The sequence below is a fragment of the Homo sapiens genome, chromosome 15 (genome assembly GCF_000001405.40).
Source record: "Homo sapiens chromosome 15, GRCh38.p14 Primary Assembly".
In the NCBI taxonomy this organism is placed as follows: Eukaryota; Metazoa; Chordata; class Mammalia; order Primates; family Hominidae; genus Homo; species Homo sapiens.
Window position 1 is genome coordinate 23,156,629 of NC_000015.10, and position 70,246 is coordinate 23,226,874.

Below are 70,246 nucleotides of genomic sequence, written 5' to 3' on the forward strand. Positions count from 1 at the left end.
GTAGAGATGTGGTTTCACCTTTTTAGTCAGGATGGTCTCAATCTCCTGACCTCATGATCCACCAGCCTCAGGCTCCTAAAGTGCTGGAATTATACGCATAAGCCACTGCACCCGGCCCAAAAGCTTTGTGTTTTTACAAATATTACACATGTTTCTTGTTTAAGAAAAAAAGTCTTCACAATAACGTAGGAGAATAAGAGAAACATTTTTCCAAAAAAGAGAAGTCATTGTGATTATTTTATCTTATTGGAATGTTGGATAATACAGTCTGCTTCAGTAATCATCAAGCATGCTATGGATTTTCCATTTTCATAGGATCTGTATCTCGGTTAAGGTAATACTGGTAATTTTTGTACTCTATGAAAAATATAGGCCAAAATCATAGACCTTGCATAGAAGCTGGATCATGAAGACAGCTCTGGAGGAACACACAGGTACACACACACAGACACACATATATATAAAGTATACACATATATATTTTTTAAAAGCTTTTAAAGCAAAAGCCGGCCCTGCCCCTCTCCCAGAGTTGGCGGCCTCTCCCCTCTCTTAGAGTGGGTGGGGACAGTGGTTGCATGGGCAGCTTTCCTTGTGAGCCAAAGGTCCCTCTGGACACATGATGCCTGGCCACGCCCCCTTTCCCTTTCATCTTTCTCATTAACCAATGGGCTTGGAGCATTAAGGCCACGCCCCTATTCTGCCTTCTACTGCATCCCTGGTTACGCCTCCTCTGGCTCAGTCGCACAGCTACCTGGTAGGTGACTGGAGGTGTTGATCAGTGCTTGGTGGGATTTTGCTGATGTGGCCCCAAGCCCGCCTCCCTCCCCACCCTGCAATGGCAGAAGAAACTCGACAAAGTAAATTGGCAGCAGCCAAGAGAAAGGTAAAAACACACCAGGTCACGGACCCCCAACCCAGCCATAGATCCTCTCCAACGACAAGACTGCTGCCAGAGTCCATACCAATCCCGAGGTTCACCGGACTGGGACCCCCACACCGGTGCCTCTGGGCTACCCCCACCAAAGTTTTGCCAGTCAGCCCCACCCCTTCAGCAAGCAGCCCAGTCTCTGCCCTCACCAATCACCCCAGGGTGACTTTGGGCAGGTGAATCCTGGGGCTCCCCGCTCCTTTACTGGGCCCTCATCTCCTGCCACCCCAAGCTTGACCTCCCAGGGCTTTTTGGGCTCACATCTCCAAGGACCTGGGTCCCACAGCCCCAGACCCCACCCTCACCAGTCATCCCTGGGTGACTTTAGGCTGGTGAATCCTGGGGCTCCCTGCTGCTGACTCTTCCCTTCCCTCCTGCTGCCTCAAGGTGGACCTCCCTAGGCTGTGTGCACTGGCGTCTCCAAGGACCTGGGTCCCAGCTCTGTTTTTCCCTCCCCTATCATGGAGCGGTGACTCGGACATCATGCTGATGTGGTCCCTCCCCCTCACCAGGAAGAGTGGAATGTAGTGATGTCATGGTCCATCCAGTAACTGTCATTACTGCGAGACTGGCCTTTGATCTTATGACCCAGTCCCCTAAGCATTGCCACCCCATTTCTGGTTCCTCTTGTCACAGCACAAATTTCCAGCTGGAAGGGGAATGGAGATTGGGACCTAGGAGCAAGAGGTTTCAGGCTGCCTCACTCCCTTAACACAAACATTGACAGCGGGAAAAGCCTACACTTCCCCTGTGAGCTCAAAACATTGACAGTACCTCTGGATGGCAACTGGAGAATGGGTTTGACTTGGTTTGGTTTTCTCCCAGGCTTCTACTTTCCAGAGAGATTTTAACAAATTTTTTGTGAGTTCTCCACCTCACATTCTAATTCTCCATGGTTCTGGGACCAGACTGCCCTTCAGTCAGTGGTCTGTGAAGTGAGATTTGCTCATCTTCTGTGGAATAGATCTTGGGAAACTGAACTTGACAGCTTGAATCTTCCTCATATTATGTAAACCTGGGGTACTTTGAGTGCCACAGGATACATATGGGACATCTTTCTGAAGCATCAGTTTCCATTGATTCTCTTGAGATCAAGAGAAAAAACATTAATGTACTTAGGGATGACAGTCACATAGGTTTCTAAGAGTATACCAGACCTCTCTCTGAAATGAGGCTTGGGTTGTCCTCTTTCTGATAAATTCCCAGATTTAACAGAAAGGCTGCCTTCTGCCATGAGGATACATTGATATAAGAGTTTGAGAGGTACTGGTGCACTTCTTCACACTAACAGACGTGTGAGGATGTATGACTCTAAACCACATGGCATACAGTTCCTGCCTACTTAATGTTTACTTTTCTACCTCTGCCTCTGGTTTTGGTCCCTGGCAGCTGCTGATTCTTGGTAATACCCCAGAGTTTGGAGTCAGAAGACTGAGTTTCAAAGTTCGTCTGTCGCCTTTTTCTTTTCTTCTTTTTTTTTCTAGCCATGATATCAATCTCTTTGAGTCACTAAATGATTGTGACAACACCTTGTACAGTTGTTGGTGTCATTAAATCAGATGGTGTATAAGAGTATTTTATAAAAACTGTAAAGGAGGATGTGGCTGCAGGGGCTGATAGTTCTCATGAGTATTACTGCTCTTGTTTCTGACAGTTAAAAGAATATTGGCAGAGAAACAGCCCTGGTGTTCCAGCAGGAGCCAAGAGGAACAGGAAAACAAATGGCAGCATCCATGAGACAGCCACTTCTGGTGGTTGCCACTCACCTGGAGATGTGAGTCTTGGCTGACTAGGTTCCTGGGGACAGGGGACCCAAGGGGCACTAGAGGGTAATTGTTAAGATTGTGGATGGACTGTTGGGTACCTGTGAAGAATTCTGGGTTTGAATCCTGCCTCTTTGTCTGCTAGGGATATGAATTAGGGCAAGTTGCTTGACCTCATCGGGCCTCTCTTTTCACATCTGTATAATAGAGGTGGTATTGTTTCACTTCCATTTGTGAAGTTTAAATGAGATTTGTTATTGTTGTTTTTATGTTAATCCCTAGTACATGGCCTGCTGTAAACACCCAGAACACCCAGGATATGGTCATTGCTGTTCGATTTTCCTCATCCCCAGTCTCAAGGGGAAGCCAGGACAATGAGAACAGTCACTTGGCACAGGAGTCACTGAAAGGGCCGCAGGGTGCTGTGGTGGGGAGATAAGAACCATGAGAGAAGTTGGCACAAAGGAGTTATGGGACAAAGGGTCCAAGATAGGCAGAAAAGAAAATTGTGCCAGTTGATGGGGAAGAAAAGAAGTCAGAGGGCTTAGATACTGAGTGGGACAGAACATCTTCATGTGCACTCTCATCTCTTGTAGTCAGCAACAGGTATCCACGGGGAGAGCCCTACATCATCTGCTACCCTGAAGGATCTGGAGGTAAGAGGCTCTGGGCAGAGGTGCAGTGACCCTGCAGGGCAGCCCTCCAACCTCCTCCTCCAGGTGGGACGGGGTGCCCCTCTGCCAGCTGAGACAGTCCACACACACCCCAGCCCTAATGATTGCTCTCTCTACCTCTCCCCCCACTCCTCCTCCACCTCCTCCTCTCTGCATGCGCCTCAGAGCCCGTGCCAAGAACTAGCAGTAGTCCCAGACTCGAGGTCCGTAAAAGTCAGTCAACTGAAGAACACCATCAAATCTTTGGTAAGAGTCCACTGGGGTCCCCTGATTCCACGCTGCCAATCCTGGGCTCTAGTTTCCCCTTGGGGCCCTGAAGAAAGGGGACGGCGGCCCCTGGTGCCAAGGGCGAATAGGGAGCTGGGGCGCCCAGGCCTCACCTGGAGGGACCCCGGAGCATGCAGCATGGCTCTTTTTTTGCTGCCCTGTTTGCTGACTCTCCCCTCTCCAGACGTCCCTGCTCGAGTCCTTGCTACACACGCCCTGGGATTGTTGCCTCTTGGGGAAGTGCTAGCCTGACTGGTTGTCAGGGGCCCTGTATTTCTGCCATGACTCAGTCCCTAATTTGCTCTTTGATTCTGGACAAGCCACCTCTCCTTTTTGGGCTCGTGTTTCCAGAGGAAGTAGTGAGTATCATAGGTCTCTGTTAGCTCTGAGAGTCTGAGATTTAAAGGCCTCCTAGAATGGAAACCTCAGGGCCAAAGGCTCCTGTCTGTCCTTTTCCGCCCTAAATCTGCTGTGAAGAACCGTACTTGGCCCGTACGTGCTCAGTAAATGTTTATTGAATGAATGCACTTTTCTAAATCACAAGCTGGCAGAAGGGGGGGCCTTTCTCAAACTCCATCTCTAGAGGTTTATGTTACTGTCCTGTCAAGAGATTCCAGATTCAGACCTTGAGTTCTGTGGCTGTGGACAAAAGCCAACAAAGACCCAAATCCTCTGTCCTTGGGAGCTTGAGGAGAGTTTACCAGTTCGTGTTCCCACTGGGTCTGAGAACTTTGCCTTTAAAATCCATTCCTGGTCCCTGCCTACCACTTCCTGCTCTGGGGAATAGAGTTGAGGGGGCCACCCTCCATCACCTTAATGTGACTCTCCCCACAGAAACAACAGAAGAAACAAGTGGAACATCAGCTGGAAGAAGTAACATGATTTCTTTGTTTGCTCGCGACATGACTGCTCGGTTTGGGGGACACTCAGATGTAGAGGCCCCGAGTCTCGTCTCACCCACTCCCAGCCTGGGGAAGAAGGCTCACCCCCCAGAGTCCACCCCATCCCCCACAGGGTCCCTGATAACCCGGTCCCATGGGTGGGCCTGTCCCGGGGCAGGGGCAGTGGTGGCATTCTGGGGACATGTCTCTTGCAGTACCATCTCTGCCTCCGCCTGGTTAGATCTCTGTCTTCCACTTCCTACAGGAAAAGAAAGCAAACAACGAGAAACAGAAAGCCGAAAGGGAGCTAGAGGTGAGTGGACGGTGTGCAGTTTTCTCCTGTCCTCCGGAGAATGTTTCTTTCCTTCTCTTTCAGCACTTGCTTGGCTTTTCTCCCAAAGGTTCAAATCCAGAGATTGAACATACAGAAAGGGAAACTAAATACGGACCTGTACCACACGAAACATTCTCTCAGATACTTTGAAGGTGGGAATCTGGGTACCCTGTCATCCTTCAACCTGGGACTTTGACAGGTCTTCAGGGGGAGTCCTTTGGGCCCCATCTCAACTCTCTCATTACAGAAGAGTCCAAGGATCTGGCCGTCCGTCTGCAACATTCATTGCAGCGTAAAGGAGAGTTAGAGCGGGCTCTCTCTGCTGTCACCGCCACACAGAAGAAGAAGGCGGAGAGGGTGAGTCCAACCACCTGCCCCGTCCCCTGGTAGCCTGGCTTCACAGACAGAGGAGTGAGCCTAAAGGTCCCTTCTGCAGGATGGAGTGTCCTGCCCAGAAGGCAGCATGGCCATTTCTCACTGCTTTTTTGTATGGTTGTTAGCGGCAGCTTGGGACTGAGTCAGCTGCTGTGGGTGAGTTGGGGGGCACTCTGGGGAGAGAACACAGGACGTAGAGCTTGGAGGCCAAGTGCCTGCCATGCCTTTACCTGGCTGTGGTCTTGGCCAAGTCCTAAGTGGGGTATTGGCTACTTGTACTGTGAAGGTACAGAAGAGTACCTTTAGTATGTTACCATTTCTGTAGAGAGAGGAAACGTGTGTGTGTGTGTACATATTATGATAATATACATAAAATATGTTTGCAAGTGTTCATAAAAACTCAGGAGAGAGCAACAGGGTGGCTGGGAGATACTTCCCTTCTGTACCTTCTGAGTCTGGGACTATGTGAATGTATTATCCTTTCAAAAAGTGAACAAAAGATTAATTTTCCCCTTCCTAGCTGTGCCCCCACCCCCAGCAAGAAAAATGGGCTTAGAGAATTGGATAGATCTGGGTGTTTAAATCCCAGCTCTGCCTAAGTGATCTTAGGCAAGCACTTAACCTCAAATACTCCATGTTTTTTCATCTACACAATAGAGGTCATCATAGTAACTGTCTCCCATGGTGGTTGCGAGGATTAAATGGGATTGCTAGCATGGTATCTGGTGAAGCACTCCATAAAAGTTCAAACAGTGGTAATAATAACAGTAATAACAATAGCAATATTATCTGATCTCTCTGGGCCTCTGTTAGCCAGCTATAAATTCGATCTCTTTCCCTGTCCCTTCCAACTTTACTGAGTTCTTTAAAAACCAAACCACGGGCTTGGAAATGCCTTGATCTTTACTGACCGAGTTGTATATTGGGCCTAGCCCTGGCCCTTTTAAGGGGCACTGTGTGGAATGGCCCGGCCTCCCCAGATTGAAACTTCTCACTCTTCAGCAGTTCTCCAGCCGCAGTAAAGCACGTATGGAGTGGAAGTTAGAGCAGTCCATGCGGGAGCAGGCACTGCTGAAAGCGCAGCTGACACAGGTGAGGTGTTCAGAGGGAGGGATGTGGAAGGAAGATGACCCCAGGTAACCAGGAGCAGGTGAGGACCAGTGACAGCCCTTCCTAATTTCTGTGCCCATTCTTGCAGTTGAAGGAGTCACTTAAAGAAGTCCAGCTAGAGAGGGATGAATATGCTGAACATCTAAAAGGAGAGAGGGCCCGGTGGCAGCAGAGGATGAGAAAAATGTCGCAGGAGGTGAGATCTGACCCTTCAGCCCCCCCCACATTAGATAGGTCACTGGATCTTTCTGGGCACCTGTAAAATGGGAATAGTACAGCCAGAGGTGGTCATGGGTCTGGGCTTTGTGGAGGTGGGGGCAGAGAGAGAGATGGTAGCATGTCCAGCCTCCAGCCCCTCTCTCCAGGGCCCTTTCCCCCTGTGCTTTGGGCAGGTTTGCTCGTTGAAGAAGGAGAAGAAGCATGATAAATATCGGGTAGAGAAGCTGGAGAGGAGCTTGTCCAAACTCAAAAACCAGATGGGTAAGATGGGGCTGGCGTGACCTGGCAGCAGGACTGGCATCAGAGGGCTGTGAGGGTGTCTTGGAGTGCCCCAGCGAGGTGGGTGGATGGAAGGGCTTTGAGGCAGAGGGAAAGAGGTCTGTGCCAGGAGACGGCAAGTCTTGTCATCTCAATGAGCCTCAGTGTCCCCATCAGCAAAGAGGGCCCGTTGTCAGCCACCCGCAGTGCTCTTTCTCTGAAAGTGCTTTGGAAGACTGGCTACCCATCTGGGTGCGAGGAATCATTAGCAGTGAGGCTAAGTTTGAGGAGCCGGAGAGGAGCTGTGCGCCAAGAGGAGGGTTTTTTCTTTTCTTTTCTTTTCTTTTTTTTTTGGAATCCAGAGGCTCTTATTATCTGCTTCCTTTCTCAGCTGAACCTCTGCCCCCGGAGCCCCCAGCAGTGCCCTCTGAGGTGGAGCTGCAGCACCTGAGGAAGGAACTAGAGAGAGTGGCAGGAGCGCTCCAGGCCCAGGTGGAGTACAATCAGCGCATAAGTCTCCTGAATGAGGGGCAAAAGGAGAGGCTTCGGGAGCAGGAGGAGAGGCTTCAGGAGCAGCAGGAGAGGCTTCCAGAGCAGGAGGAGAGGCTTCGGCAGCTGGCCGAGCCACAGAACAGCTTCAAGGAGCTGGTGCGTTGCCCCAGCTGGGGAGCCTGCCCTCCTCCCTAGCCCTCCAGGCCTTTGTTTCCCCACCTATAAAATGGGGCAGTGTAGCCCTCAAGTGAAATGTTACTCCTAAAGGCACCTGTGAGCCAGAGCCCTGCTCTGGTGGCTGTGGGAGACAGGGGATGATTTTTCTAACCTGCCTCCACCCTTCCCGGTGCCATGGGAGGCAGTCACCAAGTTCTGGGGTCTCCAGCTGCAGTGGGTGGCTGCTGATTGCTTCTCTCTGTCCAGAACAATGAGAACAAGAGCGTACTACAGTTGGAGCAGCAAGTAAAGGAGCTGCAGGAGAAGCTAGGCAAGGTGAAGGAGACGGTAACCTCCACCCCATCCAAGAAGGTCTGGGAGGTGGGCACCAGCCTCTGGGGAGGGGAGGTGCCAGGCCAGAGGCAGCTCCAGCCCGGGGGCAGGTGACCCCAGCACCCTCCAGGGCAGTCCTGTGGCTGTTTCTTGCTTCCTGCCCTCTGATTTTAGAGGTGGGTAGCCCTGGGCTCCTCCCAGGTCTGGACATCATCATTCCAGCTAGAGACATGGAGCACCCCCAATCACAGGGGAAGAGACAGAGTGGTATAACAGTCTTCTTATGCCAGACGCGGTGGCTTACGCCTATAGTGCCAACACTTTGGGAGGCTGAGGCAGGAGAATCACTTGAGGTTTGGAGTTTGAGATCAGCCTGGCCAACATGGTAAAACCTCATCTCTACTAAAATTACAAAAACAAAAAACAAAAAAAGAAAGAAAAATTAGTGGGGCATGGTGGTGGCGCATGCCTGTAATCCCACCTACTCAGGAGGCTGAGGCACGAGAATTGCTTGAGCCCAGGAGGTGGAGGTTGCAGTGAGCTGAGATTGCACCACTGCACTCCGGCCTGGGCCACAGAGTGACACTCTGTCTCAAAACAAAACAAAAAGACTCCTTAGATTAAAACTGGATTCCAGCCTCAGTTCCACTGGTCACCATTCAAGTACTTCACATCTCTAAGTCTCTGTTTCTTTAACTTCAAAAGGAAGTTAGCATTTTCCTTACAGAGGTGCTGAGGATTAAATGAGATAATACATGGGAAGCATTAGGCCTGTAGCACATTTAGCAGATGGTGGTTGGCTCCCACTACTTTTCTACCATTCTGTGGCCTACAGTTGAAATGGTGGGAAGAGGACATGAGATTTGAGGCTGGGGAAGGAGGCATGGGGTTCTAGGAAAGGGAGGCAGTCACTTAGGCCTGGAGTAAGGGGCCAGGGGCCTGGGCAGGCGACAGAGCCCCACAGTGCCCTCGCTACCCTATTAATGGGCCCAGAATCTGGAAACCAGCCACCACGTGCCCTCACACCCAGGGTCTTCCTGCAGGTGGAGCTGAAGAGCCAAGAGGCTCAGAGTCTGCAGCAGCAGCCAGACCATTACCTGGGTCACCTGCAGCAGTACGTGGCCACCTATCAGCAGCAGGTGGCCGCCTATCAGCAGCTGACCTGTGAGAAGGAGGCGCTGTACAGGCAGTGACTGCAGCAGACCCAGCTAATGAACCAGCTGCAGCAGCAGGAAGCTTGGGGCAAAGCGGTGGCCGAGATGGCCTGCCAAAAGTTGCAGGAGGCCCAGGGGAGGGAGCTGCCGAGGATGGGGCCGTGAGGGGGACGACCTGGCAAACTCTGTGCCTTCTCACTCTTTCCTGGCCCCTTAGGAGCGTCTGGAAGCTGCCAGCCAGCAGAAACAGCAGCTAACGGCCCAGTTGAGCCTCATGGCTCTCCCTGGGGAAGGTACGGGAGACCGCTCAGAGGAAGAGGAGAGAGCCCCAGGAGGAAGGGGGGACTGCTAGCAGCATAGGATTGAGGAGTTGGAAGAGACCTTTAGAACAGCTGGTCATTATACTAACCGGGTGCCTGCACTAAGTTCAGCATCAATATGGTGACCTCCTGTGAGCGGGGGGCCACCAAGTTGCCTAAGGATGGCTGAACTGGCCGAGGTCAGAAAGGGAGCAGGTCAGAACTCCCGCACCGACCAGTAGTGGGAATGTGCCTGGGCAGTATAGCAAGATCTTGGTTCTTCAAAGTAAAAATAAATAACAGCAGCTCATTCCTCTCTGGGGAGGGCCTGGCTCAGGGTTACACAATGAGGGTGGAGGCAGAGGTGGGCCCACAATACTTCCCTTGTTGAGTTGTCTGAAGACCCCTCTGGCCACCCCCCACAGGACACGGAGGAGAACATCTGGACAGTGAGGGGGAGGAGGCACCTCGGCCCATGCCGAGTGTCCCAGAGGACCTGGAGAGCAGGGAGGCCATGGTGAGCCTGACTCCCCCTGCACCCATTTTGCCACCTTTCTCTGTGGTCCCTCCAAGACCCCTTTATGCTCTTCGTTTCCCTGCCTTCTGATTTCTCTGGACCCTCACCCCTTCCGAGAGCCAGTGGTCAGACACCATTTCACCTGTGACCAACATGTGCAGTCTCTGGGGCCCCAAGGGAAGGGGCTGCGCTCCACCTCTCTGCCCCATTTCTTCTGTGTATGCCCCTAGAAGAATGCTCACATCTTGCCCTCAGGTGGCATTTTTCAAGTCCGCTGGAGCTAGTGCCCAGGAGAAGCAGGCACAGTTACAAGAGCAGGTGAAAGAGCAGAGGGTGTGCTGCCAGCGCCTGGCTCACCCGGTGGCCTCGGCCCAGAAGGAGCCAGAGGCAGCGGTCCCAGCCCCAGGGCCTGGGGGCGAGTCTGTGAGTGGGGAGACCCACCGGGCCCTGCAGGAAGTCATGGAGAAGCTGGCCCATGCCGGAACTCACCTCCGCCTTCTCCATGACTTGAAAATGCCACCTGAGGGCAGGTCGCTGGCGAGATGTGACCCCATTATTTTGGCTCCAGAGCGGCTTTATGGACCACCTGGAGGAGAAGGCAGACCTGAGTGAGCTGGTGGAGAAAGAAGAACTTGGATTCTTCCAGTACTACAGAGAGGGATGCCATCAGTGAGTGGGAGGCCAGGGCATGGCAGGGGGAGCTGCAGGGCTGTTGGAGGGGCCCCAGCGTCTGAGCCCTGTCCTCCCGCAGGAAAGTTTATCACCCTATAACAAAGCCAGGGGGCAGTGCCAAAGATGCAGCACCGGGAGGAGGACACCATCAGGCTGGCCCTGGACAGGGAGGAGATGAAGGTAGAGTGTGCAACATCTCTGCGGGGGTGGGGGTGGCTGTGACGGTGAGCGCTGGCAGCAGCGTGACAGCTGAGCACCCCTCCCTCCAGGTGAAGCTGCTGGAGCTGCAGGAGATGGTGTTGCAGCTGGTGGCGACTACAAGGGACACAGCAAATTCTTGGTGACTGCCCAGAACCCTGCTCATGAGCCCAGTCCAGGAGCCCCAGCCCCCCAGGAGCTTGGGGCTGCCCACAAGCATGGTGGTGAGTAGAGCCCTCAGGCGGGGTGGGCAGGCAGGAGCAGGGGGGCTCTCACTGAGCTCAGATCCCCGCCTCCCTCTCTCCAAAGATCTTTGTGAGGTGAGCCTCACTGACAGCGTGGAGCCTGTGCAAGGAGAGGCCAGGGAGGGTTCTCCCCACGACAACCCTACTGCACAGCCGATCGTGCAGGACCACCAGGAGCACCCAGGCTTGGGCAGCAACTGCTGTGTGCCATTCTTTTGCTGGGCTTGGCTGCCAAGAAGAAGGAGATAAACATGACCATCGTCAAAGAGCTGCTCAAGAAATTTTTAAAAAAGAAACAAAGTTATGGGGTTAATCTCCTACACAATTCATTTACTTCGTTTGAATGTTATAGCCACTTATGATTATTTGTGTTTCTAATTTATAGTTTAAGTTTATTTGTAAATAGTTAAAAGAGAGTGGGTCTCTGTGGCTTTCACTGATGTTCACTCTGGCATACTTTCGCAATTTTCTTTTTCAATTTCATGATTGTAGGTCATTAGCATGCATATTGAGTTTGCCCTTACGTGGTGGGAGTTCAAACACACAAAGACCCACTATTTGCACAAAACTATTCTTGCTGGTTTGGAATAGGCTGCCATGTGTTTTTAATGTTATTGAAGCATGTATATTCATTACAGAATTCAGATAAAATTTGCCTATGTTCTGCTATTGTTTGATCTAATCTTAATCACAGTGAGCTCTTCATTAGCACAATATGTGGTTTGCCCCAAGTTTGCACTATTTAATACTTTGTAATATGCCACCAAGAGTACTGACATTTAGAGTTGTTTAAAGGCCGAGAACTGGAAACAGCCTTTCCCTCATTTTCTGTGTATTGGTGATGGGAGTAATAACATTTTGGGGGAGCTTTTTAAATTTCACAGAAGAGGAAAGTTGCCTGCTCTGGCAGGTATGTGCAAGATAGAGTGTGTTTCATTTGTTCTGTTGCCAAGAATTAGTGCTGTACTATTGTAGTTCCTTTAGGATTTGTATGTGCTCTGGGCTCATGAAGATATTGCATCATGAGCTGCAGCAGTTGTACTCTTTTTTGATGACCTAAAAAGGGCTTATTTCTGAGGAATGAAAGGTTCCCATCATTGACTATGGATGTGGAAAACCTTTCCTAGCTTAGAGCATTTGTATCTATATTTTAAAGTCAGAGTTCATGTTACCTGTTTTAATCACATGACTGCATGTCCCAGTACACAAAAGGGCACTGGTTGGCATTCTTCTTAATGTATTTAGTAAAGATCAGAAGAAATCCTTTAAGAGTTTAAATGTCCCTGGAACACGCATACAGGCTCTAGTCAAGAATGAATTAGAGTGAAGGAAAGCTGTGTGACACCTGGCATTCCTCTGTTCATGGAGCTTCTTTGAGGCTTGAAGATTGATTTTACCATCTAGACCACTCTGCCTATTCTTCAACCACCTTGGTTACTTTGACATAGGAATTGACTTCTTTTCCTTGAATGGAAAACACTTTGAAATAATAATAAACATTGTTATAAACTAATATATGTGAGAGTGCTTAGTTGAAACAAAAAGGAGTTTTAGTAGACAGTATTATACTATCTTTGAAAATCAAGGAGAAGTTTATGCAACTTAAAATGTGTACAAACTGCAGTGCAATCTACTGTTGGTGAATGTCAGTGTATTATCAGGAAACATGTCTATACAATCACAGAGTTATATTTCCTCACAAACTTCTTTGTGAAGAGTGAAATGTGTTTCTGTACCTCTGGGTTTCACTTACGGGCATATTTTGTGCAGTATTTATGTGATTGTGCCTATGCATGATGAATGAATGAATTTCAGTTGTACATTGCCTAAATCATAACTTGATGATGCTTGGGAAAGACTCAACAGTTAAAACTTCATGAAGTTCTAATGTCTGTGTTCCAAAACACATCACATTATTAGGATGTAGGGAGATATGTATGTGTGCTCCCTGGGGTGGGGATTTCTAGTTACTAGACCATCTCCATTTTTAGCAGTTGGCATCCTCATGATACTTTTATAAATACGACATTAACAGGAGAGCAGCAGTACGATTTTGCCGATGGAATAACAGATTTGCCGGCAATCACTGAAAGAGTGCAAATATCGGGTCCTTGTGACTTCAACGGACTCTTCCAAATTGTATGAATGTATCAATGTATTAGATAAACCCAGTTTCAGAATGATAAAGAAAAAATGTTAGACCAAATAATGCGGCTAGTTAACAGTGGTACGATTTCTAGCCCGTGGCTTTAAAATGCACTTAAAGTCCTGTCCTTGCCTTTTATTTTCTGAACTTGATGTTTTTGCATTCTTTGAGTTCAGTTTAAAGACAACTACGAGCATCTGTAACCAATCTGACAATAATGTGTTCATCAGGTGCCTATGGATTAAATCACATACTGGCATATTTAAGCTGAATGTCAATCTGGAAAATAAATTGACTGTATTAACAGAAATACCACTCTTTGTGTAGATATTTGTCGTATATTTAAGAAAAAGCTAAAAAGAATGGAAATCGCATGACTATAACTTAAGTCTTTCTTCAAAGTGCATTGCAGTCTTTTGCGATACCTCATTCAGCCAAGTATTGGTATTCTTCCTCATTCGGTATAAGGCAGCTTTCAATTTGCTTAGAAGGCAACATTGGAAGGTTAGAGTTCATCAGAAACAGAATTCTAAAATGTGAGTTCAATTCAATAAATTTGAATTTCTGTAGGAAGAATCAAATCACCGATTTAAAGAGTGCAATATATAATAATCATTTTTAAAGTATTGGATTAAATCTGATAGGTTTTCCAGAAATGAACAAAAATCAGCTCTAAAACCAAAGCTGATTTTTAGAAAATTTGAAAATGTAAATCAGCCCTATCCATACTATAGTTTCTCTAAAACTTTATCTGAAAGAGTCATTTTAAAATAACTATTAAACAATGTAACTGCTATCTTAATGTTCTGAAATAAGTTAAAACATTTTAAAATATGAATACTGTAAAGGAAATAAATGGTGGGAAGGAAAAGTAGAGAAAGAAATGCCAATTCCAGTCCAAAGCTTTATTTGCCAAGTTTTCTTAGAATGAATTTTACCAATTTATGAATTCTTGTAAGCGGAATGTAAAACGGAAATACTGAAAGACTTTTGCCTAAAGTGGCATTATTGACTGCTGGTGTGATGCTACTGTAATGTAATAAATTATTAAGTTGTTGCAAAGTGCTGTTTTTGCCTTAAAATTTTATTCTGTGTGTCTTGAAAAATATAGTATTAAAGGTATTGATACTGTGCAAATGCTGAGCATGCTTGGCATGAGATAATGTTTCATTTTTACAAAATTGTAATATAACTATGCAAGGGTTTATTAAAAGAACACAAAATAAAAAAGTTATGGGATTAACAAAAGTTATGGGGTGAAAAAGTTATGGGATAAAAAATGTAAAAAAGTTGTGGCAAAAAAATCTTGTGACCAAAAAGTAGAAGAAAGTTTTATGAAAAGTTACCAAAAAAAGTTATGAAAAAGAAGTTATGGGATTTAAAAAAAAAGGCATGGGATAAAAATAAAAATAAAAATTAAAAGCAGGCCCCTGTCAGCAAAGCCTGGAGAAGTGGGGCTGGGGTCTCTCCACCACCACACTGTCCCTATCTCCCCTTCCCAGTCACCCCTTTACAATTAGGGTAGCAAGACAAGACCACTGTCTAACGAGGAAAGACAAACAGACCCTTTGCCACCTTGACCAGAGCTGAGTCCTTAAATTTCTGGATGATATTGTTATTTAAGAGCCAGAGGCTGGTGGAGTTGGTTTGTTTGGAGGAGGCCTCATGGCCTCCTTACTCTCACCATAGCAACTTTTCCCTCAGTGGGGGCTCCAATCTTCTTATTCAGAGAGGTAGCTGAGGCAGGACAGTGGGGCTAACTGTGGACCAGGCGAAGGCATGGGCTGCTGGGGTGGCCCCCCTTCCCCGGTGTATATATTGTGTCTGTGTAAGGTTTTGTATATTCCAGAGGGTAGGGCCACCCCTGTATCATACCTAGCGGTGGTTGGAGGTGGCACATGGGGAGGAGGTTCTAATAATTATTTGTGGCTGGGAAACTTACTTATTGCTAGCATAGGACAGAGGAAGAAGGCAGGGATGGGGTCATGGCTTCCCAGTGGTGTGATCACAGTTCACTGCAACCTCCAACTCTCATGCTCAAGTGATCCTCCCACCTCAGCCTCCCAGGTAGCTGGGAGTATAAGCATGCACTACTATGCCTGGCTAATTTTTAAATTTTTTGTAGAGAAAAGGTCTTGCTATGTTGCCCATGCTGGTCTTGAACTCCTGGGCTCAAGCGATTCTCCCATCTTGGCCTCCCAAAGCACTGGGGTTACAGGCATGAGACATTGCTCCTGTCCATAAGATTTTCTCTTTATTACTGTTTTGTTGTTGGTGGTGGTGTTTTGTTTTGTTTTTATTTTTTGACAGAGTCTCGGTCTGTTGCCTAAGCTGGAGTGCAGTGGTGCAATCTCTGCTCACTGCAACCTCCGCCTCCTGGTTCAAGCAATTCTTATGCCTCAGCCTCCCGAGTACCTGGGGTTATAGGCATAAGCCACTGCGCCTGGCTAATTTTTGGATTTTTAGTAGAGACAGAGTTTTGCCATGTTGGCCAGATTGGTCTTGAACTCCTGGCCTTAAGCAATCCGCCCTCCTCAGCCTCCCAAAGTGCTGGGATTACAGGTGTGAGCCACTGCTCCTGGCTAAGATCCCATCTCTATTTAAATAAAAAAAGAAAATTCAGAATCTATGGAACACAGAACACCAAAGGCCAGTTATTTACCTCTCTGAGGTAATCTGTGTAAACAATTTGATATATATCCTTTCAAGTTCATACTTGCTATGCATACATATATATACACACATACATTGACATATTCCCCCTTCCCTGCTGTCATGCTATTAGTCTACTTTTTTTTGTAGAAATTGGACCAACTCTATGTTCTTTGCTGGCCCGTATTTCTCCTATTCAGTGATGTGTTATGAATATCTGTTTAAGTCAATGTATGCAACTCTTTAATATCATTTTAAAAGGTTACGACATACGATCATATGAAGGCATTAGAATTTATTCCAACAGTTCCCTTTTGCACATTTAATAATTTCCATTGATTTGCCAGGAAGAACATTCTCGTGTCATGGCTAAATCCTTTTGTATGGACATCCTTAATTATTCCCTTAAGATAAACTTTTAAATAAAGTTGCTAGATTAGTCTCGTTTCTTAAGTTCCTTTTTGGTAGTTTATATGTAACACTGTAGTTTTATATGTACTTACAAATACCTATAGTGCCAGTAGAAAATGGGATAAAATTAAACTCTTTCACATATGCCAAATACATTTTGATTTAGCGCTTTATTAACTGCATGATTACAGTCTCTGTATCTTTTGATTTACCTTTCTATCTTTACAATTTTCAGCCGAGACACTTAGCGGTCACATAATAAATTAAGGTTTTCTTTTTTTAATAATCTCCATCTTTCTAAATATGGTGAGTCACAGTCAGCTATTTTTGGATTGTTGAAAGCTGTGACTGTTCTAAATCGGAGCCCAGAAATCATGCCACTTACCAAATATGCTTTGTCTTCCAACATCAGAGTGTCTGGTAGAAGGTGACTGTTCTTGGAATTTAAAAAATCTGAACAGGACAAGACAAGAATCTGGACACTTTTTCTGTTTCTGATAATATGATTGAGTAGGTAGACATGCTGGATAATCCTTGCAAAGACATACTTGAACTTCCCCCAAAAAAAAATAAAATCCAGAATCTCTAAGAATGAAGATGGAGTGAAAATCAGAAGGGCTGCTGAGAGAATAATGGGGAAGCAGCCCCAGTTATCAAGGGACATGTCCATGTGTTCAATAGAAAGTTTCAGATGTAAAAAAAAGTTGAGAAAAATAATATATATATTATATATAATAAATGATATAATTGCCCTACATATACACATCATCAACAATTTTTCATTCATGGTATGGACAGTTTTTTTTTTTTTTTGGTTGTTTTTTGTTTGTTTGTTTGTTTTTAAAGGTGGGATTTTGCTGTGGTTGCCCAGGCTGGAGTGCAGTGGCATGATCTTGGCTCACTGCAACTTCCACCTCCCAGGTTCAAGCGATTCTCCTGCCTCAGCTTCCCGAGTAGCTGGGATTACAGGCACCCGGCACCACATCCGGCTAATTGTTGTATTTTTAGTAGAGATGGTGTTTCACCACGTTGGCCAGGCTGGTCTTGAACTCCTGACCTCAGGTGATCCACCTGCCTCGGTCTCCCAAAGTGCTGAGACTACAGGCGTGAGCCACCACACCTGGCCACAGCCAGTTTTGTTTCATTTATATTCCCACTTCATTTATATACATTCCTTCTTCCTCTGAATGATTTTGAAGTAAAACCTATACATCCTATCATTTTTAATTACCTTATATGTATCTGTAGAAGACAAGGAATTCTTAAAAATAAATATATTCACAATGCCATTAAATATCAAAAAATTAATATTCTGAAAATAGCCACAAATCCAGAGTTGACATTTTGTTGACTTTCTCATAGGTGACTTTTTTTCTAGTTTATCTATTTCAATCAGATAACTGTTTGCTCATATTTACATTCCTTACTGAACAATGTCTAAACTTAAACTGACATAAAATGGAGATGATCTTCTAACCAGATGCTTAGTGTAAGAAAAAACTTCAAACTGCAAGAGGAGTCCCTCCAAATACAGAAAGGACCAGTATTTTAAGAGGTATGTTAACTAAAATGTGGCAATGTAAGGAGCAAAGCAGGAAGAACCTTTAAGTCCTCAACTTACAAGTCAATTTCATAGTCAGTTTCCCTGGTCCTTCCACAACAACCTCCCCCATCTGTTTTCTCTACAATGGAGGTAACAATAGTAGCTATTCCAGAGCAGGAAAAGGCTTAGAGCAGTGCTAGAAGAGGGTCGTGGCTATATAAAGTTTAGCTATTTGTGTATTGTAACAAACCACCTTTTTTTTTTTTTGTCAATAATAGATTTCTTTTGTAAAAGTAGCAGCCTCCTGTCTGGGGACAACTGCAGTTCCACTAAGTGAACATTGGTGTCTGCTAACCTTTGCCTCTATTTCTCTCAATATACTGTGAAGCTGTTCCTGGATTTAGCAATTTTATATACTTCTTTTTCTTTATTATTCTTTTTTTCCTTTCCCTTTTCCTGAGACACAGTCCTGCTCTATCACCCAGTCTGGACTGCAGCAGCGCCATCATGGCTCACTGCCACCTCCACCCCGGGCTCAAGCAATCCTCCTGCATCAGCCTTCAGGGTAGCTGGGAGTACCCAGGGGGGCCCACCAGGTCTGGCTAATCTTTGTGGTTTTTGTTTTGTTTTTCCGTTAAGGGACTGGGTTTCCGGCCAGGCACAGTGACTCACGCCTGCAATCGCACCACCCCTGGAGGCCGAGGCCGGCGGATCTCCCCAGGTGAGGAGCAGGAGACCAGCCCGACCAACATGGAGAAACCCCATCTCAACCTAAATAAATAAATAAATAAATAAATAAATAAATAAATAAAAGTAGCCAGGCTTGGTGGCTCACGCCCTTGATCCCAGCCACTCAGGAGGCTGAAGCAGGAGAATCACCCAAACCCGGGAGGCGGAGGCCCGGCGAGCCGAGACCGCGCCACTGCACTCCAGCCTGGGCAACAAGAGGGAAACTCCGTCTCAGAAAAAAAAAAAACAGGTTTCACCATGTTGCCCAAGCGGGTCTGGATCTCCTAGGCTCAAGCGATTTGCCACACTCAGCCGTCCAAAATCCTAGGATCACAAGCGTGAGCCATGACGCCAGGCCGATCTATTCCTGTCTGATTAAAAATTGGGCCGGTTGCGGTGGTTCACGCCTGCGATCCCAGCACCCCGGGAGGCTGAGGCGGGCGGATAACCTGAGGTCAGATTGAGGCCAGCCTGAGTAACATGGAGAAACCCCATCTCTACCAAAAAAAAAAAAAAAAAAAAAAAAAAATTAGCAGGGCATGGTGGCTCACGCTTGCAATCCCAGCCACTCGGGAGGCTGAGCCAGGAGAACCACCCAAACCCGGGAGGCTGAGGCTGCGGGGAGCTGAGACCCTGCCACTGCACTCCAGCCTGGGCAACAAGAGTGAAACTCCCTCTCAAAAAAAAAAAAAGAGAGAGAGAGAGAGAGACTGAGTTTCACCATGTTGCCCAGGCCGGCGTGTAACTCCTAGGCTCAAGCGATCCGCAGCGCTCGGCCATCGGAAGTCCTGGGATCACAAGCATGAGCCGCCACGCCAGGCCCATCTGTTCCTTTCTCATTAATAAATTGCGCCCGGCGCGGTGGCTCCCTCCTGCAACCCCACCACCCTGGGAGGCCGAGGCGGGCGGATCACCTGAGGTCGGGAGTTTGAGACCAGCCTGACCAACATGGAGAAACCCGTCTCTACCAAAAAAGAAAAAAAAATAAGCTGGGCATGGTGGCTCACGCCTGCAATCCCACCACCCCGGGAGGTCGAAGCAGACGGGTAATCTGAGGTCAGGAGTTTGAGACTACCCTGACGAAGGGAGAAACCCCGTCTATACCAAAAAAAAAAAAAAAAAAAAAAATACAAAAAGAGCTGGGCATGTTGGCTCATGCCTGCAATCTCAGCTACTTGGTAAGCTGAGGCAGGAGAACCACCCAAATCCGGGAAGCGGAGGCTGCGGGGAGCTGAGACCGCGCCACTGCACTCCAACCGGGCAACAAGAGTGAAACTGCCGCAAAAAAAAAAAAAAAAAAAAAAAAAAAAAAGAGAGAGCGGGTTTCACCGTGTTGCCCCGGCCTGTCTGGAATTCCTAGGCTCAAGGGATCCCCGGCCCTATTCCTTTCTGATTTATAGATTAGGCCTTGCGCGCTGGCTCACGCTTGCAATCCCAGCACCTCCGGACGCCGAGGCGGGCGGATAACCTGAGGTGGGAAGTTTGAGACCAGCCTTATGAACATGGAGAAACCCCATCTCCAACAATAAAAACAAAAACAAACAAAAAACAAAATGAGCTGGGCATGGTGGCTCACGCGTGCAATCCCAGCCACTCGGGAGGCTGTGGCAGGAGAACCACCCAAACCCTGGAGGCGGAGGCCCGTTGAGCCAAGACCTCACCACTGCACTCCAGGCTGGGCAACAAGAGCGAATCTCCGCCTCAAAACAAACAAAAAGTGACCAGGTTTCACCATGTTACCCAGGCAGGTCTGGAACTCCTAGGCTCAAGTGATCCGCCGCGCTTGCCGTCCAAATTCCTGGGATCACAAGCGTGAGCCACCATGCCAGGCCGATCTAGTCCTTTATGATTAATAAACTGGACCGGGCGCGCTGGCTCACGCCTGCAATCCCAGCATCCCCAGAGGCCGAGGAGGTGGGCAGATAACCTGAGGTCGGGAGTTTGAGACCAGCCTGATGAATATGGAGAAACCCTGCCTGTACCCCCCCCGCCAAAAAAAAGAGAGACCGGGTTTCACCATGTTGCCCAAGCCGGTGTGGAACTCCTAGGCTCAAGTGATCCCCAGCGCTCGGCCGTCCGACGTCCTGGGATCACAAGCGTGAACCACCACGCCAGGCTGATTTATTTTTTTCTGATTAATCAATTGGGCCTTGCGCGCTGGCTCACGCCTGCAATCCCAGCATCCCCGGAAGCCAAGGCAGGCGGATAACCTGAGGTCCTGAGTTTGAGACCAGCCTGACCAACAGGGAGAAACCCTGTGTGTACCAAAAGAAAAAAAAAAAGAAAATTAGCCGGGCATGGTGGCTCACACCTGCAATCTCAGCCACTAGGGAGGCTGAGGCAGGAGAACCACCCAAACCCAAGAGGTGGAGGTGGCAGGGAGCCGAGACTGCACCACTGCACTCCAGCCTGGGCAACAAGAGCAAAACTCTGCCTCCAAAAAAACAAAAAAAAGAGAGAGACCGAGTTCCACCATGTTGCCCAGGCCAGTCTGGATCTCCTAGGCTCAAGTGATCCCCAGTGCTCCATCATCCAAAGTCCCTGGATCACAAGCGTGAGCCACCACGCCAGGCCGATCTATTCCTCTCTGATTAATAAATTAGGCGGGGTGCAGTGGCTCACACCTGCAGTCCTGTAGAGGGATTTTTAAGGAATTAGATAGACTCATGGGGTTTAGGAGGACATTTATTAATTATTTAGGTGCACCGGCCCAGTCGGATTAACATTTAAAGGATTGAGCACTGAACCAAGAGTTACCTTTCAAGCATTATGTGGGGCGAAGGGGGAGATCTGTGCAGGGAGAAGTATATTATAGAAGCGAGAAACAAAGATTGTTATTTAATTGAAACATGCATTATATTATTTTTTACTATTTAAGGAAAAATATGTTTTGTGACTTGAGTTTATTTGTTTAGTGACCTTGTAGTTGCACAGTTAAGGAATTAGTCGGGCATGGTGGCTCACACCGCAATCCCAGCCACTCGGGAGGCTTTGGCAGGAGAACCACCCAAACCCCGGAGACGGAGGTCTGGCAAGCTGAGACCTCGCCACTGCACTCCAGCCTGGACAGCAAGAGCAAATTTCCCCCTAAAAAAAAATATATATGACTGGGTTTCACCATGTTGTCCAGGCCGGTCTGGAACTCCTAGGCTCAAGCAATCTGGCTCTGGATGTCTTTAACTTGTGATTGAAAGCGTATTAAGATGTTGGGTGTATCAACAGTCCGGAGGACAAGAAGGAAAATCCTGGCATGTGAAATATTCTGCAACAAGAAAAGCAATCGGAGAGGTGACTACATTCACTGCAGCTGTTTTGCCCTCTTCTTCCCCACCCCCCACCCCCCACCCCCCCCCCGTCTCTTTCCTGGAAGTTCCCTAGTAAGAAGTAAAAGAGATAATGGCTTTCGAGTGCATGTTTTTCCTGGAATTGGAAGGAATTTTAACAAAGGAGCCCTTCACAATGAAACCCCCCCACACCCCTGCTTTTCACCTGAAGTAGGACAAGATCGTCGCCCCCACCATCATTCTCCACGTGACCCCAGGTGGGGATGGGTAGTGGACACTACTGATAAGCTCTTAGCAATTTCCCTATTTGTGGACTCTGAAGCTCCTTAGCTTGACAACTGATGCATAAGTTTTCTTTTGTGGGATAAGAATAGGAGAATAGGTGACCTTTTCCCCCTGAATTCCCATCCTGGGGCCAGGGAAGAGAGCCCAGGATCCCTTCTCTTGGCCTTCACACTGTGGGAAAGAGTACCTAGAGTTAAAAGCCTGATAAATGCCCTCGAACAGCTTTGAAAATCACAAGGTCAGGAGATCGAGGCCATCCTGCCTAACACGGTCAAACCCGTCTCTACTAAAAAAAAAAAAAAAAAAAAATTGGCTTATGCCTGCAATTTTAACACTTTGGGAGGCAGAGGTGGGAGGATCATTTTACCTAGGAGTTTGAGACCAGCCTGGGCAACATAGTGAGATCTTGTCTCTACAAAAACAGTTTTAAATTAGTCAGGCGTGGTGGTGCATACCTGTAGCCCCAGCTACTTAGGAGGCTGGGGCAGGAGAATCCTGCTGCTGCATTTTGTGCTACTTTTAAAAATATTTGGTAAAATTCAGGAGTAAAGCCGTCGGGTCTTGGGCTTTTCTTTCCCGGGAAACTTTTTTTTATTTTTTGAGAGGGCGTCTCGCTCTGTCGCCCAGGCTGGAGTGCAGTGGCCTGATCTCGACTCACTGCAGGCTCCGCCCCTCAGGTTCACGCCATTCTCCTACCTCAGCCTCCTGAGTAGCTGGGACTAGAGGCACCCGCCACCATGCCCAGCTAATTTTTTTTTTTTTTTTGTATTTTTTTTAGTAGAGACGGGGTTTGACCGTGTTAGCCAGGATGGTCTCCATCTCCTGACCTCGTGATCCGCCCGCCTCGGCTTCCCAAAGTGCTGGGATTACACGCGTGAGCCACTGCACCCGGCTTTTCCTGGGAAAATTGTTTCCGTCTCACTACTTATTGGTCTTTTCAGGTTTTGGATTTCTTTGTGGTTCATTCTTGCTAGGTTGTATGTATCTAGGAAAGTATCCATTTATTCTAGATTTTCTAATTTATTGGTCTATAGTTGCTCATACTAGCCTCTAATGATCCTTAGAATTTCTACAGTATCAATGAAAATGTCCCCGTTTTCATCTTGATTTTATTTATTTAGGGTTTTTTGTTTTTTTTTTAGTGTGGCTAAAGGTTACTGGTTTGGTTTATCTTTTTTAAAAAACGAACTTTTCGTTTTGTTCATATTTTGTATTTTTTCATTTCAATTTCATTAATTTTTGCTCTTATCTTTATTCTTTCCTTTCTTCTATACTTATTTTGGGTCTGGTTTATTCTTGCTTTTCTAGTTCTTTTAAGATGTATCGGCGCCACGGGCCCCGCAGAGCCAGGGCGGCTCCTGCCGGTAGCCTGTGTGTGGGCCCCGGCCAGCCGCGCCCCCAGTCCATATCGCCCTTCACTGCCCCGAGGCTGGCGCGGCTATGGGGCGCGGGGCCGGCGCTGCTCTGGGGCGTTGGAGCCGCGCGCCGCTGGAGGAGCTGCTGCCGGGGCGGGGGTCTGGGCGGCTCGGGGGGCCACGCGGGCCTCGGACGGCTCCCGGGGCTGTGGGCTTGGGCCCGGCAGCTGCAGGTGCGGGGCTCTTGCCGGCCGGGCGCTCCTCGGCTCCCGCGCGCCGGGTTCCCGGGCGGTCCCACCGCCACTGCCTGGGCAGGGGAGGAGGCCTGGCGGAGCGGGCGGGCGGCGCCTTCCCGGGACGACCAGCGGCTACGACCCATGGCGCCCGGACTCTCGGAGGCCGGGAAGCTCCTGGGGCTGGAGTTCCCTGAGCGCCAGAGGCTGGCAGCTGCGGTTGGATTTCTCCGATGTCCGGTGTTATCTCCATGTCTGCCCCTTTCTTCCTGGGGAAGATCATCGATGCCATCTATACCAACCCCACTGTGGACTACAGCGACAACCTGACCCGCCTCTGCCTTGGCCTCAGTGGCGTGTTTCTGTGTGGTGCTGCCGCCAATGCCATTCGTGTCTACCTCATGCAAACTTCACGTCAGCGCGTTGTGAAGAGGCTGAGAACTTCGTTATTCTCCTCCATTCTGGGGCAGGAGGTTGCTTTCTCTGACAAGGCTGGCACAGGGGAATTGATTAACCGCCTCTCATCGGACACTGCACTCCTGGGGCGCTCAGTGACTGAAAACCTCTCAGATGGGCTCAGGGCCGGGGCCCGGGCTTCTGTAGGCATCAGGACGATGTTTTGTGTCTCACCTAATCGGGCCACCTTTGTTGTGAGTGTGGTGCCTCTAGTGTCAATCATTGATGTAATTTATGGACGATATCTACGGAAACTGACCAAAGTCACCCAGGATTCGCTGGCACAAGCCACTCAGGAGGAACGTATTGGAAATGTTAAGAACTGTTCGAGCTTTTGGGAAAGAAATGACTGAAATAGAAAAATAGGCCAGCAAAGTGGACCATGTGATGTAGTCAGCAAGGAAAGCGGCATTCGCTCAGGCTGGCTTCTTTGGAGAACTAGGCTGTCCGGAAACCTGATTGTGCTTTCTGTCCTGTACAAAGGGGGGCTGCTGATGGGCAGTGCCCACATGACCATGGGTGAACTCTCTTCCTTCCTATGTATGCTTTCGGGGTTGGAATAAGCATTGGAGGTCTGAGCTTTTTCTACTCGGAGCTGATGAAAGGACTGGGTGCCGGGGGGCGCCTCTGGGAGCTCCTGGAGAGAGAGCCCAATCTGCCTTTTAAGGAGGGGGAAGGGTTATCTTAAATGAGAAAAGCTTCCAGGGTGCTTTGGAGTTTAAGAACGTGCATTTTGCCGATCCCGCTTGCCCAGAGGCGCCCATATTTCAGGATTTCAGCCTTTCCATTCCGTCAGGATCTGTCACGGCACTGGTTGGCCCAGGTGGTTCTGGCAAATCAACAGTGCTTTCGCTCCTGCTGAGGTTGTTCGACCCTGCTTCTGGAACTATCAGTCTTGATGGCCATGACATCCGTCAGCTAAACCCAGTGTGGCTGAGATCCAAGATTGGGACAGTGAGACAGGAAACCCATTTTGTTTTCTTGCTCTATCACTGAGAACATTGCTTATGGTGCTGATGGCCTTCCTCTGTGACCGCTGAGCAAGTCCAGAGAGTGGCTGAAGTGGCCAATGCAGTGGTCTTGATCCGGAATTTCCCCCAAGGGTTCAACACTGTGGTTGGAGAAAAGGGTGTTCTCCTCTCAGGTGGGCAGAAACAGCGGATTGCAATTGCCCGTGCTCTGCTGAAGAATCCCAAAATTCTTCTCCTAGATGAAGCAACCAGTGCGCTGGATGCTGAAAATGAGTACCTTGTTCAAGAAGCTCTAGATCCACTGATGGATGGAAGAACAGCGTTAGTTATTGCCCATCATCTCTCCACCATTAAGAATGCTAATATGGTTGCTGTTCTTGACCAAGGAAAAATTACTGAATATGGAAAACACGAAGAGCTGCTTTCAAAACCAAATGGGATATACAGAAAACTAATGAACAAGCAAAGTTTTATTTCAGCCTAAGGAAACAATTACTGGTAAACAACATGAGAGACTTTAATGCAAAACAGTATTGTAGAGAAAAAAAACCTCAGAGACTGCATGAAATATGTAAACCATATATCAAGTTATTTGAAAAATAGCTATTTTTTCCAAAGCGTGTAAAATATTGCTTTGAAATGTACCTGTTCTCAAGATCTTTTTATTCAGAGTTTTAACCATTGTAACTTTTTAAATGTCTATAGCACTGAAGTTATTTTCAGGTTTTGTATTTTCTTTCATTGTGGAATATTTTAATTAATATAGCATGGCACCTCATTTTCTTTTGCCTGCTGTTAAAGATGGAAGCTGTTGTCAAATGACAACTTTAAAAAGGGAAGTATAAATAAAAAGCCTGATTATTTTAGGCCAGTTTGCCAATCACTGTGTAATTCCTCTGGTAGTATTCTACCTACTTTAAGTCTAATTTTACTAGATAGAGTAATGGAAAATGAAAATTTAACCCTTTATTCCGATAATCTCATGAAGCAAACCTAACTATTTAACATCAGCTGGAAAGAAGGGAACATTTATATTGCCCGTCTCCTGTGTCTTCAAAGGTGTGAGAGTTGAGGAATATGTGTTCCTACGGGAACTATGTTTGAATATGTGCAGTTTTCAACATTTTGGCAAATGAAAGCCTGACAAGTTTTTAAAAGGGCAGAAGCTTTATTTTTTGAACAGAAAAATCTATTTTTTAAATTCACATGTTTGTATGAGTACTTCTGGGAAGCAAGGGATGAACTGCTAGGTATTATTAAGAATGAATGATTTTTGCATTTAAGTTGTTTGAAGGCATGTATTTTGAAAAATATCTGTTACAAATTTATAATTTCAAGACATACTAAATCTTATAATACTTTTGGAATTTCATTAATAAGGCTAAAATCTGAGGAATGTAACTAATTTTCAGCCTTAAGACACTTAAGTTTGGAAGTCCTTGCTATTCAACAGAATAACAAGAAACCTTCAGAATGTATCACTCTCCCAAAAAGAAGATATTAATAAGCCCTTTTCTTTTATTCATGGTTATAGTTTTTTTATAGTCTCAAAATTCCTAAAGCAATGCTGACAGCCATTGAATTTGCCATATTTTGTATTCAGTGCTGTTAATGTGCTGTTGCCTCAAGAAAAAGTGCTTTTTCTCCATTGATGAGGCTAGACCCTAAGAGGTAATTAAGTCAATGTAAATCAAATGGAAGTTTTGCCATGAACTAAGCATTTATTAGTTCCCTGATTAGACTGGAAGAAGAAACCGCTATTTCATGACAAGCATGGAATATTATATTTTCTTCTTCATAATTAATGAATAAAATTGATATGAGCGAATGAATGTAGTATTTTTTGAATTAGTAAACAGTACATCTGTGACAATCATTTTAACAAGCTCTACTTGTGTTCTTTATAAAGTGTGATTTTCAGAAAGCAAACAAAACACAATTAAAAGGTTGAATCTGAGGAAAATAATGCTTGTACCATAGAAGTATTTACAAAATTGCATTTCATTGTTATGTTTTATTTTCTGATACCTGATGTTCAATTATATCTGTAGGTAATATTTTATATCATAGATTAAAATTTATAGTGACCTTAAAAAAAGATGTATCATCAGGTTATTTATTTGAGGTTTTTCACTTTTTTGATCTTGGAAATTATAGGTATAAATTTCCCTCTTACTACTGCTGTTTGCTGTATCCCATAGGTTTTGGTATGTTGTGTTGCCGTTTTTATCTGCTTCAATAAATTTTTCAATTTCTTCTGAATTTCTTTGTTGAAATTGTAAGGATCATTAGAGGCTACTATGAGCAACCATAGGCCAGAAATTAGAAAACCTAGACTATATGGATACATATAGATACAGAAAAATTCACATTATGAATTTGTTCTTAAATAAGCTTTGGTAATTTGTCTCTTTAAAGAACTTTAAGCTGCCAAATTCTTGAGTATGGAATTGTTCATAATAGTTATTATCATTTAAATATAGAGGTTCTGTAATGATATTTCTTCTTTTATCAGTCCTTTTTTCTTAGTCTTACTAGTATGTAACAACTTTACTGATTTTTTCAAAGGAACTTTTCACTTTGTGAATTTATTTACTTTCAATTTCATTTATTTCTTTCATTACCTGTTATTTTATTTTTTCAAATTACGTTTTATTTGTTTATTTTTTCATTGACTTTTAAACCTATGTATTTTTCTAATAGAAGAATTTCAAATAATAAATTACCCTCTCAATTTAACTCTACACCACAAATATGAAGCTTTTATTATCATAATTTTGTTTTATTTTATTTTTTTAATTGGCACATAATAATTGTGCATATTTATGGGTACATAGTGATGTTTCAGTACTCATAGTGTATATATTTAATTACCCTGATGAGGTGATGGTAATTAGCATATCCATCATTGCAAACATTTATCATTTCTTTGTTTTGGGAACATTCAATATCCTTTCCTAACTATTTGAAGCTATATATTATTGTTAACTATTGTCATACCATAATGGTATAGAGCATTAGAACTTATTCCTCCTATCTAGCTTTAATTTTGAATCTTTTAACAAATCTCTCCCTATCCCTCCCTCCCTCTTATACTTTCCAGCCTCTAGCATCCTCTGTTTTAACTTCTATAAGATCAAAATATTTTAGCTTCCACATATGAGTGAGAAGCTGTAATGTTTAACTTTCTCTTCTTGGCTCATTTCACTCACATAATACACTCCATTTCTATGCACGTTGCTTTTATGGCCGAATAGTACTTCATTGTGTATCTATTCCTTTTCCCCTCCTGTCCCCTCCCTTCCCCTCCTCTCCCCTCCCCTCTCCTTCCTTTCCCTTCTTGAGATGGAGTCTTGCTCTGGAGTGCAATGGTGTGATCTTGGCTCACTGTAACCTCTGCCTCTCGGATTCAAGTGATCTTCCACCTCAGCCTCCCGAGTAGCTGGGGACGTGCCACCATGCCCAGCTAATTTTTATATTTGTAGTAGAGATGGGGTTTCACCATGGTGGCCAGGCTAGTCTCGAACTCCTGACCTCCAGTGATCCACCCATCTTGGCCTTCCAAAGTGCTGGGATTGCAGGCGTGAGCCACCGTGCCCGGCCTATATACCACATTTTCTTTAACCATCATCTGTTGCTGGACCCTTAGGTTGATTCCATATCTTGCCTATTGTGAATAGTGCTGCAATAAACATCTAGGTGCAGATGTTTATTTAATATACTGTTTTCCTTATTTCATATTTTTTCTAAATTATCTTTTGATTTCTTTTATGAACTATGAGTTAAATAGTGTTTCATGTTATTTACAACTATTTGGGGGTTTCCTAGGAATCTCTTATGTCATCGATTTCAAATTAAATTTTATTGTGATCAGAGAATATATTCTATAAAATCTAAAGCTTAAATTCATTTAAACTTACTCTTTGATTCAGCATTTGGCCTATGTTGGTGGTGCTTTCAATACACAAGAAAACAACGTATATTCAGCATTTGAAATGTAGTTTTTATAAATGTCAATAAGATCAAGGTGATTTATAATGAAGTTGAAATGTTCTATAGCCATACGAATGGTTTGTCTTACTGTTCAATCAGTGATGAACAGAGGGATGTTAAAATCTTTAATTATTATTGTCATTTATCCATTTCTCCCTTCAATTCTGCTTTTTCCTTCATGAATTATGAGGCTTTATTATTAAGTTGGTGTCCCTTTCATAATTATGAAATGGGGGCATTTCATAATTATGGACATATATGTCATATTAGGACAATAATATAATAACCAATTCATCGGAGGACAATAATATTGCTTATATTATTGTCCTCCGATGAATTGGTTATTTCATAATTATGAAATGCCCCCATTTTCTCTTATAATGCACCCTCTTTTCCAGTCTACATTGCATTTTGCTAATATAGCCACACAAGCTTCCTAATGCTTGCTGTGTATATGGTTTATCTTTTCTTGTAGGTTTACTTTTCATCTATCTGTGTCTTTATGTTTAATATATGTTTCTGGTAGACAACATTAGTTGGGTCTCATTCTTTTGTCTAATATGACAGTCTCTACCTTGTAATTGAATAATTTAGTTCATAAATATGTTAAATGAAATGTGTTGCCACTTTTAAAAACTGTACAATCTCTTGTTTCTCTTCTCGTATTTTTGTTTAATTGTATTTTAAGTATTCATTTTAAATTGCATAGATGAGTTAGTTGCAACGCTTTTTTGTATTGAGTTATTTGTATTACAATAATCATCAATTTATACTTAACTAATCTAAATTTTACTTCGAGGTAATTTTTGACAACTTCATATATAATGTAAAAAACTGATGACATCTGTTCTATTTTTACATTCTCTCCAGTGATTGATAGTGTTGCCTACTTTGTCAAATCAAAACAAGGCAACATTTTCCTAAAAAGTGATCTGTGCTCCACCTATCCTATTCATATGCACAGAAGACTTTCAGGGCAGAAAACTATTCTGCATGATACTATACTGGTATATGAATTTGCCTAAACTCATAGAATGTATGACAGCAAGCGTGGACCCTAATATAACTATGGACCTTGGTGATAAGGATGTGCCAGTGCAGGTTCATCAGCGGTAAGTAATGTGCCACTCCAGAGGAGAATGACAGCAAGGGGTCAGGCTGTGCCTGTGTGGACACAATGATGTATGAGAAATCTTTGTATCTTTCTTTCAATTTTGCTGTGAACTTACAACTGCCCTAAAAATAAAGTCTATTAAAAAAACCCAAAACAACAACAACAAAAACTGATGACGGTAACATTTCCTTTATTCCCCCTCTGTCTTTTGTGATTTTTTTTAGTATAAGTTTTTCTATCCACATCATAAACCCCACAATAAAATGATATCTTTTTAAATTTAAATAGTCAGTTTCCCTTCAACAAAATCGACAGATTAAAAAAAAGTATTTCCTGTTACTCATATACTTACCATTTCTATGCTTTTCATTTCCTCTAATCTGGAGTTTAGATTCGATGTTATTTCCCTTCAGGCCAAAAAACTTCTGCTAGCATGTTTTGTAGTACAGATTTGCTGGTGACAAATTGGCCCATTTAATTTTTCCGAAAATGTCTTAATTTTACCTTCAACTTTGAAAGATACTTTAATAATATATAGAAACGAACCTGATGCTCTGTCATCTCCAAATACTTTAGTAGACTGATTCTCAACCAGGGGGAGTTTTGCCCTCCAGGAAACATCTGATAATATCTCAAGATATTTTTAGTTGTTAGCCTGGGGAAAGGTGTGAGGAGGATGCTACTGTCATTTAGTTATTAAAGGCAAACCAAGTCGCTAAACATCCTGCAATTCACAGGAAATGCCCCCAACAAAGAATTATGTGGCCCAAATGTCAGAAGCGATAGTGCCAAAGTTGAAAAACCTTGCTTTCATATATATTTTCTACAAACACAATTGTGTCTATATATGTATATACATATATATAATTCTATATATTACAAATCTATTACAGTAATATATGTGCCCCCCCAAATGCAATACGTGCACAGTACAACGAACAAAACCAGAAAATTAATATTAATATATTGCTACATCTAATTATCAAGTCCGCATTAAAATTTCACCAATAGTCAGCCGGGCACGGTGGCTCACGCCTGTAATCCCAGCACTTTGGGAGGCCGAGGCGGATGGGTCACGAGGTCAGGCGATCAAGACCATCCTGGCTAACACGGTGAAACCCCGTCTCTACTAAAAATACAAAAAAAAAAAAGGAAAAAATTAGCCGGGCGTGGTGGTGGGTGCCTGTAGTCCCAGCTACTCGGGAGGCTGAGGCAGGAGAATGGCGTGAACCCAGGAGGCCAGGCTTGCAGTGAGCCCAGACCGCGCCACTGCACTCCAGGCTGGGCGACAGACGGAGACCCCGTCTCAAAAAAAAAAAAAAATTCACCAATAGTCCCAATAATGTTTCATAGCAAAAGGATCAAGTTCAGAATCATGCATTGCCTTTCATTGTCATGTCTTTTTAATGTCCTTGTATCAAGAATAGATCTTTAGACCTAACTTAACCAAGATTTCTGGCCCATATTTTCTTCTTTTTTTCCTTTGCTTTGCTTCTCCTTCCTTTTCTCCTTTCCTTTCTCCTTCGCTTTCCCCTTCCTTTTTCTCTTCCCTCTCCCCTTCCCTTCCCCCTCCCCTTCCTTCTCCTCTCCTCTTTCCCTTACTTTTTCCTTTTCCCTTCCTTCTTTTTTGAATGGCTCCCTTTAGGTTTTCTGAGGTTTCCTTGTGACTAGAGTCAGGCAATGCATTTTGGCAAGAATATCACAGAATTGATGCTGCGTTTTTTTCATTGCATCCTATCAGGTGGTACATGATTCCATTTTGTCTCATTACTGACAATGTTTATTTTGACAGGTTGATAATGGTGGTATATAGTAGGCTTCTATCTTGTTATTCTCTATTTCTAGATTCTGTTACTTTATTTTATGTTGTTTTTCCTAAAGGGTAATAGGAATTTTCTCTGTTTCTTTATTTTGTTTTTGTTTATTTCCCTATTTTTATTCCTTACTATACTTTTAGCACATAGTACCTAGTGCAAAATACTAATATATGTTGAACACCAACAGTTGTTGAACAAATGTCTGAAACTGACTCTGTCCTGCTACCACAAAAACATATATATATATATTTTTTTTTTTCCTATAGGGATACCATCAACTACATAGTTGTCTAAGCCAAGACCTCCTGCTAGGACTGATTAAAGCCTGTGCATCCTCATTATCCAGAGCCTGTGTTGCTCCTCTAGAGCTATAGTCAGGCTAACCATTCCTTCTGGTTAATATCTGAAAGGAAGAATCATGCAGCAAGAAGAGAACTGTGAGGGAAGAAAAATGGCACAAACCCAGCCTGGATTTCTCTCTCCCCTTTTAATGATGAATGAATGAAAAAAATTCATCATTAGCTGTAGTTAGTTTCTATTACATAAAAAGGAAGCTGATGAAATATATAACTGAGTTATATACCCACATCCAATTGGTTCTGTTTCTCTGGAGAACTCTATTAAAGAAGTTATTGAGTATTGTTTACATGTACACTGACAAATATGTCTAAAGGTTATGTCTGAACACCTATAAATTTATATCAATGATTCTATATAGTTCATTCTTATTACACTTGATTCTAATTCTTATGAAGTTGATGTTTGGTAGAATGAATGATAAAAGGAGATTCTGTCCCCTATTGAAGTGTTTGTGTAGTTACACGCCAGAGTTTTGGAGATTGAGGAAAAGGTTGAGCTTAAATAATTTTATGGGCAAACTCAATGCTTGAATGTAAGATAGTACTTTACTTTGAAAGATTTGGAGGATTTCATAATGACTTTTACTTTTGCTAATTATTGATACAGTCACTTGTAAATAAGTTTACTTAGGTAAGCTCAAGGAAATCATGCTTTTTCTCAGGCTTATTTTAAATCTGAATATTTTTACTGTCTTTGCTTTTACAAGAAAATATTCATCATTGTATTTTTTGTCTTAATTTTCAAAGTCAAATGTTAATTGTTTTTGTGGGATTACTTTGGCAAATATGGGAGATCCCCAAACAAATTTTAAAAAGTTTTTTCGGCCGGGCGCTGTGGCTCACGCCTGCAATCCCAGCACTTTGGGAGGCTGAGGCGGGCGGATCACGAGGTCAGGAGGTCAAGACCATCCTGGCTAACACAGTGAAACCCCGTCTCTACTAAAAATACAAAAGAATTAGCCGGACGTGGTGGCGGGCGCCTGTAGTCCCAGCTACTCGGGAGGCTGAGGCAGGAGAACGGCGTGAACCCGGGAGGCAGAGCTTGCAGTGAGCTGAGATCGTGCCACTGCACTCCAGCCTGGGCGACAGAGCGAGATTCTGTCTCAAAAAAAAAAAAAAAAAAAAGTTGTTTCTGTTCTCCTTTGTTTTCTACTTTCTCTTAAATAGAAATATATTTCTTGTACAAATAAATGCCATGAATTAAAAAAATAATAAATTATGATTTTCCTTCGTGAGGATCAGTTCTCCTAGACATTGGTTTAGCTAATGCCAGCTATTTGGTATAAAAATCTGTATCCGTGGAGAGGTAAAAAAGAGCTAAAGGAAGCATAAGAAAGACAACCGCATCTTTAAGAAGTTCCTCTTTTTCTTTTTTCTTTTTTTTCTTTTTTTTTTTTGAGACGGAGTCTTGCTTTGTTCCCCATTGTTCCCCAGGCTGGAGTGCAGCGGCGCGATTTCTGCTCAGTGCAAACTCCGCCTCCCGGGTTCACGCCATTCTCCTGCCTCAGCCTCCCGTGCAGCCGGGACTACAAGTGCCCGCTACGGCGCCCAGCTAATTTTTTGTATCTTTAGTAGAGACGGGGTTTCACTGTGTTAACCAGGATGGTCTCGATCTCCTGACCTCGTGATCCACCCGCCTCGGCCTCCCAAAGTGCTGGGATTACAGGCGTGAGCCACAGCACCCGGCCAAGAAGGTTCTCTTAAAAGGAATCACTTCTTGTTTTCTTACAAGTTATAACCTCACTACCCTAGAGTCACATTTTTTAATAACTTATGAATTTTCTGAAACTTCAAATACCCTATGGCCCCATGGTAAAACATCAGATGACATTTGCCTCTCATTTAAACCATTTTTCTTTTCCTCTTTCTTCATTTTTCTTATACTCTCTCATTTCTTTTTCTCTCTTCCTATTTCTCTTTTTCTCTCTGCTTCTTCCTACCTCCCCTCGTGACTTTGTCTCCTCATCCCGTCACCGTGCTACTTAGATGCCACATCAATTTGACTAGCCTCAAATTTACAATGAATACTTTTTAAATTCATGCTTCTGAAACTTTTAAAGGATGAAGAGGTATAAATGTCTCAAATAATAATTTGCTTGATGGCTGAAATGAATGGCATTTCTCAAAAAGGCCAAGGGACTGAATACAGCAATTTAAACAATCACTTTCCGTTAGTGATATGGTTTGGATGGTTTGTCCCCTCCAAATCTCATGTTGAAATGCGACCTCCAGTGTTGGAGGTGGGCCTAGTAATAGGTGTTTGTTTCCCAAGGGTGGATCCCCATGAATGGTTTTGTGCTGTCCTCCCGGTAATGAGTGAGTTCTTGCTCTATGAATTCACGAGAGATCTTGTTGTTTAAAAGAGCCTGGCATCTCCCTTGCTCCCTCTCTCCCCATGTAATATGCCAGCTCCCCCTTTGCCTTAAGCCATGATTGTCAGCTTCCCGGGCCTCAGCAGAAGCTGAGCAGATACTGGTGGCCTGTTTGTACAGCCTGCAAACCATCAGCCAAATACTCCTCTTTTCTTTATAAATTACCCAGTCTCAGGTATTCCTTTATAGCATTGAGATGGACTAACATAGTCAGTTTTGACAACATGAACCTTTCATATTAAAATTTAATTTCTAAATTCACTCATTTACTGTGATTGGTTTATAGCTTTTCTGTAATAATGAATTTTACGTGTGACTTTCAATGTGCTTTAAAACTTGATTCACTTTTTAGCTCTATTTTTGGAAACTACCAGCTTCCACTGTTGAGGCAAAAGTGTCATCATTGAGGCTCTCCTGCTGAGGTAGCTGTTGTCTGATTTCCCTTCAGTTCTACTGCTGTCCCAGTGGAAAAAGGGAATCTTCACCACTTACATGACATGTTTGCCTGAACTCTAATCTTCCACACTTGCTGTAGAAAAGAGTAAAGTGGCAGTTCAGGGCAGTTTACCAATTTAGAAACGGTGTCCGCTCGGTATTTTCCTCTGTGTCACTTACTAAAACATATAAAAGAAACCATGGACATTAAAAGAAAGAGAGAGGTTTAATGTGATATTTTAATTCTAACAAGGATTTATGGGCACATGAATGCCCAAAATCACATACCCCCTTAGTGTTTTTCATCTCACACATATCACATCAGACACATATCACACATATCAGGCACATATCACACAGAACTTACCATAATTAAATTATCAGTTTTTGAAAAATATCATTTGCTCTCTTTTTTTCTATATAAATAAATTTTTTTAAAATATGATTTTCAGTTCTGGGATACATGCACGGAACATGCAGGTTTGTTATATAGGTATACATGTGCCATATAGGTGGTTTCTTATTTGTGTTTTCATCTTATGGCTTTGGCTAGAACTAGATAATAAAAGTATGCATCAATTTAAGAGTTATTTTTAATCATGGTAAGGACATATCTATAACTACTTTGTTAAATTTCATCAGTCATGCATGTTAAATATCATTAAATAAATATCAAAAATGGGCTGCTGTACCAGAATACCATAGACTTGGTGGCTTATAAACAACAGAAAGGAATTTCTCACAGTTCTGGGGTCTGGGAAATCTAAGACCAAGGTACTAGCCAATCTGGTGTCTGGGAAAAACTTTTGTTCTAGTTCAAAGAAGGCTGCCCTTTCTCTATAACCTCAGTTGGGGAAGGAGCAAGGGAGTTCAGGGGGCTGCTTTAGAAGGGTGCTAAACCCATTAATGAGGGCTGCTCTCTCATGACTTAATTAGTTCCCAAAAGCCCCACCTTCAAAAACCCTCACACTGGCGGTTAGCATTTCAACATATGAATTTGAGAGGGATGTAAACATTTAGTCTGTAGCAGTAAATGTACAATATAAGGTAAATAGCTTTATTGTTGTGTTGCATTATATTAATACATATTTTCTAGTATTAAATCTTTGTATGCCAAATCACTGGGGTGGGTGATTTCTTAGTAAGTGTAGAATTCAGTTCCTTTTTCTTTCAGTTAAGAATATTTTAACTATGTTTATAAGGGATACTGTTTAGTAATTTTATTCTTTTTGTATTCACTTCATCAAGAGTTAGTAATAGTTATATTTGCTTTGTAAAATGAACTGAAAGGAAGCCACTTTTTATAACTTTATCCATATTTCCTAGTCTGGGGTCCATTTTACAAGATGTTTTAAACAGATGCTTATTAAAAACACTGGTTATAGGGACTTTAATAAAAATTTTTAAAATAATGTTTTACATTTCTTGCAAACATTGATGCCTGCAACCTATTTACTATTTTTAAAATTAAATTAAGATTCATTTAAGCAGTACATGTTTATTTTAGTGAAACACGTATTTAATTTTCTAAGATAGTATTTTTTGTCTTTAAAACAATTTCTGCATGTTTTGTTTTTTTTTTCACTTTAAATTTTATGTTTTCTCAGTTTTTGTTTTATCACATTTGCTGTATTTTTCTGTATCATGGGTTATTTGTTAAAGAATGAACTTGTGTATGTTTATAAATTGTTACTGTTTTTGTTTATAATTTATTGCCTTCTAACTTAATATGTAATTAGCATTCCTTTTAATTTTGCTTGTATGCTTTGCTGTACCATTTTGAAATTCTTGAGTTAAATGCTTAACTATTTTTTATCAAGTTTAAATATTAAATTAAATATGTCCCATCAGTTTAGTCATTTTAATATTCTCACTCATCAGACATTTTTTGGGAACACCATATGCCTTTTCATGCAGTCAGTTTCAAGAAAATGAAAATTACTTTTTATATGTTTATACTCAAAGCTTGGCTAGAGATAAGTCTCCCCTTCCTTAAGTTGGGGAGAGAGTGATTTCTTCCAGGCTATAGTCAAAAGAGATACAATTATAGTAATTTTTTGTGTTTGTTTGGGTTGTTTCTGTTTGTTTGTTTGTTTGTTTGTTTGAGACGGAGGTTGGATCTTGTTGCCCAGGCTGGAGTGTAGTGGCATAATCTCAGCTCACTGCAACCTCCGCCTCCTGGGTTCAAGCAATTCTAAACATATTTTAGCACAAAACTGTTTAAGATTTCAATTTATATCTTTTTATTATCTTCCATATACTCTTTTGATACATTACCCATTATGTTGATTATTAACGTACACTCAAGTCAAGATCTTTTATTATGTGAGGTCATCAGTCAATGATAACAGATATTGATGAATTAGTCTCCTCATCAGAAATTGAGCAACATTTTCATTCAAGACGACACATGGGCCTTTAAAGCATATTCAATAATACTGAGTCTCAGTCTTCTCCTGCTATTTTCTGAATGTGCATTTAGACCTTTATACATCTATCTATCTACTGACCCATTTATTAAATTTTCAGCATTTACTTTGTACTCCAAGGACCAGAACCATGTTTGTCTTGTTCACTGCTGTACTCCTATTGCAAGGACCTAGAACATAGTAGGAGCTCATTAAACTCTGAGGATTCAAAATAAGTGAATAGAGGTTGTAGCAGGAAGAAGTCTAAGATAGCCCCTATGACCTTCATTTCCTCATGTTACCCTGTTGATACCTCACACGGCAAAGGAGTCTTGCACATGTCACTAAGGCTAATAATCCGTCAGCCTTAAGACGGGGGGAGTACCTGGGTAAACCTAACCTAATCACACCAAAACCTAACAATCAGGGAGTTTTCTACAACTGAGAGTAGAATGGGAAGTCAGAGAGTTTCAGAGTCCAAGAAGCATTTATAGCACCCTTATTGACTTTGAAGATGCTTTGCTTCTTCTTTTGAGTTCAGTTTGAGATTATCTTTCTAATAATTGATTAGATTTTATTCTTGTAAAAAAAGAGATAATTTAAAGGAATCTATTTTTAAATACTCTGAGGAGGGTGATACTAGGGGTGCTGGTTGTCCTGTTTTAACTTTGTCTTAATTTCTAATGTAATTAAATTTTGAGTAGGTAATGTGACCTGTGTGGTTTTTATTTTAAAAAATATATTGAGGTTTTATATAATCTATTTTTAAAATATTCAATGGAAACTTGAAAACATACTGTTTCACATATTCTTGTATATATATATTAAAAATCTTTTTTTATTTATTTTTTATTTTTATTTTTTTTTTGAGACGGAGTCTCGCTCTGTCGCCCAGGCTGGAGTGCAGTGGCGCCATCTGGGCTCACTGCAAGCTCCGCCTCCTGGGTTCACGCCATTCTCCTGCCTCAGCCTCCCGAGTAGCTGGGACTGCAGGCACCCACCACCACGCCCAGCTAATTTTTTGTATTTTTAGTGGAGACAGAGTTTCACCGTGTTAGCCAGGATGGTCTCGATTTCCTGACCTCGTGATCCGCCCGCCTCAGCCTCCCAAAGTGCTGGGATTACAGGCGTGAGCCACTTAGCCCGGCCTAATTATTTGTTTTTTAAAAGATGGTACATAGGAAGAAGTAAATCAGGAAAAGTGGATAGTGATTGGTGGCAGTAGAAGTGAGTCAGTGTTACAGTTACTATTGCTGCTTAAGAAACTAACCCAAATGGCCTGGGTGCCGTGGCTCACGCCTGTAATCCCAGCAGTTTGGGAGGCTGAGACGGGCGGATCATGAGTTCAGGAGATCGAGACCATCCTGCCTAATACGGTGAAACTCTGTCTCTACTAAAAATACAAAAGTTAGCCTGGCCTGGTGGTGGTGGGCGCCTTAAGTCCCAGCTACTCGGGAGGCTGAGGCAGGAGAATGGCGTGAACCCGGGAGGCGGAGCTTGCTGTGAGCCGAGATCGCGCCACTGCAGTCCAGCCTGGGCGACAGAGGGAGACTCCGTCTCAAAAAAAAAAAAATTAAAAAAAAGAAAAAGAAAAAAGAAACTACCCTAAATTTAATAAGGTAAAACAACGACCACTTCATTATATCTCATGGATCCTATAGGTGAGAAATTCCAGCAGGATTCATCTGAGTGATTCTTCCTCTCTCACATCATTAACTAGGGTGACTCAGTGCTAGTCGGCTGGCAAACAAGTCAGTCTGGAAGGTGCAAGGTGCTTTTTTTCTGTCTTATAAATTGGTGGAGTTGTCTGGAAGGCAAGGCTCAGATGGGAAGGACTCTTAGTTATAGTGCCTGCACAGGGTAAACTTTTTTTTTTTCTTTTTTTTTTGAGACGGAGTCTCACTGTCCCCCAGGCTGGAGTGGTGTGGCCCGATCTCGGCTAACTGCAAGCTCCGCCTCCCGGGTTCACGCCATTCTCCTGCCTCAGCCTCCCGAGTAGCTGGGACTACAGGCGCCCACCACCAGGCCCAGCTATTTTTTTGTATTTTTAGTAGAGACGGGGTTTCACCGTGTTAGCCAGGATGGTCTCGATCTCCTGACCTCGTGATCCACCCGCCTTGGCCTCCCAAAGTGCTGGGATTACAGGCCTGAGCCACCGCGCCCGGCCTGCACAGGGTAAACTTCTTATATGGCTGCTGGCTTTCCGCAGATCAAACACTCCAAGGGAACCAGGTGGAAAAGGCCTGGTCTCTTTTTATCTCACCTTAAAGGTCAGGTAGAATTATTTGTCATACTCTATTGATTGTAGCAGTCACAAGCACGTCCAGATTTAGGGAAGGGAGACATAGACCTATTTTTTGATGAGAAGAATATCAACCTGTTTTTGGACTATGTTTAAAACTGCCACACATGACAATTACACACCAGGTAGAAGGCATTTGGCGACAGACTTCTTGAAGGAAATGAGGAGGAATCGTGCTCTGCTGAAAAAAGAGCATTCCAAAGAGAGACCACAGCTTGGGCAAAAGCCCTGAGTCGGAATCATGTGGACTTATTCTTAGAACAGCATCGAGGAAGCCATTATAGCTGGAGTAGAATGAGAAGGGGGAAGAGTATTAGTAGATGGTGGCAGAGAAATAAACATGAGAAGACGGATGATGGAACGAGCACCTTGTACGTCATTTTAAGGACTTTGGCTGTTCCTCAAACTGACATGGGACCATTGAAAGATTTTTTTATTTTTTATTTTTTAAATTTAACTTTTAAGTTCAGTGGTACACGTGCAGGTTTGTTATGTAGGTAAACTTGTGTCATGGGGGTTTGTTGTACGGATTATTCTGTTACCCACATGGTAAACCTGCTACCCACTAGTTGTCTTTCCTGATCCTCTCCCTCCTCCCAGCTTTCACCCTCCTTTTCAAAATAAGACATACATGCAGCCAACAAACATAGAAAAAAAGCTCAGCATCACTGATCATTAAAGAAATGCACATCAGAAGTACAATGAGATACTATCTCACACCATTCAGAATGGTTATTATTAAAAAGCCAAAAAATAACATGCTGGCAATATTGTGGAGAAAAGGCAACATTTCTACACTGTTGGTGGGAGTGTAAATTAGTTCAGCCATTGTGGAAGACAGTGTGGTGATTCCTCAAAGACCTAAAAGAACTACCATTCGACCCGGCAATCCTATTACTGGGTATACACCCAAAGGAATATAAATTGTTCTGTCATAAAGACACATGCATGCATATGTTTATTGCAGCGCTATTCACAGTAGCAAAGGCATGGAATCAACATAAATGCCCATCAATGGTAGACTGGATAAAGAAAATGTGGTATATATACACCATGGCATATTATGCCACCATAAAAGATGAGATCACGCCCTTTGTAGGAACATGGATGGAGCTGGAAGCCATTATCCTTAGCCAACTAATGCAGGAACAGAAAACCAAATGTTCCCACTTAGAAGCGAGAGTCAAAGGGGAGAATACATGAACACGTAGAGGGGAACAACATTGAAAGATATAAGCAAAGAAGTGATATCATCTGAATTGCATTTCTGAGATTTCTCTGGCACTTGTGTAAAAAATAGCTGAAAGGAATCAACGGCAGAAGCTGGGAGACCAGTTAGGGAGCTTTTGCAATAACCATAAGAGGAAATATGTGTGGCTTAGACTAGGAATCGTCAGGTTGGGAGTGCTCATTCAAATGTGGTCAGAATCCGGACATTTTGAGTGAGCCTACAGAAAGCTTTAATACTATCTCAAACTAAAGGATATAGAAGGTTTTCCCTTTCTCTTGCCCTGAAACCTTCTGTATCCTTTATTTTGAGATAGTATTAGAATTCTTACTATCTTACTGACAATTCTCACTATCTTGTTTTATAACTTGGAACATGATTATAATTATAGTATTGTTAAATATTTTATTTTTATTTTATAATTATACTTTAAAAATATTATTTTGGTAAATAATCATAAAATATGAAAAATAAATCTTTCCATTAACTGAATCAATTGTCCCCTTGCAGGATTTTGGCTTCACAACTTCCTAATCCTTGAAATATTAATTTTGATTATTTTTCTAATATGTACCCATATGTCTTTGAGTAAATTTTTATTGGAAGGACAAATCAGTGCTGGATATACAGATGCCATTGCTTCGTACTCAGGTAAAGACAACCTGATATTTATGATCCTCTTGATCATATTTTTATTCTCTTAAAATCTTTATGTCTTCTAATAATGTTAACAGAGAAGAAAAAAAGTCTTATCTAAGCCTGACTTTTTATTTTTAAGGAAGTTTTTTTATTTATTTGTAAAATTCAGGAGTTTGGCTAGTTGTTATTTAAATATGGAGAACTCTTCCTTGTTTCTTCCCCCTCCCTGCCTAGAAGCTGGTTGGTGCTTTTATTATTCGTACTTCAGTGATAGCTTTGATTATTGTTTCAGATCTCCTTGCCCTTGTGTCTTTCCCCAGTACACAAACTATTCTCGAGGTGGAACCTGTGGTCTCTGGCATACCCATCCGCCTTCTTCTCTGTCATTAGTTCATCTCTTCCTTTGCCCTCCAGAGCTCTGATTCAATTGCTGCTTGAACTTTTCAGTGTGTCAGTTTCTTTCTCCACGGATTTCCCTGTGGATGGAAAATCTGCCCTTGCACTTTAGTTTTCATAGAAGCCTCATCTCAGCTATCTCCCATTTTGTGATATGAGCCTCTTTTGTTATTGTAGCCTTCATCTCCTATTTCCTAAATTCCATGTGTTTCTACATACTGTTCATAGACAAATAGTTTAAAGCAATGGTCTATAGTTTCTTGTGGTTTGAAAGTCATATATTTTTAAATACGTTTTCTCCCCCTGAGAATTCAGCATACAGTTTCATTTTTCTTGTACGCAGGATGATTTTTAGGATTTTTTTTCTGTTATATTTTTTCCATTCTGGTTACCTAGAAGGTAGTGATTATTACCCCAAACCAGGGTTTGATACTGTGTTAGTCCACTTTCATACTGCTATGAAGAAATACCTGAGACTGGGTAATTTATAAAGAAAAAAAGGTTTAATGGACTCAGTTCCACGTGGCTGGGGAAGCCTCACAATCATGGCAGAAGGCAAAGGAGGAGCAAAGACATGTCTTACATGGTGGCAGGCAAGAGAGAGAGCATGTGCAGGGGAACTCCCCTTTATAAAACCATCAGATCTTGTGAGACTTATTCGGTTTCACAAGAACAACACAGGGAGAAACCCATCCCCATGATTCAGTTACCTCCCACTGGGTCCCTTTCATGACATATGGGGATTATGGGAGCTACAATTCAAGATGAGATTTGGGTAGGGACATAGCCAAACCATATCATTCTTCCCCTGGCGCCTCCTGAATCTCATGTTCTCACATTTCAAAATCAATCATGCCTTCCCAACAGTCCCCCAAAGTTTTAACTCGTTTCAACATTAACTGAAAAGTCCACAGTCCAAGGTCTCATCTGAGACAAGTCCCTTCCACCTATGAGCCTGTAAAACTAAAAGCAAGTTAGTTACTTCCTACATACAATGGGGGTACAGGCATTGGGTACCCCCAGTGTATCTACACCTGTTCCAGATGGGAGACATTGGTCAAAACAAAGGGGCTACAGGCTCCATGCAAGTCTGAAATCCAATAGGGCAGTCATTAAACGTTAAAGTTCCAAAATGATCTCCTTTGACTCCGTGTCTCACATGCAGGTCACACTGACGCAAGTGGTGGTCTCCCATGGCCTTGGGCAGCTCTGCCTCTGTGGCTTTGCAGGGTACAGCCTCCCTCCTGGCTGCTTTCACTGGCTGGCATTGTCTGTGGCTTTTCCAGGTACACAGTGTAAACTGTTTGTGGATCTACCAATTGGGGGTTTGGAGGGCAGCGGCCCTCTTCTCATAGCTCCACTAGGCATTGCCCCAGTAGGGACTCTGTATGGGAGACAGAGCCCACATTTCAATTCTCTACTACCCTGGAAGAGGTTCTTCATGAGCCCCTGCTCCTGCCCCCGCACCCCACCAGAGCAAACTTCTGCCTGAACATCCAAGTGTTTCCATACATTCTCTGAAATCTAGGTGGAGGGTCCCAAACCTCAATTCTTGACTTCTGTGCGCCTGCAGGCTCAACATCTTGTGGAAGCTGCCAAGGCTTGGGGCTGCAACCTCCGAAGACATGGCCTGAGCTGTAGCCTGGTGTCTCCCACCCCAGCCATGGCTGGAGTGGCTGGAATGCCGGGCACCAAGTCTCAAGGCTGCACACAGCAGGGGGACCTGGACCTGCTCCAGGAAATCATTTTTCCATACTAGGCTTTTGAGCCTGTGATGGAAAGAGCTGCCGTGAAGGTGTTAAGGTCTTTAATGTTCTGGAGACATTTTCCCCATTGTCTTGGTGATTACATTTGGCTCCTTGTTACTTATGCAAATTTCTGCAGGAGGCTTTAATGAAAGTCGGTTTTTCTTTTCTTTTCTTTTCTTTTTTTTTTGGATTGGGAGTCTCACTCTCTTGCCCAGGCTGGAGTGCAGTGCCGCAATCTGGGCTCACTGCAAGCTCCGCCTCCCAGGTTCACGCCATTCCTCAGCCTCCCAAGTAGCTGGGACTACAGGTGCCCGCCACCACGCCTGGCTAATTTTTTTGTATTTTTTTAGTAGAGACAGGGTTTCACCGTGTTAGCCAGGATGGTCTGGATTTGCTGACCTCGTGATCCGCCCGCCTCAGCCTCTCAAAGTGCTGGGACTACAGGCGTGAGCCACCGCGCCCGGCCAAAAAGTCTTATACATTATATTGCTCAAATTTTATCCTTTAATAAGTCATAACGGAGAAACATGCTAATGATTTCACAATTAAATGTGACGTTCATTTAGTGTTTTGCTTTGTAATATTAAATATTTTATTGTTTTCCATGGGATACCTTTTCCTTTAAAATTCTACTTTATGTGAAATCGATGATGTTATAAATAGTCTTTGATTTTTACTTTATTAATCTTTGTACATTTTAATATCGTTAAACTTACAGGAACAGTTTGTACGCTTCATGGAAATAGAGTAGAGTAATAGAGTTTGATTATTTGTTTTGTTTTCAGCTGAGGGTTTTTTTTTTTGGTAATTTCAGTCTTAGAGTCTTTCTTTTCAGCAGTTAGTGGTATAATTCATATTTGCTTCTCATAGCTGATTTTTTGTTTTAACTTTTGTGAACTTGCTTATAGTTTCTTTACAACTATTAGGCCGGTGCAAAAGTTATTGAAGTTTTCACTAATTATTATTATTATTATTATTTTGAGGCGGACTCTCCCTCTGTCGCCCAGGCTGGAGTGCAGTGGCGCGATCTCAGCTCACTGCAAGCTCCGCCTCCCGGGTTCACGCCATTTTCTTGCCTCAGCCTCCCGAGTAGCTGGGACTGCAGGCCCCGGTCACCACGCCTGGCTAATTTTTTGTATTTTTAGCGGAGATGGCGTTTCACCATATTAGCTAGGATGGTCTCGATCTCCTGACCTCGTGATCCGCCCGCCTCAGCCTCCCAAAGTGCTGGGATTACAGGCGTGAGCCACTGCACCCGGCCTAATTATTTGTTTTTTAAAAGATGGTACATACGAGGAAGTAAATCAGGAAAGGAGGATAGTGATTGGTGGCAGTAGAAGTGAGTCAGTGTTACAGTTACTATTGCTGCTTAAGAAACTACCCCAAATGGCCCGGGCGCTGTGGCTCACGCCTGTAATCCCAGCACTTTGGGAGGCTGAGACGGGCGGATCACGAGTTCAGGAGATCGAGACCATCCTGCCTAACACGGTGAAACCCCGTCTCTACTAAAAATACAAAAGTTAGCCGGGCGTGGTGGTGGGTGACTGTAGTCCCAGCTACTCGGGTGGCTGAGGCAGGAGAATGGTGTGAACCCGGGAGGCGGAGCTTGCGGTGAGCCGAGATTGCGCCACTGCACTCCAGCTTGGGCCACAGAGTGAGACTCCGTCTCAAAAAAAAAAAAGAAAAAAGAAAAAAAAAAGAAAAAAGAAACTACCCCAAATTTAATAAGGTAAAACAACGACCACTTCATTGTATCTCATGGATCCTATAGGTGAGAAATTCCAGCAGGATTCGTCTGAGTGATTCTTCCTCTCTCATATCATTAACTAGGGTGACTCAGTGCTATGCGGCTGGCAAACAAGTCAGTCTGGAAGGTGCAAGGTGCTTTTTTTCTGTCTTATGTATTGGTGGGGTTGTCTGGAAGGCAAGGCTCAGATGGGAGGGACTCGTAGTTATAGTGCCTGCATAGGGTGAACTTCTTTTTTTTTTTTTTTTAGACGGAGTCTCACTGTCCCCCAGGCTGGAGTGGTGTGGCCCGATCTCGGCTCACTGCAAGCTCCGCCTCCCGGGTTCACGCCATTCTCCTGCCTCAGCCTCCCGAGTAGCTGGGACTACAGGCGCCCACCACCAGGCCCGGCTAATTTTTTGTATTTTTAGTAGAGACGGGGTTTCACCGTGTTAGCCAGGATGGTCTCGATCTCCTGACCTCGTGATCCGCCCTCCTCGGCCTCCCAAAGTGCTGGGATTACAGGCCTGAGCCACCGCGCCCGGCCTGTGCTCACCCATATTTCTGTTTGCTGTGTGGTGCAGTGCGACCACACGGTTCTTCAGACACAACCTCTGCTTTCTCATTTACCTCAACACTTTAACCCTTAGATTCTTTTTTACTATACTTCAGTGTATTTCCCAGACATATATTGTCTATGAGGGATAAAATAAAATATCAATTAAAAACAAAAAAATTCAGAGAAATATTAACCATTCACTCTTCTAAGTTCTCAAAGGTTACATTCTTCACCAAATCATATAACCAGGTCCCAATAAAATACCATCATGCAGGGAATTTAACATCATGTAGTTTAAAATACCATCATGCGGGCAGCTTTCAACTAAGCATCCTGTAAGAAAAGATCATTTGTTCTTACATCTTTAAAAGTTTGGAAATTGCTATGGAAGATTATTTTTATTATATTGTCCATTGTCTGTTGCTTAAAGACATATATTTTGCTTGAGTTTAGAGTTACCAAAAAATAGTTGCTGATATATCCAGATACTATTTTATTAACTAACAATACCTATTTGAATTCTGGTTTTCCTTTTGGCCTTTAAGAACAAGGGGCTTAGGACTAAATTTTAGGCTGAAGGGTAGTGTTTCCTTCCCTAGGTTGTCCCATGTAATTGTCACCTCTTTCTCTTCATTATTCTGTCATTTTGCGCTTGTTTTATAGTGTCTGTGCCTTTCATTCTAAGCTGTCTCAGGGGCTTTTCTGGAAATACACAGTGTATAAGTACAAAATGATGAAATAAACATGCTTCTTTTTTTTTTTTTTTTTTTTTAAGACGGAGTCTCACTCTATTGCCCAGACTGGAGTGCAGTGGCACGATCTCGGCTCACTGCAAGCTCTGCCTCCTGGGTTCACTCCATTCTCCGGCCTCAGCCTCGCGAGTAGCTGGGACTACAGGCACCTGCCACCATGTCCGGCTAATTTTTTGTATTTTTAGTAGAGACGGGGTTTCACCATGTTAGGCAGGATGGTCTCGATCTCCTGACCTTGTGATCTGCCCGCCTTGGCCTCCCAAAGTGCTGGGATTACAGGCGTGAGCCACCGCATCAGGCCAACACACGTCTTTATTTTGTTTTCAAAGATGCTTGGGTGGGACTAGATGACCTCTAAGGTCCTTTCCAGCTCTAAATTTACGTTACTTTCACCAAAGACAGACAAAAAAAAAATCTGTTAGGTTATAGGTCTAGAGATGAGTGCCAAGTACTATATTCCTGCTCTAGGTGCATTTCTTGTTGAAGGCAGTGCTAGATTCAGTGACCTGTTACGGCCGTTTACAGTCTTATGGTGATAAAACAAGAGAACTGATTGCTAAAAAAAAAAAAAAAAATTCAGTTGAAATATCTTTTTACTCTTAAGCATCAACAAAAAATAAATAGAAAACAGAAGAGTTGAATTATTTAGTTTGAGCTATTTGTAATAAATTTGGACAACTAAGCTAAGCCCGAGTGTAGTTAATTCAATGAAATTAGTCATATTTGAATATTGTCACAACCTTACTACCACATTAGCATTAAGTGTGATTAAAATTTATTCTTTGTTTCTGTGTGAGTCTCCACAGAATCAGCTATCAACACCTTCATAATAAACTAGCCCTTCATTGCTTTCAGGAAACTTTTTGATTCAGAGCAGGTGGTTGGGCTTCTGCTTTAAAAGAGAACAAATCATTTTTAACGTCCCTTTCCTGTTTGTGTGTGTGAATTTAGAACACAGAAATTATCCATTGCATTGTTTATTTTTGCTAGGAGGTAGAAGTTCTTAAAAATATAGGAAATACTAGATATCATGTACTGATAATTTCCAAAGCTAATTATTTTTCTTAAGTCCAAGCTATAATTTAAGAGGCGTACTTGTGAAATATGAATATTGTTTTAGAGTAATAAAATGTTTCTCATGGAAAAATAGAATATGATTTTGTCGAAGTTCAAGGGAATATCCATTTTCATTCAGGTAGCTTCCAGATTTTTGTCTTTACATGTTCTGTGTAGTGATTTAAATACCGTACCTCCAAAATTTATGTCCATTAGGAACTTTAGAATGTGATTTTATTTGGAAGTAGGGTCTTTGCAGATATAATTAACCCAGTGATTGAGATGAGGTCATCCTGGGTGAAGGTGGGCCCTAAATCCAGTGTAAATGTCCTTATAACATACAGGAAAAGACACACACAAGGTCATGTGAAGATGGAGACAGAAATTGGAGTTATGCAGTCATAAATCAAAGAAGGTCAAGGATTGCCAGGAGCCACTGGAAGCCAGGAAGAAGCGAGGGAGAATTCTTCCCTAGGGTCTTCAGGGGGAGTGTGGCCCCGCCAACATCTTGATTTCAGAGGTCCAGGCTTCCGAACTATGAGAGAATATATTTCTGTCCTCTTAACCCACCAAGTGTGTGATAATTAGGTATGATGGCCCTAGGCAACTACTACACTCTAATTCAGAAGTTCTTCTGGATTTTATTGTATCATGTGTTGGTAGGAAGTACCTGGCTGTTTCATTTGCATGATATGTGGGTAATCTTAGAATTATCATATCTTGCAAGTAATTTTAAAGTATGTTGTAATGTAGTCAGAAGCTTTTTAAATATGAAATTTAATTCATGCTGGTGTCAACTACATTTGAAAAAATACAAAAAAGCTATATAAGATTCTAGGATCTTTCAGAATTTTATAATGTTTATAATGGACAGTTGGTTAAATAAAAATTGTACCCTAAACAATTTTGTTGTTGGCTTAAAATAGCATTTAATTTATTAGTGCTCAGATAATAGTTATCCCCTAAATAGCATTTTTACTTTCATATGTTGATATCAAACAGTGAAGTGAGACAGCAAATCAGTACAACGTGGTGATTATCAAACATCATAAATCCATGAAGGATAGCCTTGATCTTACTGAGAAGAGTTTAATTTTAAAACGCATACCTGGAAAAGGCAACTTAGATTAACATTTCAAACTCACATAGCATTATTTGTGATTGATTATAGTTATAATTGATCATTTTACTTTTGGACCGTCACTTTGAATCAAACTGGGATAAATATAAATTAAAGATTGATTATTTGCTTTGAATTTTAGATTAAAAAATTCAAAAACCATAAAAACAGAGCTTTGACTATAATAAAGGTATTTATCCTTTCTTGGTAAGAATTGGGGAGGGGTTTAAGAAAAGGCTAAGCAATGTTCTATTTTTTACATAGGCAAAAGTTCATTTGTGCTACTTTTTAATTAGGTAGTTTGTTGTTTTTTAAATGACAGCTTCCTAAACACTACTGATTTTACATGTGCAGTCATTAGCTTTTCATGTGGAAATAGTATCTTTCAAATTCACGCAGCTGCTTATTTTATGAAATGCAATGGGACTACTTACTTGCCACCTGTCTAAACTGGAATGCATAGATTCATGCCTTGCCAAATGAGGAGTTAGGGTGAAAAGTGATTAACGTCCGTTCTTTAATGAGTTTCTAAGTCTTTCTGAACATGTTTTTATTCTATTTATTGCAGTGGTATACTAACATTTTCGTGTTGGTTGCTGTACAAAGCATGATAATACCTTTATTAAAGCAATGTTAATGACATCCATAAGATATCATAAAATATTATATTCTTAATAGGAAATTTGTTATATATAAATAACAATAAAGATCGTAATAAGCTCTCCTTAATTCTGTTTATTTTGACTTCATTATTAAGTTTGGAAACATAGGTGTCAAATTTAGACATTATTTATATGTAATTATAAAGCCAAATAAATGTTAGAGATTAACTTAAAAAGAGTTTTGTGGCTTAACAATTGAAGTGAGATAGTGAGATCACAAGGGGCTTAATCATTCTGAATTGATTCTACAGATGTCTCCTTTCTCTAAATGCCCTGTAAGCTTCCTATCTTCCATGAAAGTTTATTCCCATAATCCTGGCACATAAAATTAGTCATATAACTCTTTTCCATTCTGAGATTTCAAGGATTAGGACTTTCAACATAGAGAAAACGTGCTGTGTAGAAGCTGAATGTACAAAAGGCAACACTTGGCAACGGAATCCAGTATTTCCCAAGTATTTGAGGAAACTTACAAAACCCAAATCTCTAGTACTTGCTTTCACATTTGCTATCAGAACCAGGAAGGGAGGCCTAGAAATGGTTTGAATGGAAAATTTGTTGTTGTAGAAGGGGTTCCCATTCACTGGTGAATAGACACAACGTATTTCCCAACCTTCTTTTAATCCAAGATAGCAACATTTTTACTGGAGCCAAAGATAAAACCAGTATTTAATCTCCTAGAAATTAGGAGATTTATGACTCTGGAAATGGAAAGAATTTTCATATCCAGCCACATAACCAAGTCATGCAAGAACATAATAAACAAACCAATCAAACAACAAGAATAACAACCACAACATGGTCCCCATTCTGTCTTTAACCTCTGATAGAAAGAGCAGTAATGGTAAGACGAGAAAGCTCTCGTCAAGTGTTTTCCTCATCTACTGTTAATGATTTATTCTTACATCCTGTCCCAGTCCAATTATCAAAAAATTCTAAGAGAGATCCCTTTAACTGACTTGTAATGAATTCCAGGGTCACATTCCAGATATTGTTTTCCCCTGAAGTCGTGTAAGTGCACCTCAAAATACTATACTTTTGGTGTGAATCTGAGCCAAATTCTATTGTATTCTAAATAAAGTGAAACTCCTATCAGCCAATAGGGCACGGTATCAGTTTCAAATAAGACAAGTTGGTAAAGTCAGGAGAAATGACTTCCTCCTTCCTCCTGATGTGCTGTATATAGATGTATTAGCACTGCCTTTTAATATTTTATGTGTTCAACAGAGAGGGAACTAACATCTTGTTAATCCTCATTTGAAAACAATTTTGCGAATGTAAATGTAGCAGGGCTTTTGCCTTTTTTCCTTCTTCATGAAAAACAAGTAGTGCTTGGGGAGCAAGTGTTCCTGTTCAACTGCTGTCACTCATTCCCAGCTCTGTTTAGAAGAAATAAGCACAGATGGTTGGTCTACTACTTCCCCAACGAAAAATTTGCCTGTTGGCCGGGCGCAGTGGCTCAAGCCTGTAATCCCAGCACTTTGGGAGACCGAGGCGGGCAGATCACAAGGTCAGGAGATGGAGACCATCCTGGCTAACACGGTGAAACCCCGTCTCCACTAAAAATACAAAAAATTAGCTGGGCACGGTGGCGGACGCCTGTAGTCCCAGCTACTTCGAAGGCTGAGGCAGGAGAATGACGGGAACCCGGGAGGCGGAGCTTGCAGTGAGCAGAGATCGCGCCACTGCACTCCAGCCTGGGCGACAGAGCAAGACTCCGCCTCAAAAAAAAAAAAAAATTGCTTACCTTTTTTGTGTTTTATTCCATCCTTCTCATTGTCATGTGAACAGTATTTCAAGGGAAGAAACTTCTGTAGGGATCTTTGAAATGTTTATCCACTGCTTGTGCATGAAAGAGAAAAAGAAGAAATTAATGATTTATTAAAATTTCATGAGGGGAACTCAAAAACGCTTTGTTACAAAAAAATTTAATTTAGAAACCGTGTATTTTGCATGCAAAATTAAAGTCTTCAGGGAAGTAAGTTTTTATATCAGACTTGCATCCTAAAGTACTCATTTAATGATGACAGAACCACTTCATCCATGTTAAAAATACCTGTGTGGGTCTTTTTTATTTATACTGTGGCTTAATGAAAATTTGTCTATTGTAAATATATTAAGAAAAAGAGCATAAAGACTTTTTAACATAATTTTCTAACGCTGAAAATACATACAAACAGTAAAATACCCAAATCTTAACTGTACAGCTCAATACTTCTTTTGTTTTTAAACAAACTTAGCCCTTCTGTGTATCCAGTACTCAAATCAGGAAATTTTATATTATTACTTCTTCTAGACACTATTTCATAGGATAGCTCTTATGGTGATTTGGAACATAACTGATGAGTTTTACAATTTTTAGTGAATTAGATCGTAGTATATGTTCTGTATCTTGCTTCTTTCATTCAATATTTAGTTTATAAGATTTGTTAATCTTTTTGCATATAGTTGTAATTTGTTAGGTTCTCATTGCTATATACTATATCATTATACAAATATAAGTTCAATTTGTGGTTATTTTGAATGGTGCCTCTCTGAGCATTCATGTATTTGTCTTTTGGTAAATATTGCTGGGTATATGCTCAGGGTCATAGAATATGGTCAGATTTAGCATACATGGAAAATGGTGGTGTCCATCAGTTTACATTTCCATCCACAATGGGAGAGAGTTCTAGTTGCTCCGCATCTTTGCCAACACTTGGTATCATTTCTCTCTTTCATTTGAACTGTTCTGATGTGTATGTATCACTATTTCAATTGTGGTTATTTTGAAGATTACAAAATTGGCAAAGAATAACTGATTTTATTAAATCATATTTCATTTGAAGTAACGTGGGTCTACTTTGCAGTATTTTTCCCTATTTACATGATTCATAAGAAGAGTGATCATGAGATAGTCAACAATATAACAGCTTGGAATGAGATTTTTGATCAGCTATAATTGTAATGTATTTTATCTAAATATTATTTAACTGTATTAGTAACTGTGATCATTAAGAACAGAAACAAAAGGTAAGCAAGTCCTTAGATTAACATGAAACAACATTCCTGCCTTTTGAAAGAAACTTTTCTGACCTGTGAGTAAATGATGTAAATCAATTAATAGCTTAACTGAAATTAAGAGATGAGTCTCAGCTTTCATTGCCTATATTATATCTGTGTTTCTGGAGAAACAAAAAAACAGTATGACAAACCTACAGTCTGCTAGTTTCTTCTCACCCTGCCAACAACTGTTATATTACTGTTTAGCTGGTTATGTGCAACCATTTGTTCAGGATTGTTTTGTTTTGCTTAGTTTTACTTTTTAAGGCAGAGTCTTGCTCTGTTGCCCAGGCTTGAGGTCTATGAGTTACACTCAGGGTCACATGGTCAACGAGATGTAATCACAGCTCACTGCAGCCTTAATCTCCTGGGCTCACGTGATCCCCCTGCCTCTGCTTCCTCAGTAGCTGGGACTACAGGTGCATGCCACGACACCCGGCTTGTTGAGCAGAGTTTTGATGAAAATCATTCTTCCCTTCTTAATCACAAACAGTGAAACCTTAGAAAATGTAATTAGAGAGAAAAATAACATTTTGCACCAAGCTAATTGTATCTTTACCTTTTATTAGTTGGTTTCAGGATTGGTACTTGTTGATGGTTCTGTTTTGGAGTGTGCGTTCCCTGGGTTTAACTCCTTGCAGCACACTTTATATACATTGTGTGGCCTTACTTGAGTAACTTAAGTTGCTTAACTTCTCCAGATCCCAGATTCTCAACCTGTAGAATGGAAGTAATTATAATACAAACATTATGTGGTGGGTTAGTCCAGGTCCTCCAAGAGGTAGATGTTGAAAACGAGTTAAACACAAGAGGATTTTATTAAGGGAAATCCCTGTGAGAGAAAATGGAGAGGAAGCTGAGTAAGCCTGGAAGAGGTCTCAGCTATGAGGCAAGTCTGACCTAGAATGAAGGAAAGAGGAAAGGAAGGTTGAGTGGAAGCATTGGAGCGTAATGTACAGTCTAAGGAAGGGTGAGAAAAGGCTTCAGGGAATCCTGAGCCAAGACTGGTCCTCAGAGAAGCCCTGTGTCTCCTAAAGAGGGATCTGCATTAGCCACCCTGTGGCCCTCAGTCATTGACTGAGGGGCAGATGCAGAAACAGATTTTAGAGTGAAGCAGCAAGTGGCCGTAGGCAGTTAGGCTTCCCATACTTTGAGGTCTATGAGTTTATTTATTTATTTATTATTTATTTATTTAAATTATACTTTAAGCTCTGGGTTACATGTGCAGAACTTGCAGTTTTGTTTCATAGGTATACACATGCCATGGTGGTTTGCTGCACCCATCAACCCGTCACCTACATTAGGTATTTCTCCTAATGTTATCCCTCCCCTACACCCCCACACCCCACAGGCCCCAGTGTGTGATGATCCCCTCCCTGTGTCCATGTGTTCTCATTGTTCAACTCCTGCTTTATGAGTGAGAACATGCGGCGTTTGGTTCTCTGATCTTGTGATAGTTTGCTGAGAATGATGGTTTCCAGCTTCATGCATGTCCCTGCAAAGGACATGAACTCATGTCCTTTTTTATGGCTGCATAGTATTCCATGGTATATATGTGCCACATTTTCTTAATCCAGTCTATCATTGATGGACATTTGGGTTGGTTCCAAGTCTTTGCTATTGTGAATAGTGCCACAATAAACATACGTGTGCATGTGTCTTTATCGTAGAATGACTTATAATCTTTTGAGTATATGCCCAGTAATGGGATTGCTGGGTCAAATGGTATTTCTAGTTCTAGATCCTTGAGGAATTCACACACTGTCTTCCACAATGGTTGAAGTAAATTACACTCCCACCAATAGTGTAAAAGCATTCCTATTTTTCCACAACCTCTCCAGCATCTGTTGTTTCCTGACTTTTTAAGGACTGCCATTCTAACTGGAGTGAGATGGTATCTCATTGTGGTTTAGATTTGCATTTCTCTAATGCAGGTCTATGAGTTTCTTATTCATGGTCACTAAAAGATGTTTATCATGAATTGAAATCTCCAGATAAGAGTAAAGCAATGCCTAATTCATAGTTACGCACTTATCAATTTATTTATTCATATTATTCATTATCGTTATGAATATTCAACACATTAATAAAAGAGTCACATGTGCAATCTACTTGGGGTATTGGGAGAGTAAAGAATAACATAGTGGTGCTACAGGTAATTTAAGAGATGGTTTCTCTCTCTCTCTCTCTCTCTCTCTCTGTGTGTATATATATATATATATATATATATATATATATATATATATATATATATATATGAGACACAGGTATAATTATTTTCCTTCTACTATTTGTTATTGATGTATACTGCCAAATCCCTAACGGATACTGGAATACTTAACTCTAAGCTCCCCCCACGCCTACAAAAGAAGTGGGTACAAGGTTATTTTTTAAATCAAAAGATTTATTAATAGTATTTTTATCATGTCCAATTGATATTATCATTATCAAAAAGTTTAATCACTTATTATTACTTGAAGGACCTCGTTAGGAAATATTCGATCCCCTTTTTTTGGTTTTTTTTTTTTTTTTTGAGACAGAGTCTCATTCTGTCACCCAGGCTGGAGTGCAGTGAGGTGATCTCGGCTCACTGCAAGCTCTGCCTCCCGGGTTCACGCCATTCTCCTGCCTCAGCCTCCCGAGTAGCTGGGACTACAGGCGCCCGCCACCACGCCCGGCTAATTTTTTGTATTTTTAGTAGAGACGGGGTTTCACCGTGTTAGCCAGGATGGTCTCCATCTCCTGACCTCGTGATCTGCCCGCCTCGGACTCCCAAAGTGCTGGGATTACGGGCGTGAGCCACCGCGCCTGGCCTGTTCCACTTCTTAAAACTGGTCACTGGAAGTACATCGTCTTGGGAAGAACTGGATATTTCTTGAAACCCCTTTCATATAGCCATATTCTCAAACATAGAACCTTCTTTTATTTTTTTCAAAGATTTTTTTCCATTACTGTAGAAAATTCAGAGGGTGTTTATGGATAGTGCAGTACTCCGCTCAAATACAGGGAACGAAAGTTACATTAAAATGATAATATTTTTTGCTGAAAAGTATTATGATATTTAATGTAAGCAAACAAATGACTCAGGTGATAGTGTTTTGTTTTCATTTTTTAAATGTCTTGGCCGGGCGCGGTGGCTCAAGCGTGTAATCCCAGCACTTTGGGAGGCCAAGGCGGGCGGATCATGAGGTCAGGAGATCGAGACCATCCTGGCTAACACAGTGAAACCCCGTCTCTACTAAAAATACAAAAATTAGCCGGGCGTACTGGCGGGAGCCTGTAGTCCCAGCTACTCGGGAGGCTAAGGCAGGAGAATGGCGTGAACCCGGGAGGCGGAGCTTGCAGTGAGCCGAGATTGCGCCACTGCACTCCAGCCTGGGCGACAGAGCCAGACTCCGTCTCAAAAAAATAAATAAATAAAAATAAATAAATAAATAAATGTCTTACTTCAATAGCTTTTGGAGCACAAGTGGTTTAGGTAACATGGATAATTTGTATAGTGGTGAAGTCTGAGATTTTATTGCACCTGTCACCTGAGTAGTGTACATTGTACCAAACATGTAGCTTTTTTATTCCACACCCACCTGCCAACTTCCCCCTTATGAATCTCCAGAGCCCATTATATCACTCAGTGGAGAGTCTTCAACATTCAGGGTGGAATCTTCAGGGTGTGGCCCTCTATCCATTGCTTTCCAACGTTTGTACTCTCTGCTTTGTGAATAGAGGCCTGTTCTCCCTGTCTGCCTTGTTCAAGTACCTTTGCCGTTTTCCTTGCTGGGATGACATCCTTTGCCCTGAAGTTCTCATTAACCATACCATAGATGTCCTCTTCTTACCTCAATACATCCAAGGCTACCTCAAGTTATAACTTCTCCTTTAGTTTTTCCCTAGTGTCTGAGTTCAAATGGGCTTCTCTATATCCAGAATATCTACCACCTGTCTTATCTTTCCTCACACGTGGCACGTGCAGTTCCTTCCATCTACTTTCATAATGTTGTATTTTAACGGTTCAGTTGTGTTTATATTACACTCTTCTGTCAGGCAAACAAGGGTATTTATATGGCTGAAATCTACGGTATTTTTTAAATGTAGTAAAATGTAATGAATAAGCATACAAATGAATGAGTTAATTAATCTGTTATATTCTTGGTTAAGTAATGAGCATTATGAGGACAAAAATTGAGTCTTACACCTTCTTATAATCCTAAAGACCTAGTACAGGACTTGGAATATAGCATTCACTTAAGACATCTTTGCGACTAATGAATTTAAATATTTTTATTAATTCTAAGTTGACGTATGATTGTAATTTGGGGAAGGTAGTGAAATTTCAAATGGCTTTCACCACCTGTGAAATGACCCTTTTTACCTACCACATGATTTACCAGATCTTTGTTTAGGTGAACCTAGGCGAAAGCAGATTGTTTCCTCTACTTAGGAAATACTTCGCACATTTTCGTTGCTTATAAATTTGATGATTTTAATTTGTACAGTTATAATTTATGATATTGACTTGTACAGTTATATATATTTTACATATAATAGATATTATATATTATATATAGATATACTATATATAATTTTATTTTCTAAAGTAAAGAATATCATTACACATTAACAAAATAGATATAACTGTTTTCTTTCTACTATTTGTTACTGGTGTATACTGCAAATCCCTAATGGATACTGAAATTCTTATCTCTAAGCCCCTCTATGACTATGAAAAGAAATGGGTTCAAGTTTATTTTAAAAATCAAAGAGTTTATTAATAACATTATTGTTATCATGTCCAATTGATACTATCATTATTAAAAAGTTTAATCACTTATTTCTTGAAGGACCTAATTAGGAAATATATATGTGTGTGTATATCTATATTCTATCTATATATATCCTATATCTATATTCCATATATATTCTATATCTATATTCTATATCTGTATTCTACATATATTCTATATATAGTCTATCTATATTCTATCTATATCCTATACATATTCTATCTATATCCTATATATAGTCTATCTATATTCTATCTATATCCTATATATAGTCTATCTATATTCTATCTATATCCTATATATAGTCTATATATATTCTATCGATATCCTGTATATAGTCTACATATTTTCTATCTATATCCTATATATAGTCTATATACTCTATATATCCTATATAGTCTATGTATATTCTATATATATCCTATATAGTCTATGTATATTCTATATATATCCTATATAGTCTATGTATATTCTATATATATCCTATATAGTCTATGTATATTCTATATATATCCTATATAGTCTATGTATATTCTATATATATCCTATATAGTCTATGTATATTCTATATATATCCTATATAGTCTATATATATTCTATATAGTCTATATATATTCTATATGTTTATCCTATATATATTCTCTATACATATTCTATATATATATAGACACACACACACACACACACATATATAGTAGCCTGATATTTAAAAAATAAGATTGGGACTGCATAAAATAAGCTCACCCAGACAATAGGGGTACAGACATATGTATAATTCAGCAAGAACTGGTAACAAAGTGAGATATGTCAACTCTTTGTAGCATATTGTTAAGTAGTATTAAAAAACAAGTAATTTTTGGTTGGGTCCATTGAGAGAATAACATTATTTTTAGAATGATCTAATGGCACAATAAGCATTTTAGCATTTTACCTGCAAAAGCATTATAGCTGTGCCAGTTTCTGTTCCAAGAAAAAAACACATTGGTGTATTCTCTAAAGGAGGAAATTCTGACCTCAACTATGTTCAGATAGCTGTGGCAGATAATACTCTGATCAGGTACTAAGTCATATATCTTTCACATTTCCCTTTGCTAGTTATACTCAGCATGTGGTTGGAAATGGAATCAAAGCCCAGTCTGGAAATCCTGAAGTCAAAGTCAAAGGAACTGATCCTGTGATAAATCAGATTATTGATAAACTGAAGCATGTTATTCAGGTAAGTCCTGATCCTATATTTTTTGGTATAGCCAATAATAAATAATAAGTGGTCACTTTCTGTTATACTTGATAAATTTGTTAACCCTATCAGATAATCCTGCCTAAAATATTGTAACACATTATTTGTATCAGGACTTTTGGGAATATTTAGTTTAATGATTTTTGTATGCAGTCAATATGCAGTGGTATTTTAATGTTGGACAATCTGTATATGTGAAAAGCAAGCCTCAGCCTCAGCATTTCAATAATGAGAATCTCAGGACATGCATTGTCTTCAGTGAATAAGTTTGAACGTGGGAATCACTGTGACCATTAAAGAAAACACATAGAAGACCATAGAAGATGCCAGAGTTTTCTTTCAGGTAATTCTCTGAATGTTGCTATGAAGGTTTTTGCAGCATTTCAATACAAATTAGGTCATAGATGAATAATATGTACTTCTAATATTTATTTCCTATATCACCTTTTATATGTTATCTTATAATCTACCTAATGGTTGTTTATGAAATACTTCTCTTTTATCTTCAATAATATTTTTCATCAAGTGAGTGTGTATTGCTGTTTTTAATACATGACAAATGAAGCATGAACATATTTATCAAAATAATATTTCATTGAAATAGTCTATTAATTAGAACCAAACATGATGTTGCATGTTGTAAATATTACTCTGCATTCTGCATCTATTGATGTTTGGGGAAAGAAAGGCTATTTTTTTTTTTTAGTTAATAGTCATTTTATAAAAATTTATATTTGAATATACTTTCATTTTTCCTAAGCAGAACTTTGCATGGCTAGCTGATGCTTATTTCTAGTATCGTGCATCAGAAACAATACCTAAATAGTACAGAGTTTTTATTGCATACAACATATTCCAGAGCCAGTAGTAGGCTTCTCATAATTGTTCTGCAAAGACAAAGCTTAAGTTTATGCAGAGCCAATTCCTGGGTTTCCATTTTTCACGAGTCCCTATCTCTCAAGGAGAGGATATGTAAGAAGGACTTGGGGGTTGGTGTCCAATACCGTAGACTTCTCCCTTCTGTGAGGCAACAATGCTTATTCTACCATTGATACCTATAGAAAACAGCTCTCACCCTGGCTGGCAAAACCAAAAATAAATTCTATTGGAAAAGTCTAAGAGAAAAGTGGTATCATGACTACTGATGAGTTAAACCTTCCAGCCTCTGCTGAGCTGGTCCAGTTGGTACCTCACAGTATCGTCCACTGTAGTATAATATGTACAGCTAGATTATTTGAAAATTCGACCGCATAATTGATAATAAAACCAAAAGAGCTTTAATATTAATGTTCTCTCATTGAGGAGTGAGTACAATCTCACTGTGAGGACACAGTGAAATCTTAGGGGTTTCTTAAGTGGGGTAAGCATTCCACAGAGGATGGAGGAAGAAAAACTAGAACTTAAATATATATTTATTCCATCTCATTCTTTTATATTTCTTTGGTTGTAGTAAGGTATATAAAATATGTAATATATTAGTGCAATAGCATATACATATAATTTATAAATACATAAATATACATATTAACTGGACATTTGTTCAGATTGTTTTTCTAAGATATATACATGATGAAAGCAGAACAGAGACCCTGTTACAGATAATAAGGATAGAGCTGTTCCATGAGAAGTGCCGTTATAAGAAAACACATTCACAGAGGAACACATAGATACCCAAGATAGAAAGGATTATAAAAACCCTTAGGAGGAGGGCTCATATATTTATTACCCATTCAGCAACCCCCCTCCCCATTTCTTGTTTCGTAGGTTTCAAAGCCTTTTCAAGGTGGCAGAGGGAAGTCATCCTGCCTTTCTTTTTTAGCTTCTGTGTGAACTTGAGTCCCATTCTTTATTCTTTATAGGAGTGTGCAGATCTCCAATTATTCATGCTTAAGTTTCATTCTGGGGTTGCAAGAGAATATAAAATGCAGTGCTACCTTTGAGGTCTATCATTTTAAGATCTGCTAGATTTATATGATAGAAATGTAGATTTTTATAGAGGACAGCGGAAAGTCATATCTTGCACAGGTGTCACTGAAAATTTACCTTTAATATCTAAGAATATGCTCTTTCATGAACTGCTCTCCTGGAGATGAAGAGAAGTGTTTTACTTTGCCAATTTTTTTTTTTTTTTTTTTTTTTTTTTTTTTTGAGACAGAGTTTCCCTCTTGTTGCCCAGGCTGGAGTGCAATGGCGCGATCTCGGCTCGCTGCAACCTCCGCCTCCTGGATTCAAGAGATTCTCCTGCCTCAGCCTCCAGAGCAGCTGGGATTACAGGCACGTGCCACCACAGCCCGGCTAATTTTTTTTGTATTTTTAGTAGAGACAGGGTTTCTCCATGTTGCTCAGGCTGGTCTCGAACTCCCGACCTCAGGTGATCCACCTGCCTCGGCCTCCCAAAGTGCCGATTACAGGCGTGAGCCACGGCGCCCGGCCTACTTTGCCAAACTTTTGACTACTGATGGTGTACGCGTGCCCTGGCAGGGATGGCCATTGTGCTGTCAGTATCAAGGGATGGCTAACAGCACCCACCACAATGTCAGCTATGAAAGGATTCAGAAAATAGCCTTCTGTAAGTCAGAATTTATTAATTAAGGAGTAGGGCCATGGAAGATGTCAACATAGGAATAGGTTTCAGATTCTAAACTGTAGATTTAGATGATCACTTCTTAGTGTTTGTATAAAATTTACTTTATTTTTTATTATAACATGAAGTTCGCTTTCCACCTTTATACTATGAAAAATGCCGTGTCTCACAATAGGGACATACCTGTGTTAAAGTATATGGAAGTAAATCAGCCACAATAGCAAACATTGCCTGCATGGACTCACCCAAAAATGCCTTTCTTGGCCTGCCATTGATCTGAACCTCATTTCTACCTTGCATTGTCTGCAATTAGAGTCACTAAGGAAGTAGATAAAGATTTTTACTTGGAAAATGTCACTTTTTAATGTTTTAATAATTAATTCGTTCAAGATACTCAACAAATGCTCACTGAGTTTCTAGTACGGTCCTGGTTCTGTACAGGCACTGAGGTTAAAGTTGTGAATAAAGCAGACACAACCCTGCTCTCATGGGCTTTCCATTGTAAGAAAAAAGTAAATAAACAAACCAATGAAACCAGTATTGTAGCTGACACATGTTATGCACAAAACCAAACAAGGTGAGGTAAGGAAAGATATTTAAGAAGAGTGTGCTGGTGAAGGCCACTCAGGGGCAGATGTTTGGGTTGATGCTGAATAAGGAGAAGAAAGGAGTCATGGGAAAACCTGTGAGAACTGTGTCTGGGGCAGAAGGCAAAGTAGGTGTAAAGGCCCTGTGGCAGGAATAAGTTTATTTTATTCAGAGAACAGAAGGCCAGGTGGCTAAAACAGAGTGAGTTAAAGGGAGGAGATAAACATACATCATGTTTTGGGGAGTCCAGTAGGCTCTGGTAAAGAGTTTATATTTTCTCCTAAATAGACTAAGAAGTCATTTTAAAACTGTAAGCAGAAACTAGCTGCGCGCAGTGGCTCATACCTGTAATCTCAGCACTTTGGGAGGCTGAGGTGGGTGGATCACCTTAAGTCAGGAGTTTGAGACCAGCCTGGCCAACATGGTGAAACCCCATCTCTTCTAAAAATACAAAAATTAGCTGAGCACGGTGGAGCGTGCCTGTAATGCCAGCTACTGAGGAGGCTGAGGAAGGAGAATCGCTTGAACCCAGGAGTCGGAGCCTGCAGTGAGCCAAGATCGCGCCACTGCACTCCAGCCTGGATGACAGAGCAAGACTCCTTCTCAAAATAAATAAATAAATAAAAATACATCACAAATTTAATAAATAAATAAATAACTGTAAGCAGAAGCTGATACAATTTAATACATGTTTTATGAGGACTTCACTATGAAAACTGGACCCTGCGTACAAGAATGGAAAAAAGAAAGTAACACAGACAGAAGGCCACATAATTGGAGCTAGAATAATAAGAGTGGATAAGCTGAGAAGTGCATAGATTTAGACAAATATTGGAAGCGGGGTTTTTAGGATTTGTTAATGGATTGGAAATTTGGGAGACGGAAGAAAGATGATAGCGAGGTTTGGTGGGATGATAGTGTCACTAAGTGAGAAAAGGAATTCTGAGAGAGGAGCAGGCCTGGCGGAGGGTCCCTGGGATTGATTAGAAATCAGTGGTTTTGTTAACTGTGAGATGCTTGTTAGATGCCCAAGAGGGATGTGCAGAACTCAGGGAGACCACACAACTGGAGGTGTATGTTTGTAAGCATCAGCACGTGGATAGTATTTAAGCCCTGAGATTGTATAAGGTTGTCACCTTTCCTTTAGAGTATAAATTCACACCAAAACTATTGGTGGAGATGATAGGACAAGGGAATCATACAAAAAAAATTGTACTGCAAAAAGCTATGAATGAATAAAACATTTCATTAAATGTATTTGGCACCTTGTATATACTTAGTTGATCTAGGACAGAGAAGATAGTAACATTCATTTTTTCTTACTGTAAGAATAATGACCCAGGAGGCGGAGGCTGCAGTGAGCTGAGATCAGGCCACTGCACACTAGCTCTAGCAGACAGAGTGAGACTCCGTCTCAAAAAAAAAAAAAAAAAAAGAATAATGAATGCTCATCAGAGGGAATTGAATTTTATTATTCTAGGAAATCTGATGGAAAAAGTGAAAAATAAATATTGATACCATTTATAAAACAATGAAAAGACTTATAAGAGAAGCCATCTAGGCTTTTCTCTATACTTAATTATACATATAAATACATCAGTACTTTACTTCAAAAAATAAGATCATAGGGTACATTTGATTTTATGATCTGAACTGCTCACCTGACCACACAAAACAAATACTTTACCATGACATTAAATAGTCTGCTCTCTGGTTGTTAGTGCTGGCATACTATTCTATCATATGGAAAAATTACAGTTTTCCTCCACCCAGTCACCGAAAGTTGGATATTTAGGATGCGACCAGTTTTTCATGATAATAAAGACTAATAGGAACAGCAGTAGACACAAGATGTTTTTGGCATCTTTTTTTTCTTGTAATACGTTCTACATATTGAAACTAATAATTGTATTTTGCTACATATTGCCACGTTTTTCTCAAGGAAAATTATAGCTAACAGAAAGTGTCAGCTTTCTCTGTGTGTTAAGGGTGTGGGTGGAAGCTCGGCAGTGACGCTGAGACATATTGGTATGGAACATCATTGGACTCTCTAGAGATCAAGGTAGCAGTCCTGTAGAAATGTTAGCCCGAGCTATGTGTCACCTGGGAGTACTCCAAGGACGGCCAAAAGAAATATTTTAGTTAGAAGACAATTTATAAGAAAAGTTTAGAGGCTTCCTAGAGAGGTCATAGCATACACAATTTTATTTCATCCTTTAGGGCAAGCCATATACATATGTTCTGCGCACATCTCCTCCTGCACCCTCCTCAAAAAAAAAAAAAAAAAAAAAAAAAAAAAAAAAAAAGCTGAGATCTGATGTAAATAGATAGCTGTGAATTATAGCTTGGTCCTTAAGGAATATCTCAGAAACTTCAATGTTCCTTCACCCCCTCCGCAAACCCTTCTGAATTGAGAATGGGAACCTTGGCAACAGAGGGGAGTCATGCACCTCCCTTTTCCATCTGTGACTCTGACATCTTCCTCCAGGTCAGCCATGGTGCAAACTCTCACAGTTACTTTCTGGCAGTTTCCTGCATTCCAAACCTGTTTCTGAAATGGGCAATATTTGTCCCCTTGAAAATCACCTGTGATAAATGTGGTATAGCCCATGGCCAGTGAAAATTTTCCTACACGGAGACATATTCCTAAGTGTTAACATTAACTTTTTCAGATGTTTGAGTCAGACTCAATTGCCCTTTCATATTATAGATTGAAAACAACACTTGGTTGATGTTAGTATATCTGATTGAGGAAATATGAGAGCCTTTTTAATTTAGATTTGCTCGCCTAGAAAACTCACTTTGAAACTTCTTGGTCATGTTATGTTTGCTTATGGCAAAGTTATCAGCAAAAAAGTCACTGTTATGCAGCAATTTATCTTTAAACACTAAATGACATCTATCATTTTTCAAAGAAAATAATGTCAGCAGTTAAAATCCTAACTGCTTGAGCACTGTTAGTTGACAATTATAATGCCCCATTGCTTAGAAATTAATTGACCTACTTTCAATAAGAAACATAAAAAGTAATATCACAGCAATTTTCTGGATCTATTTTATTCCAAAACCAATAAATGTTACAGTGTTGTTAAAAGTAATAGATTTAAAAACATTTTATTTTCTTAAACTTAACAATTCAAATAACATAAAATAATATTACGTTTCTATTAAGTATTCATTTTTATACAGACCAAAAGTTCTTTAGAAAATGTCTTCATGTATAATATAAATTTGATTTTTAGATGTGAGAAAAGCAACAATCATAATCGTTGCCTAAATCCACAAAATAAGTAGATATTCTATAATATGTATTTCAGTAATCACAATGTATTGGATTCAGGCAGAGATGAGAGACACTCTGATTTTAGCAGAAAAAGACTGTGTTAAATTACCTCTTTGCCTTTTCTCACTCTGTTCCTAGGATAGCAATATAATAAATAGTAACTTTAGAACGGGGATACACTGAGAAAATGTTCTAATTTAAATCTCAATAGATGATTACACAGGTAGTGTTTACACACACACACACACACACACACAATGACAGGAGTTTTTAAAGATATTAGTATCTCGGAATTTTTGAATTCTGAAAACTGTCCAAGCTTTTATCATTAAATCACTTGTTATGAAACCCATTTTAGAAACACGCTTTCCTATTTTTAATAGCCTATGATAGTCATACAGAATGAGTTAATCAAAATTGATTGGTCAATTGCTAATTGCAAATTCTTTGACCGTAGCATGTCAGCTGATTCTATGAACTTCTACAGACTCTTTCCCTTGGTCCGGGAATTGCCACAACACTCTGACTCCTTTCCCCACAACTCCCTTACATGATATTGTCACCTCCCCAGGCTTACGATACTAATATTCCAGAGAGACGAACAGTCCTTGATTTTGAATAGCAATGCAGTAGTGACCAAAACAGATTTAGTTTTGGTTCAGAAGAAAGTGCTGGATATGCCCTCAGTAACTTTCCATGGTCATCTAATTCAGCAATTAGTTTGAGTAAATTCAATGGAAGGCTGCTTTCTGGAATGGGTAGTGTAATGTACTGACTTCCCTATTAGACATTTCATTTAAAAAAATCAATTGTCCGCATAAAACAACCATTTCAATCAGTGTACATTCAACTGGAAAGGAAAGTTAGAGGACTTTTTTTGAAAGTAATGGGATTGGGGTTGGCCGTTGCTAATTTCTTTTTGATTAACGCGTATGTAATTGTTTTGTGTTGGATAAAAATTTGACTTTTTATTTGCGCGGATGCTGCTGATCTTATATGTTATCATTTCCCATTCAGACTTGAGCTGTTTACCTGCCGGGTTTTCTGTTCATAAAATGTTGAAAGGACGTTAAAATGTAGAACTTTTACATTTTTTATTTAGGTGACTAGGACAAATTCTGGTAATTTGTAGGCTACAACTTAAATGTATTTCTGCTTAAAATATTTTGAAACATGGTTTATTTCACAAATGAGGTTCCAAACTATAACCAGCTCTCACTAAATTCTTATTTATTTATTTATTTTGAGACGGAGTCTTTCTCTGTCACCCAGGCTGGAGTGCAGTGGCCGGATCTCGGCTCACCGCAAGCTCCGCCTCCCGGGTTCACGCCATCCTCCTGCCCCAGCCTCCTGAGTAGCTGGGACTACAGGCGCCCGCCACCACGCCCAGCTCATTTTTTGTATTTTTAGTAGAGACGGGGTTTCCCCGTGTTAGCCAGGATGGTCTGGATCTCCTGACCTCGTGATCCGCCCGCCTCGGCCTCCCAAAGTGCTGGGATTACAGGCGTGAGCCACCGCGCCCAGCCAAAAGATCATTTTTAAATTATGTATCTGGGAATATATTATCAAACCAGGCCTGAAACTTATTAAAAAGATGGTAAAATCTAATTTAACTTCATTTAATACTCCTTTTCTCTTAGTCTTATAAAAGCAAATGAGCTTGTTGGCTTTTAATTATGAAAATATAATTTTAATTTATAAGACATATGTAACAAAGCAAGATAGCTGCTAAATTCACTCTATCCTAGTAACTTCCTATTGCATACATTCATTTTTAATGTAATAAGAAAATCCTTTCAAAATTTTTAAAAGAATCACATTACCCAAGAAGAGGCTCAACATTTCTAGAAAATAAATATGTTCTTAAGACACTTAATAATTCTTGAAATGAAGACCTAATTCTTCAGGGCTTTAAAATATTTGATGTGCACTCTTTACATATATAGAGAGTTTAAATTTAATAATTTCCCTTCTTAAAAAATAAGTGAAACATACCACAAACATATCAAAGCAAGTTATTCATACTTCTCATTTAAGTAACTGTATTGTCATAGCAAAATTATTTTATATCATCAAAAAGCACAAAAGCCTTATTAGAATACTAATTTCAATGTCTGTTTCACAGATTTGCTCAGAATAGATTTTTTCATGCTTCTGCACTAATTCATTGAAGGACAATGTTTTACCGATTCCTGAAAAAATATCATTATCTGCCCCATAGTGGTGGCTCATGCCTGTAATCCTAACACTTTGGGAGGCTGAGGCTGGCAGATTGCTTGAGCCCAGGAGTTCAAGACCAGCCTGGGCAACATGGTGAAAACTCATCTCTACCAAAAAAAAAAAAAAAAAAAGGAAAAAGTTAGCCGGGCAAGGTGGCGGGCACCTGTAGTCCTAGCAACTGAGGAGGCTGAGGTAGGAGGATCACCTGGGCCTGGGAGGTTGAGGTTGTGGTGAGCCATGATTATGCCACTGCATTCCAGCAGTGGGTGACATAGTGAGATCTTGTATCAATAATAATAAGATAAAATAGAAAATAAAAATATCATTAACTGACATTTTAAAAAGTATATTTCCCAATGTATAAATATACTTTGTGGATTAACAAGAGAAAAATTTCAAGATACTGTAAATTTAAAACAAATCTTTATGTATAATACCATCGTAATGTCTTTGACCAGCAGCAATCTATCATGTGAGATAAAAAATATTAAATATGCATTTATTGCATAAATGAATGAAAATCATGATTACCTTGATCACTATATTTAAAATTTAAATGAAGCAGGAAAGTAAATCTTCCTAATTATCATATACTTAACTGTTTAAAATCACTCTAATAACAAGTAATATGTTAATTTTGAATTATAATTTTAAAATGCCTGTATTGTTTCATTCACTCATCCTTCCATTAGTTCAGTGAACAAATATTGATTACTTACCCACTATGTGCCAGGTATCATCATAGATTCAGGGAGTACAAAAATGATTAAACGAAGGGATCAGCTGGAGTGACCGTTTTCTAGAAACAATGCCTATTTCAGTTATGAACTAGTCTGTTTTGAAGAAAGTGGTGAGGGAAAGCTGAAAATCCTATTTTCACTTTATTCAACAAATCTTATTGAGGTCTTATTATGAATCAGGGGCTCTCCTAGGTATGGGCATACAAAATTGATTAAGACTGTGCTTGCTTGCAGAAAACAAACAAAAAAGCATCTCTATAATAAAAAGGAAAAAGAGGAAATTCCCTTTGTAGGTTTCATAGTTTATAGTGATACTGCTGATGTTGTCTCAGAGAATTAGTCACAATTATAGGAACTCAGAAGGCATTCCGTTGAGATGAAATAGAGACTAAATTAGCAGAGATTACTTAGTGAAATAACAATTCGAACATAGTTATAATTCATTTTAGAAGATATTATGGCTCACACATAGTAGATGTGATGACTGAATAACAGGAATGTGGAACGATGGCACCTTGGTAGCCATTACCCATTGCCAACATGATTCTGCATTAAAAAATCTGTGCAAAACGGCCGGGCACGGTGGCTCACGCCTGTAATCCTAGCACTTTGGGAGGCCGAGGAGGGCAGATCACGAGGTCGGGAGATGGAGACCATCCTGGCTAACACGGTGAAACCCCGTAACTACTAAAAATACAAAAAATTAGCTGGGCATGGTGGCACGCGCCTGTAGTCCCAGCTACTCGGGAGGCTGAGGCAGGAGAATCGCTTGAACCTGGGAGGTGGAGGTTGCAGTAAGCTGAGATCGCGCCACTGCACTCCAGCCTGGGCGACAGAGTGAGACTCCATTTCAAAAAAAAAAAAAAAAAAAAAGAACACAACTTTGGAGTATATTAATAAACATTGTGTTTTTTTTAAAAAAAATTTTTAATCTTTAATTTCCGTTTTCACATATTTCTTCTTGCTTCCAAAAGGAAAGGAGTGGGTAGCTCTGTTGTACACCGTCCACGGCCCCTGGATCCGGGCGGGGTCCCCCGGGCCACCTGGGGGTCCACATGCAGCCCCCAGGAGGCCGGTGCGGGGTGAGGTCCGGGGGCCGCCTTATTGCTGAGGTCCGGCCGGTTGGGGCCCCGGCGGCCGCTAGGCGCTCTGGCTGCGCAGCTCCTGGGAGATGAAGCGGCGCAGGCGCTCCAGGTACTGGCTGTAGAGCTGGATGTCTTTGTGCCCGGCGCCCTCCACCCACAGCGGCTCCACAGCCTTGGGGCAGCGCTCCTAGAGCGCCAGCCCCTGCGAGAAGTCGATCACCTCGTCTTTCGTGCCGTGGATGATGAGCACGGGCGACGTGATCTTGGACACCTTCTGGATTCTGCGGGAGGGGCGTGGGGCGGGTGAGAACTCTCCGGGCCCGGGCCCCGCCCCGCCCCGCCCCCGTCCCCGACCCAGTCCCCGTCCCCGCCCCTGTCCCTGCCCCAGCCTGCTCACTTGGGGAAGGCGTCGAAGCAGTAGGTCTTCTTGGTGTCGGGAAGGCGACGCTCAGGTCCAAGGTGAGCGGCGAGTGCAGCACCACCGCGGCGGACTCGTAGCGCGAGGCCAGGTCCACGGTGGGCACTGTGCCGATGCTCTGCCGGTACAGGATGATGCTGTCCGGGCTGATGCGGTACCTGGCGGCACCGGAGCAGGGTCAGCCGCGGCCTCCGACTCGCGCGCACCCCTCCCGCCAGCGGGCGTCCCCGGGCCCAGCTCCAGATGCGACTCTCCAGTCTCCCGGCTCAGCCTAGTCAGTGGGTCAGGCCCAGGCTCCACAGCAGTCCCAAGGGCCACCCCCAGTCCCCCAAGACCGCAGCGGTGGGCGGAGCCGGCGGCCTGGTCCTGTTCCCTGGCGCTATGGTTCACTGGCGTTTCCTAGCCAGGATCTGCTGGATCCTGGCTAGGGAGTCCCCCTCGGGCTAGGGTAGGGGAAGCCCTGGCGCCTCTCCTTCTCTTGGTCATCCCTGGGCGCACACTGGGAACTGTGTGCCCCCCCACATCCTGAATGCTTCACGCCTTCCTGCCCAGGTTAGAAAGCCGTTCCTGGTGCACTGGCCGGAACAGGGTACACTCTTCCTCCCTGCAGCCCTTGCCCACCCCCTTGGCCATGAGGAATTC

At 41.7% G+C, this 70,246-nt stretch overlaps 1 non-coding gene and 4 pseudogenes across 2 annotated transcripts, besides 1 other annotated feature; 4 read left to right on the plus strand and 1 right to left on the minus strand.

Moving 5' to 3' along the window:
* The first annotated feature begins 711 nt into the window (after positions 1–711).
* Positions 712–14,155, plus strand: GOLGA8DP (golgin A8 family member D, pseudogene; annotated as a pseudogene). Its single transcript, NR_027407.1, has 18 exons — positions 712–883; positions 2,583–2,702; positions 3,288–3,347; positions 3,531–3,611; positions 4,467–4,826; positions 4,915–4,999; positions 5,095–5,204; positions 6,225–6,314; positions 6,421–6,528; positions 6,725–6,812; positions 7,201–7,457; positions 7,725–7,793; positions 9,162–9,237; positions 9,669–9,760; positions 10,329–10,429; positions 10,512–10,612; positions 10,702–10,854; positions 10,940–14,155. The product of NR_027407.1 is annotated as a golgin A8 family member D, pseudogene (transcript).
* Positions 9,269–9,558, plus strand: RN7SL106P (RNA, 7SL, cytoplasmic 106, pseudogene; annotated as a pseudogene).
* Positions 23,254–27,031, plus strand: ABCB10P1 (ABCB10 pseudogene 1; annotated as a pseudogene).
* On the plus strand, positions 41,199–41,292 carry MIR4509-1 (microRNA 4509-1). The gene has a single exon (NR_039732.1). It is a non-coding gene; the product is annotated as a microRNA 4509-1 (primary transcript).
* On the minus strand, positions 69,260–69,764 carry LOC100421667 (abhydrolase domain containing 17C, depalmitoylase pseudogene; annotated as a pseudogene).
* Positions 69,342–69,841: an enhancer, noted in NCBI's record as "H3K4me1 hESC enhancer chr15:22646599-22647098 (GRCh37/hg19 assembly coordinates)". NCBI's record gives its function as "activates a minimal SCP1, AML or CMV promoter by ChIP-STARR-seq in primed H9 embryonic stem cells {active_cell/tissue: H9 hESC(primed)}" and the evidence as "EXISTENCE:reporter gene assay evidence [ECO:0000049][PMID:30033119]".